Source organism: Perna viridis, chromosome 14 (genome assembly GCF_037379345.1).
Source record: "Perna viridis isolate PV_CMFRI_1.1 ecotype Kerala chromosome 14, ASM3737934v1, whole genome shotgun sequence".
Taxonomy (NCBI): Eukaryota; Metazoa; Mollusca; class Bivalvia; order Mytilida; family Mytilidae; genus Perna; species Perna viridis.
In genome coordinates this window covers 24,703,424-24,774,472 of record NC_142458.1, presented here as the reverse complement: position 1 = coordinate 24,774,472, position 71,049 = coordinate 24,703,424, and the positions used below count along the sequence as shown (strand labels likewise).

The window sequence follows — 71,049 nt, the reverse complement described above, 5'->3', positions numbered from 1 at the left end:
ACTTCACCCATCGCATCCAAAATTTTCAATTATAAAAGGCTATTGCAGAACCTCGAGATTGAGAACTTCAAGGCTAAACCACCTGACTGTTCTTGCAAAACCTCTCCATTCAAATATGGTCCTTCTGGTCACGTCGTTACGGGAGATTTAACCATTATCGAAAACGGATCTCTGCGTAATATCCTCTCTAAAGGTCCCAAGTAGCGTGATTTACGCTCCATAAATTGGAATTATAACTTTAAAGTTCTTATGGATGCCGTCGAGGACTATGCAAGAAAATGGATAAAACGAGAACAAGAAGACATTGATTCTCTGTCACAGTGGTTAAAGGCCGTGAGGTCTTTAATTTTGAAACGAATGAAAGTTTTAAGTGGGTCAATGAGTGCCAAGGCTACATCAGTTTTCAAAGACCCCGATGTAGCAAAAACATTATCTACTATACATGGCAAATATGTTGTCGTACCAGCGGACAAAGCCCAAAACAACATTGTTTTTGTCTGCAAAACGTTTTATATCCAATGTTTATGATCAGATGTAGACGTAGAAAATAATAGCAGTGATAAGACCTATGCTGCTACCACTCTCTCCAAAGAAGAGATCGTGGAAAACCATAAATCTGTGCTATCCTTTTATGGTCCCTCTACCAAGGACGATGATTATGATTTACCGTCTATGTACTGGATTCCTAAACTTCACAAGAATCCTTACAAACAACGTTTCATAGCTGGATCTGCAAAATGTACCACCAAACCTCTTTCAAAACCTTTAACTTCTATACTCCCAACTGTCAAAGAGGGTCTACAGTCCTACCACAACACTTGTTACTCCCGTAGTGGTATTAATTCAATGTGGATCCTGAAAAATTCGAAAGATCTTTTGGAGACAATCAGTTCAAGACTATTATATGAATATAATAGCATTAAAACATATGATTTTTCAACACTGTATACTTCTATTCCCCATACTCAGTTAAAATCACGACTTATAAACATTATACATCGTTGTTTTTCCAAAAAAGATGGTACACCTAGATACAAATATATAGTTGGTAGAGATTCCTCATACTTTGTCAGAAATAAATCCAAATCATCTTCCAAATATACAGAGGAAGATGTGTACGAAATGCTGGAATTTTTAATCGACAACATATTTGTCCAGTGTGGTGGACGTGTTTTTCAACAAACGGTCGGCATTCCAATGGGAACAAATTGTGCTCCTTTACTTGCAAACCTATTCCTTCACTCTTATGAGGCTGACTTTATAGCTGATCTGATCAGAAAGAAAGAATATCGTTTGGCTAGATCCTTCAATCTCAGTTTCCGCTATATAGGTGACGTATTATCTTTAAACAATCCTAATTTTGGGGATTTGATACATCGCATCTACCCAAAAGAACTTGAGATAAAGGATACCACAGACACTGTGAAGTCAGCCTCATATCTTGACCTACACTTAGAAATCGATGGTAAAGGAAAACTATTGACCAAACTTTACGACAAACGTGATGACTTTTCATTCAGAGTTGTCAACTTTCCTTTCATCTGTGGCAACATCCCATCGGCTCATATCACAACTCATACGATATGCCAGAGCTTGCCGAAACTACGCAGACTTTTTGTATCGCGCTAGAACTCTAACAAATAGGCTTCTGGAACAGGGTTATGTTGTTACAAGATTGAAGTAATCACTACAGAAGTTTTTTGGTCGTCATCATGAACTCGTGGATCGTTATGGTGTATCCATCATCACCATGAAAACTGATTTATTCAACGGGTCATAGTTGTCCTTTCCACGTTTGTCTACCCCGGACTTGACTTTTTATGAGCAACTCGGCGGGTGTTTCTAGAAAAGCAGAGGACGCTTACCCTACCGGTGCACCTGGTCCATGCTCCTAGTTTTTAGTGAAGTCCGAGTTGCTCATTTACTTTTGTTACTTTCTGTGTATAATTTTAGTTACTTTATGTTCTTTGTTGTGTATGTCTGTTTTCCATGTCTGGTCTTTGTCCATGGAATACATTCTTTTGGCCAGCACTCCACAGTTTAGTCTCGCACTTTTGGCTAGGGATGAAAAATGACATAAATTGAAACCGGTGGTTGCTATGGTGATTAAAAATGAAGAATCTATTGTTGATAAAACGTTTTCTGAAAAAAGGGGACTTTTAAAAGTATTTTGCAATGTTTTATATATTTTCAATGTTTAAGGGGCTTTTTTTCAATGACAATTTGACATCATTGTGAAAGTGAAAGTAAGTCCATTTTTTACCATGCTAAATTTAATAAGTGGATTACAAAGTGAAATAGCTCAAAATCTAACCGGCGATGCCCATATGAGAAAGGGGTTTTCGAAGGGAAAAGTTTGAATAGTTTCAGGGATTGAAATAAAAATTTCAGATATTTTGCGGGAAATTTGATATTTTTAAACCTGATTTTATGAACGTTTTTGCAAATTTTCGCATATTTTTGCATGGTTTCTATGGTAACCCTATATGCTGTGGGTAATTTTTTTCCAGAAAATTTTTACTGCATCCTGAAGGCCTTGGCTTGAGCTATTTCTAGATATATAGATTTACAGATGCTTGACAATTTTTTAAAGTGATAAATATTACAAAGCATCAGATTACAAGACCAAAATTAGGCAGTTCTACAATACTGTGGAGTGCTGGCTTGATTACCGCTATAACCTTGGTTCCCTTGATTACTCTTTAAATCTTGTTCCGGAAGACTTGCATGCCGGGTAATATCCAATGTTATTGTCATTTCGGTACTTATCGATTTCGGTACATGACAACGGTAAACGAGATACCCGTTATATACACTATATTTCGTTACCAAACGGGTCAATGTGTGTATTCTGCTATATTATTCAGTATGAAATTGAAACAGATTACCTCAAGACACGGAACGGGGGTGACCATCCATTTTTTGATTTATTATTAGTATATATATAATAATAATAATAATTTTTAAGTGTTAGAATAAATCTTATAATTACGGTTGAAGAGTCCCATTCCCTTGAGAAAGTAATCCACTTTAAGGGCGCGACACGGCTTGGGTTTTGTTGTTTTTGTATCTTCAAAATTTACGACCCGATTAGTTTCCAACGAAATATGTTAGGTCTCAATTAATCTAAGAACAATTATACCCCACCACACACACATGCACTCAATATATTTTTATATATTTATTTATTTTTGTTGCATTTTTTTCTTAAATAAAAAAAAATGTCAATGCCACGTAAAAAATCTATAACGGTATATTTCATGTATGTAGGGCATCATATACATGTGACAGGTTTGGTTGAATAAATTAGCTATTTATTGTGAAAATTGGCAATTAATAATAAATACTGATATTTTCTTGTGTATGAATTCCACAAAACTTGATTTTTTTTTATGAACAAGAATGAATAAGAACTATCTTGGTATATATTTTCCAGAAGTGGTTCCCTTCTGAAAACACGAAAGTATTTACATGACCAAGGTATAAAAGCTATGTGACCTAACATACTAGCACATGACAACACACCTGGCTAACCGTGAAACCTAATTACACCTTAAAACACGTAGAGTAGATACGTACGTAATATTCGAAGAGCTTTTATCATTTTGTTTCATTTACTTCATGCTTTACTTTAATAGTGGTTATTATCAAATATATGTTCTTATATAATTATTCTGTTATGAAATCAGATATAGATTTTGTTTTAGCCACCTGTCCACGTGATTGCATGCACTTTTCTCAACCGTGTCCTAGTCCGTATTTATGCAAATATTAGGTGGCTTTTTTCATACTTGAATTAGGTTCCACTATACAGATAGGTCACTGCAGATAACTTTATGACAATTTGTGGAAATAAAGCTATATTGAGACACTTAAACAAGCAACTCCAACATTTTTTTTTCCTGTAAAAAATACATATTTTTCAAAACCTTATATTACATGTATGGAGATCCATAAAAATAAGATCTTTTCTATTTTGTTATGAAAGTCTATAACCATGGTAACAATAAAATATACATCAGTTTTCATAACAAATTTTTGGTGGCTTCCCAAAATTAATTGTCAAAAACAGGTTTTCTAAAATATCAGGCACTTAAAAACTGCCAGAAAAAGTAAGTTGGCATGGTATTGATTGCGATTAGGAAACCCTCATATCACCTGATAGACCGCAGCTAGCCCAAACCAACATAATACACTGCGAAATAGTTGCCTCTATATACTACAGCAACATTAAGACAATTGAAAGTGAAAACGAAACAAGTCATACAGAGACCAGATATTCCTCACTTGGTACAAGGGTAAAAGATGCGGCAGTATTTTGACGTGATCACAAAACGTACCCTTTTAAAGCTGGCCATTATGGAAACAATATTACACAACTAAACAAACATAATAATCAGTTCAAAATGGTCCGAGTCCCTTGTTAAAACATCAATAAAGAAACCGATTATACGTTACACAAGTGCTCAAAGAAAGGCTACTGGCAGTTAACTGACATGCCATCTCCAAACCAGTTTAAGCCTATAAAAAGTTATCCTCACCGTAAGTAACATCAGCACCAATTCTTTGAGAACCACGGTACAAAAAGTCATCATAAGTCATACAATATGTACACAACCCATGTCATGCTGAAAACTGCTTTTGAGTATAAATAGTGTTAATTTCTATGTAATGACCCTATGAACGAATTAATGTTAATACTAAGAAGTACTAGTTTTTAAAAAAAGACAGCCGACGCACTAAAATTTTGTTATTTTTACTTAAAATTTTCTAAATTTCATTCAAGAAAATAACACATGACACGCAATTTTAATTTTCGATACAGTTTTTTTCGAACGCCACAAAAAAAAAAAGAGTATTTGACCAATCGGGAAAACAGAACTTCGATCAGGTGACTTGCGTTTCCATGGAAGAGCGTCTTTAAGGTTAAAGGGTGAAAAGCGAAACTATAATCCACTGCGTCGGAAAAAAATGCTATATTTATTTGATTTGACAACAATATCATAACATATATCTTACGCTGTGATTTGCAAACGCTGCAAATGGTTTACATGGACGAGACCTATCGGAGGTTGGGTGATCGTTTTGTAGAACACAAACAAAGCGTCACCAATGGAGAGGATTGTCCAGTTGGGGAATATTTTCGGGAAGCAAACCACAGAGTTGATGACATGAAAGTAACTGTCCTTTGAAAACATGTTCAGGCGAAAAACAACGAATCATCAGCTTTCTTGAGACATCCAAAACCTTACGAATGAATATCAAAGCCCGTATTATTAAGTAACTATAACCCCGTTTTCAACTGCTTTTTTCGTTTTAGAAATTTTCATCTTGAAATTGATACATATCTCATAATGTTTAAGATCAGTTTTTAAGTGCACCTTGTTTCTGTGATAGGGATTGACATTTTTATCTTCAATACTTTTTTGGGCTCACATTTATCAATTTGTTTTTATGTTTTATTCATATTTTATTTGTATTTAATTCCTTTTTATCTTCCAAACGTGGAAATCGATCACAAATTTATTACGCTTATCTTACAAATTACACTATTACTGTTTAGTCAACTAATTGGGTGAGTATTTCCATGAAATATAGAATAGGAGATTAGATACCTGTATGTATTTATCGTTCACAAGTAAATCTGTAAATGATAATGAATTCCTTCTATCGGTTGAAAAAAATGTGATTTTTTTACGAGCTTGTGATATAGAAAACCTTGATGTAGTTATTTCTCGGTTATATAAAGCCGAAACATTTTTACATATACAACATGTACGGACAAATCGAACCAATTGTAATTTGGAAACACCAAGCTATATATTTGTTTCATTCAAAGAAAGTTCTGCAGGATATATATCTTTAACAAAAATATGGAAGTCGTCTTTGTTAAAAGCCAAAATTGTTGAAATTATTGTATAATTATTATTTTTCTACCAAATGTTGTTTGGAAGGGTCTTTATTTATTCTGGACATAAATTGTGATTCGAAACAATTCAGGAAATCGAAAGAGGTTTGTATTAAGTGGTGCACAACTGGTAGTCTAAATTTCCAATAACTTAATGATAAACGGTATTGTCAAAGAATGAAAATGTTGTCTAAAAGGAATTTGAGTGCTGTAAAAAGAAGTCCAATTAACATATTTTTTATTTTTGCCCGTTACTAAAAATGATCTAAATATATTCAATCAAATATATTCACATCCCGATTTAAAAAAAAAACCAAAAAAAAAAAAAAAAACCAAAAAAAAAAATAAAACCAATCTGATAAGAAATGCGAATTTCTGTTTAATGAGATTGTGTGGAAGTGTGGTGTATAGGGTTGAAAATCTAAACTTTGAACAGATTCGAAAGGTCATATATGGGCTTGTCATTCATCAAGCACTTCAATCTAGTTTATAACACTCCAAAAATATTTAATTCTGCTGTTTTCATAAGTATTGTTAATTTGTGGTGTATATCGAGCGCAGGAGTAGGTAAAAAAAGAAGTCTGGTTGTTGAGCAATGACTTGAAGAAGAAATATAGCTATATTTATATGGTGAAGTTCGGGAAGCCATTAATTTGTGAACATCCTAAGCTTACTAGTATACCACGTGACTTCATTCATCGGCTTCTGCATGTTTTTTATAAAACAAAATCAGTGAGATTGAATTAAATTGATTCAAATGTATAAGTATTTTTAAGAATCGGGAAAAATGGGAAAAATCAGAAACATGCATTTCAAAACCCCACCGATCTGATAATGTGATATCACTCAAAGATATTTTCTCTATTTGAAAAGACCATTATTTAGTCTCTGCACCACTGGCTTTGCTCAGAATTATTTTAATAGAACGTTGGAAAAATGAGGTATTTGACGGAGTTATCTGCCCTTGAAATGTTCCTTTTCAGTGCATTTCAATGAAATTATAACTCAATGCACCAACAGGATATGGAAAATATTGTCATTTTTCCTTGATTCTGATGCTGCAAATAGTCAAATTGCACTATCAAAATGGTGTTTTTTTCATACTATGTTTCATCCACTGCCTAATTCTTACAGAGACTGACACTTAATACACATATTCTTTCATCAATCTACATAGATGCAAGAATTGGATAATGTTTTTGATGAAATATGAAAGACTGCGATATACACGAACATTACAATACGTTAATAGCCCATTCAGTTTGCTCATATTTGGATTACGGGTATAATATTCTGGAATAAATTTGTTTCTAGCTTCTACAATGTCGGGATGGCTACAAATATGTAATGGTATTCATTTCCCGGAGTTTTACAAAATTTGCTTATTCGCTGTTGTATTGGTATGCTGGGCAACCTCCCAGTCTCAACAGTAAGTTTTTCATTAGAACATCAAAATTTTGTCATGTAAAATAGATCAGTCTTGTTCAGCTTAATCAGATAAGGCTCTAACTTCAGCCTTAAACGATCCACTTAACTCTCCCTGTGAAGAATTTCCTATAAAGCTAGTTTTGAGAACCAATCATGATTAAATTGATTTTAACATATTTTTCTTAACATTCAACTGATCATTCCATATAAAACTCGGTATAGTTATTGTTAGCGACTTCTTGTACTCGTAATTTCAGTACTTAATATTCGCATATGATTTGCATAAATATATAGTTATGCGCCACGTAATGCTGCAGATTTTCGCCGTGTGTATCGCCACAGCGTCATAGTTCTAGCTTCATACGTGATAAATATCATACACGTGTGTTCTACGTGTGTTTCTTGCTTGTATGAAAATGGGAAGTTTACATGAAATGATCGGTTAGCTTTGAACAATACCCAGTTTCCGATACAGGCACAGGGGCTCGTTACAAGACTATATAAGTCATATACAATAGCAGGGCCCGATATCTATGAATATTCATTGCCAGGTGTTTAATCTGGTTCCTATATATTCTGGTCCCTTGTCAACATCATAAGCGACCCAAAGATATCGCTATGTTACGGTCGAAATCGGAATTTTCCCATTCCGGAATGGGACACATCCTGAATTGGAATAACGCGAGATTCCACGTTATTCCGTTTCAGGCCGTCCGATTCCGGAATGGGACGATCTCGTGTTTTGACATACACCCGATGAGGAATATGTAATACAAGACTGATACCTCTTACTAAAACTTTTGATATCTTTAAATGTTGTTGCTTTTCTATAACTGTGTTCAATTTCCCACTTAAAGACAAAATATCTCTGTCCTCCTGCTTTCCTGTGAATTTTTGTTCCAATTTTCATATAGGTACCCTTTAACAGTATTTAGTCAAATATCTCAAATTTTGCAAAAAAAGACAAGTTTTGATAAAAAAAAAATTCAGTTACCTTTTTAAATGTTTGACCTTCAGCAGTTAATCAGTGAACCTACCCATTTTACTGAACACTCATCATCCCTTATAGACCTTATCATGGTCAATAATCCAAGTAACCTGTTGATAACTGATGTAGGTTTACATCTCTTAGATCAAGTTCGCTTCCATTTACCCATTCTTGGAATATTAAATCTCCCAAAATCTAACCCACAAAGACCCTTTAAAAGTAAAATCTATCTATATGAACAAGCAGATTATAACCTACTGAGAGATCGTTTTGCTAGAGTAGATTGGGAATCCCTATTTGTAAATATAAGTGTTTTTAATAATGAGGAGAAACAGGCCTATGGAGAGTGGTGAAGTTAGTGCTAAATTTAACATTTCATCGAATTAAACTTATTTTCTTGGGTAATATTGCTTGCTCATGCTTAAAAGTTCCCATTGCATCACTGTATTGGAAAGATAGTTCAATAAAAATTCTTGCAATGACCACTGATATAAATTTTCAATGAATTATGAGAATTTTTTATCCGATTTTCAAACATTATCAAAGAAAAAATGAATTTAAAAATGGTCGAAAATCAGGTAAAAATTTTAGTTTGTATCTAATTGTCTTCTTAGCAATACTTGATATTATAATGATAGAGTTCATACTTGACTCCTAGTTAAATCACAAAAATAAATACTTAATAATTATCTTATTCCATATTTTCCACTGATCTTGTTAGGATTCATGGAAACCGTTTTCTTATTTTGTGGTTTTGCCATAAGTGAAGTTATATAGTGCATAATCATATATGTGATGTTTGAATTGAATAAAGCAGAAGTAAAAAGTTTAAAATTTATATTTATTATTCTATAAAGATTATTGTAGTGTTGTAGAATTTATAAATAGAAATATGATGGTCTTGAATTAATGATAAAATCAAATAAATATATAATTAAATCTAAACTTGTTGTTGTTTTGTTAAAAAAAATTTGCATTTTCAAACTCATTTTGCAAAGCTCAAGTTTGAGATCAAATAGAGAACGTTGTGTTTATTTTTTATTTAATTTATTTTGCTATTTAGTACTTAATATTTAGATACACATTGTAATATGCACGGTGTCTCATTATATCCATAGACCTGTGATTAAATTTTTTATGAAAATAAACTAAAATACTGCCGTTTTAGGGACAATTTTGTTCTGTGATTAAATAGTGAACTATTGTAAGAAAAAGTTCGTTATAATACTTTTTAAATTCTATTAATGTGATTTTTATATGTTATCTGTTTTTAGATACTTACAACGCACGATTTAACTTAAATAACTTGCAGCTGGGTATCAGGGTATAGATTGATCTTTGACCACTCTTTAATTACTGCAAAATAGTAGAAAAAATTACAATATTTCAGTTAGATAAAGATGATATTCAAAAAAAATAAATTTATCTTTCCACTGACATATAATATATAAAATATTGTCAAAATCGGTATCACATGCTGTATCAATCCAAGATTTCTATATCAGGTCGAGGGTTGACACAGCGTGTGATACAGGTTTTAAATCTTCATGTTCATTATATCATATATTTTAACCAAACTTACAAGTATGGTCTGTGAAGGGTTGTGATATAGGTCTGGAGGTGTGATATAGGGTATGCAATAAAGGAGAGATGGTATAGTGTTAAAACAAAGCCGTATACCATATGGGCCCTTTAAGTTCTAAACATTCATCGCACGAAAATATATATGTAGATATCCCATATGTACGAAGACCAGACAATAATACAATCCACCTGTGCGAAAGTATACATTATAAGTAAGTATATTAACAATAACGATCACACGGTAATATCACGGTAAGCAATCGCAGAGTCTTCATCGATCCCCGTACGTGGGAGAATAGTTAAGGAAGTTAGACCATTACTTCAGTTTATCGATCCATGCGGTGAAAATCTCTACACCTGTCCATGAAACGCGAAGCTGAAACATTAACTTAAAAAATAAATGAAATAGAAAAAGACTGGTTGGGATGAAAAAAGGTGGGTTTACTAACATGAGTATTCATTTTCAAAATGTTATTATAGTATCCCTTGTCGGGCAAGCCAAAAATAAAATTTAAAATTAAAATGTTAAAGAAATAAATTCAAATAGAAATATTTCTATAGCAGCAAAATTAAACAATATAAAATAAAATGTATGGTATTAATGTAGTGTATAATAAAATAGTAATTTAGGGAGGCAACATTGTAGCGGAATCAAAACAATGTAATCAAGGGACAAAGACATGCAAAATAGATAAACACAAAAAAGAACACATATATACCTATATATATGTATAATAAAAATAAATAAAATAATACATAAAAAGTAACATAAGTAAATGGAAGAGTATATAGAAGGTAGTATACCCGCTAAGGTTAGAAAGTTCAGCTGATTATTAAGTGTTAAACGAATAATCACTGAATTGAAAAGTTTTTGGGAGATTTATGGATAAATAAGGTGTTGATCTATAGCAATGTGTTAATTAATAATGAAAAAAATGTGGTGTAAGAGCTAATTTAGCGTGTTCCCTGTACAAATCTCGAAATATGCACTGAAATATCTAAGAAACGAGATTGTCCCATTCCGGAATCGGACGACCTGAATCGGAAGATCGTGGAATCTCGTGTAATTCCGATTCAGGACGCGTCCATTCCGGAATGGGCCATATTCCAATTTTGGGCGTAACAGCTACAGAGTACCTCTTTTAAAAAAAAAAATCACACACATGTCTATGTGTATGTGTTTTTTTTGCTTGTATGAGAACGGGAAGTTTACATTTAAAGATGAAATCGGAAGTCACCCGATTTTTTTTAGCATAAAGCATTCCTGCCATTTCGGATGGTGAAAGTATGCTAAAATCAGTGACCGAGAGTATTTGACGATTAGCGGCTTTGATGACGTCAGTCTTTGATTTTAAAGATAGTACTTATTTTTCTTTCGTTTCAAACCTTGTTTCCTTTCAATTACACAAAAGTTTAGGTAGGGTAATGTTTATTGATGTTAAATTTCTGAATTTCATTAATATTTTTGTATATAATTTTTACATTTCTTAAAATAAAAGTAAAACAAATGTTAAAATTGTATTTTACTTTTACAAATTAATAATAATTTAAGTTTATTATATTCTTACATATTTTTTTAAAATCTGATGTTTTCAATATAAAAATGGTATAAAATGTTCCAATATTCGATATTCAATATTCAATATTTTATCATAGTCTCACCACTTGCAATATACATATACAATACAATAAAAACAATAGTTACAAATATAAAACACTAACAAGTGCCATTCTAAAAAGAATTATGAGAGACTGTATAAATCTACAATGTATGTCTCTTATTATGACAAACCAATTACATATTCATGAATATAAAAAGGTATTTCTTCTATTTAAAATATTAAAACAGGTTTTGGCAACCATATAACCACAATCATCTGATTTAAAATGGTAAATAACTTTTTCATCTTCATTTAGATATCTAAATATATCACTATATCTATCAATGTCTTGAAATAAATTCAATCTTAAGTCTGCATATAGTGAACACTGCATTAAGACATGTTTCTCATCTTCAATAGAAGAATCATTACAGAAAGAACACTTTCTATCTTCGACATTTTTACCCTCGTATCGACACGTTTCAATTTTGAGTGGGGCAACACCACACCTAAATTTTGCAAAAGCACTTCTATATCTATAATTACTAATACTTAGTAAATATTTCTCAGTTTGATACACATTCTTAAATAACTTATAAGTACGTAATTTTTTACCAACACTTTGAGCAATAATTCTATGTTCCCATTCTGATATATACTTCTCAAAAATAAGATTTTCTAAATTTGAAACATCTCGTCTATTTAAGACATTTTCAGTGTCAATAAAATTATAAAAGGTACACTCTCTTAGCTTATCTTTAACTTTATAGCACCAATTTTTCTTATTTATATTTACACTCCATTGAAAAATTTTATAGTTAACTCTGTCTCTTTCTATAACAGTACATCTCTTCCACTGTCTAAAAACATTTGACCATTGTTTTGTGCATGGAGGTCTCCAACCCATATCACCACTGATAGCATCATTAGGTGTATACTTCCCTACCCCCATAAAAAAATCTGATAGCTCTGTTCTGGACAGCGTTTATGCATGAAAAATTTCTGGTTCCCCAAATAGCAGAACCAGTTTATCACTGGCCAGACCAGGGTATCAAACAGTTTAGTAAATGTAGGATATTGGAAACCACCATGTTCCGTTTATCAACTTCAAGGACGCTTACCCTACCGGTGCACCTGGTCCATGCTCCTAGTTTTTAGTGGAGTCCGAGTTGCTCATTTACTTTTGTTACTTTGTATGTATGATTTTAGTTACTTTATGTTCTTTGTTGTGTATGTCTGTTTTCCATGTCTGGTCTTTGTCCCTGGATTACATTCTTTTGATTACCGCTATAACCTTGGTTCCCTTGATTACTCTTTCACTAATTAATCTCAACAGTTAAATACCTATAAAACATTGTTATAAAAACACCAATTGTTATAATATAAACATCTATTGAAGTATTTTTGTTGGTATTCAAGGAATAGGTAACATAAAATGTTGGCATTCGAGGAAGACACCAGGAAAATGGATAATAACATTATAGGATTGCTTAAGAGGTGATTATAGAAAATAGAAGCCACTTTATCCTTTAATTACAGAAATCGGGAATTCGCATATTTGGAAGAATAATACTAGTAATTTTAAGTATATGTCTATTAACGCCATCAAGTGCTGGTCATGTTCAGAACAGTCATTATATCTTGTCTCAAACCTGTACAAATAATCAATGAATAATGACAATCTCTTTGTAATTCTCCAATTCCTTGATACCTGTCCCTATGTTTATATTCGGACGACGCCACGAATTTCATTTTGCCTTCTGAGCATTGGAGTTACAAGACGGTTGACATTTATTGAACGTCATATATTGTCTTTTTTCTCCATGGAAAGTGGTTCATTTTGGGGTTTTATTGTTGTTTCTGATATAGAATTGGTATTTCATATTTGGACATTAGTGCTGATGTGTAGGAAAAAAATCCTCAGGAAAAATCGATTTATACGATTGGTTTTAAATCTAAGTATAAGTGATTCTTTCTTGGCGATAATGTTTTCATATGATGCATTTTCAAGTCTCTTTCACAATGGAAGTGTGGAGAACAAATATCAGTGTGCGCTTTTGAAGGATTTGGTAGGCGGAACACAAATTTTCGCTCTTTTTCAAACATTACAAATTTGTATGGAGCAATTAAATGCGACCTATGTAATAAGAAAACGCTTCATGTCATATCTTACATCTCCTGTCGCCTTGTTTGTAGAACTGTGTTTCTTTCAGTTGGTTGGTATATTTCGGTTTTCATTCATCAATATTCCAAAGGCTGGTCCGTGTATTGTCTGCTGGATTAAAACATGCTGTTTTGTATCAAGAATTTATTTGCACTTTGAAAAACCATGAATTGAGTTTTTAAGCTGATATTGTGGTTAGCAGAGCTATGTACATCTTTAAAATGTATGTTCTCGTCAAACAGGAAGTGGATATCCATGGCACCAAACTTCATACATGTGTTCTATTATTAAAACTTTATTGAAATTCAGCAAAAACAGATTGATTGATTGTTGGGGTTTAACGTCCGAGCAGCAATATTTCAACTATATTCAGACAATGAACATGAAATGGATGATAAAATGAACATGAATGGTAATGAAATGAAAAAAAAAAAGGATGGGACACAAGGATAATAGGGTCGACAAATTTAGATTGCCACTAGAAAAAAGGAGAGATGGATAAGGTCGGGCAATTTAGCCTCCTGTGGTGGAGTGCAAAGGTTCCTACTCCTATCTAGTACCACAGCAGCGTTCTTTAACTTGCAAGGAAGTGACATCTTTCCCAACACGGTGCACCACTATGGTTTGCAGTCAGGTTTTCCGTATTATAGCCTGACAACCCCAGCATGTAACACGCCAGGGGTACCCCATTCCACCGCCTGGGGCACACAACCCAGTTGCTCTGTAGGCAGAGCGCCTAGCCCTCGGCTAGGTTTCTGAGCACTATTTAGTCGCCTTTTATGACAAGCTTAGCTCTGCTGCAGGCCTATTCTTTTGACACCCGGACCTGCAAAAACAAAAAAAAAAATGATTTGATTTTATAGAAAATTAATGATACTACCAATGGTGAGCCCCCTCAAAGGCTATATTTCCCCACCTTTTCTGACTTTCTGGATTCGCTACTGATTATGTAAAACAGTTAATTGCATATTGCGGTCAAATGAATGAACAGACACACGAAAAGACTAACAAATGCCACGATCACTTGTCATGGTTCAAGTCCAAGCAGATTCTCCTCAGTATATAAAACCTACCTTGAAAAAAATAATCATTTTGGCATATTGGAAACATTAAATCATTAGGTATAAGCTTCTTTTGTAATTCTTATTCCCTGAGAGAGAGAGAGAGGGAGAGAGAGAGAGAAAGAGAGAGAGAGATCATGTGTATTTCTTATAGAGAAACAAATTAGAAATGACAAGCATTATATAATCAAAACTTTATTAGCTCGATCCAAACCCCCGGAGAGGGTAAAAACCTACAATAAACAAAAAACACAATTTTACAAACATGAATATGCAAAAAATCATAATATTCAAAACTAACAGAACATATACAATGTTATGAACCCTATTTTGACAATATGTGTAGGGTAAATGTTTCAAAGTTTCTGTCAATTTGGCTTTCCATACATGCAGGACATGTAGTAATGTCATAAATTCTAAAAATAAATTGCAAAGTTTCAAAATAAATGTTCTGGCCAGATTCAATGCAAAAAATATCAGCATAAATACTCATAAACTTAATCACAATATTCATATATATCATGACAATAACAAAATGGTTTAAACATACATCTATAATGCAAAACTGTTGACAACAACGTCTATATTCATTCAGAAGATAGTTCTTTTCTTTGACACATACCTTAAAAGTACAAAGTTTGGTCAGGAATTAACGTAAAGTTTGAATGTAAACATTTGCAAAACTAGTGACCGGGTTAATATTTGAAATCACTTGAGTGTTTGTCTTCACAGTGTGATGTTGTCTAGTTACTGGGAAATTGTAAAATGACTAATTGACCAGCTATGTTTATAAAACAAGGTTACACAGACTAGTATTAAGTTAAAGTACTTTGACATGCAAAGAATAGTACTTACATCTTGTTGGACAGATCCAGTTCTTTAAACCGTCTTCAAACTAGTGTGTGCTCCTTGCACGCGTGTGTAAGATAATACGCACACTGATAAAGATTTGCTCTAACCTATTTCAACAAACTAGTGTGTGCTCCTTGCACGCGTGTGTAAGATAATACGCACACTGATAAAGATTTGCTCTAACCTATTTCAACAAACTAGTGTGTGCTCCTTGCACGCGTGTGTAAGATAATACGCACACTGATAAAGATTTGCTCTAACCTATTTCAACAAACTAGTGTGTGCTCCTTGCACGCGTGTGTAAGATAATACGCACACTGATAAAGATTTGCTCTAACCTATTTCAATTATTATTTTATTATATAGCAGTGATTTACCAATTGTTCCCAGTGTAATTTTTTTTTCGATAATTCACACTGTGAAATAAATTCGGTAACTTCACTCTCACGGTTTCTCCCGCCAAAAGGTCACACCACGAAAATCAATCAGCCGTACAAAAGAAATTTAAATTTGTGTTGAAAACAACAATGAATAATGAAGGAAATCTAAATAATAAATAGAATAATCAATTGGTTATCGTGAATAACTCAAATATGATCAAGAACGCATTAAGATTTATAGTCATATAAATATATGGTCATATTTTGGTTATCCACTCTTTCCAATTAATTATCCTATTGATCTTATTAATTCTATGGAGATGCCATCATCTAGATATCATCGATGTTGGTTAATTGAAAGACAAAGGAACAGTAAACTGGGATGATCGAATTAATTGTAAATCAAATATGCATGACAAATAAAGAAGACTTGTATTACATGTACATGTATAATGCATGGGTACAATATTCTTGTTCGGTCATTTTTTTTTGAAATTTTAAAACAATGATGTAAATATTTATAGCCTCTATTGTCTTATAGTGCTAGATTATTAGAATTTCAATTTCATGGCCTCTATATGTATTATTCTATATTTGATATTTTTGAGAAAATTGTTTTTTTAAATATGTAATTTAAAATAGTTTAAAAACATTTGTTTTAAAACGTTTTTAAAAAAATAATATATTGAAATGTTTTTGTAACATTTCTACAACTATTTATTGAACATTTCAGAAAACCTTATTAAAACCATATCTGGAATGTAATGAAAACATTATCAGAAAGTCATTATGGAAGGTTAAATTATACAAGTGTTTTATCATCATACAGAAACAATAGTTGTTACATACATAGCATACTACGTCGATAGTATACACGATTGAGTATACCCATTCACGCTTCAAGCAAAACAACAGTTTTTATATCCCACTCTAATATTGCAATCACATTGACCGTCTGTCTGTTTCACTTTACTGTAGTAAATTTCTCAGCATCTGTTGTAAGAGTAATCAAGGGAACCAAGGTTATAGCAGTAATCAAAAGAATGTAATCCAGGGACAAAGACCAGACATGGAAAACAGACATGCACAACAAAGAACATAAAGTAACTAAAATCATACATACAAAGTAACGAAAGCAATTGAGCAACTCGGACTCCACTAAAAACTGTGAGCATGGACCAGGTGCACCGGTAGGGTAAGCGTCTTATGTTTTTCTAGAAACACCCGCCGAGTTGCTCATAAAAAGTCAAGTCCGGGTAGACAAACGAGGAAAGGAAAACTATGACCCGTTGAATAAATCAGTTTTCATAGTGCAGATGGATACACCATAACGATCCACGAGTTCATGATGACGACAATAAAACTTCTGTAATGATGACTTGTAGCAACATAACCCTGTTCCACAAACCTATTTGTTAGAGTTCTAGTGCGATACAAAAAGTCTGCGTAGTTTCGGCAAGCTCTGGCATAACGTATGAGTTGTGATATAAACATTCTATACGCAGGTGCTGAAGGAATGTTGCCACAGATGAAAGGAAAGTTGACAATTTTGAATGAAAAGTCATCACGTTTGTCGTAAAGATTGGTCAATAGTTTTCCTTTACCATCGATTTCTAAGTGTAGGTGTAAGAATGCTTAGGCATTTGGTACATTGTTATTACTTATCACTTACGGTTCATTGTATGACTTACTTAACTGGGTGACGCCTAGCACGACGTAAGGTACAATGGTGAATTTTGTGAAAGGCTTTGACATCCAGAAAGCCATCGACTTAATGATAAAAGTGGGCCGTTAGCATTCATGCGTTTTATTGCTCTTAAATATTATTACACTAATATTATCCCAAAACATTCATCATCGGGGAAAGGCTTACAAATCGTCGATTCACTCGGGAATGGCTTTACCTGAGGCAGAGAATATTCTAGACTTCCATGATAAGTACAACCACAGTCAAAGATTTGTAACGTCACATACCGCTTAGATTTTTCATATGAACGACAGAGAATATTCTCAGACTTGGTTGGTCACTCATGTTTTGAAACATTTGCATAAACATTTAATTTTCCTTGCCAATATAATCAGTAATGGTGATTGATTGTCAGTTTGATTGGTTAAATGACGATGACTGGTGTTGCGGCCTTAAACTAAAAATGTACCGGAATATTTGATAACTCAAACAAACAGTTGTAATAGTCCCAGTAGTAATGCCCTTACTCGAATTAAGTTTTATTGAATCTCAGATAACTTGAGGTTTTAAATCACTACTCATATAAGGTATTCGATGCTAATTTACTCTGGGTTCTTCAATTCAATTAACCAGTAAGTAATACAAAAAGTTTCGTTCCCAACCTCTACTGGCAAAAATAAAACAAAAAAAAAAAAAAAAAATAAATAAATAAAAAAAAAAAAAAAAAAAAAAAAAATAAAATAAAAAAATTAAATAAAAAGCACACATATAATTAGAGGGGATTAAACGGCTCTTTGAAGGGATATTTTGTTCAACATACTTGTAAATAGATCTATAGAAAACTTTATAAAATGAAAAGTTAGAAATTACACACACACACACACACATATATATATATATATATGTGGAAGGGTCTGAAAAATTCCCAACGATGTTAGAACTGTCAAATTTGCGAAGCAAATTTTTGTCGTTCCCTCCGCGGGACTCGAACTCGTACCGCTGTGACATCTATGGCAACACCGCCTGCACTAAGTACAGCGCCCTAGACCACTCGGCCAGCTAGGCTATATAAAATATAGCTTTCGCTTGCCGGGTGATTCCTCCTCGTAGGATTAATCTAGGGCTGTAACTTAGTACACGATGTATGATGCCACAGCGGTACGAGTTCGAGTTCCGCGGAGGAAACGACAAAAATTTGCATCGCAAATTTGACAGTTCTAACATCGTTTCAGACCCTTCTATAAGTTTACGTTATCTTCCCTGTATCAATTTGATCCGATGGAGCAGTGTAGCGAATTCGTTACATTCGGAGACGTATATATATATTCTGAAGACTTAACAACCATGACAATTTGACATTTTTGGTTTAATATCCAGATAGTACGGTCAGATCATGATTATTTTATGATCATTACACTTACACTCCACCCTACGCGGATGGACAGGTAAACGCAAGATCTTAAATATACATACATGTCAGTACTTGATTAACATGAACGAACCTCATTCGATGCAGAATTCAAGGCATAATATCAATAGATCGGTGCATTTCGGCCATTTTATTTTGAAAATAAACCTTTTTCATATTCCTGAGTTTGACTACGTTATCTTTAAACTTAAACAAAAGAGAAGAAACTTTCCTACCCGACAGACTTGATTACTGGCCTATTTGAGCAATGGACATCATGCAATAGACTTCAATTCAAATATTAGATTATTTGATTTGCTGTTAGAACAATTCATCAACTTATTACAAACTATCTAGGAACTTACCGAAGTAAAATAGTTGAGGTAGTGCGTGGGCTGAGATAACAACACATGCTACCCCCTCCAACTCATCAACCAATATATAATTTTCAGCTAAAAGTATACCTCCCGTATACGAATCGTTTTGTCCGAACATTTTGCTCATTACATGTATTATTATCATATATTAACATCTTTATCGGAATAGTTTGGTAATTTTTTTAGACATATATTATTTGTTTTTGTTTGTGCTGCCATATCATGATTCGACGATCCGATACCCAATAGGTTTGCTGGTTTGCAGCTTGCTTTAGACTTTATACATATAAATATCTATATACCTGTATATGAGCGTGTGTATATGTGGTATGTCTATCAACTTGTAGCCCAATGTTTCAGCTTTACAATGGTGTCAAGATCGTGAATGTTGCGGTAACACCTAGGGTTTTGGGGTTAAATGAAATAATGTACCACTACCCAAAAGACAAATTGCTTAGATTTACATATATTTCAATATCGAACCCTTAGAGTATTTATGCTTCATAAATTAAATGGTTTAATGGTAGGTTTTGTTTTGTATCATCATAATCAATACTTCTACTTCTGGGGTTCTTTTGGTGACTCATTGCTCAACTGAAACGTTTCAAATCAGTTATTATTGGAAAGATAATTTAATTTTCTACTGAAATAAACTACGAAAAACTAATTTTCAAGAAAGGTTTTTGAAAATATTAAAGGAATTACCCCTACCACCTAGACAATTAGTCTCGGTATCAAATAGAATTCCCATTCCCAGTACACCAAAACTGTAAAACTTATATTTTAGTGATTAAGATAATGATGTACCAAATATACCCGATTAATGCGGACGTAAGGTTTTCATTTTATTGTACTCATAAATGCTAGCTGTTATTGTAACTTTCTTGGTACCATTGCAAAGGTGCCATTACAAATCTAAGATATTTGGCTACATGATGATTCCTATATCTATTTAGTTTCTTCACATATACTCTTCATGGGAAGCGAAGACGCTCGAACAAAGAGTCAATCGAATCTAGCCTTTTTGACTCAGTTGGTAGAAATATAGGCTTATACAGAAAAAGAGTCCAATAATATTCTTCTGCGATAAATTGATTCGGTAATAGGATGTATATAAATGCTCCTGAAAATCACCATAATATTGATGAGTGGAGGGGTGCACGGCCGACAAAAGTTCCAAGAACAATGTAAAATGTTATTTCTTTCATCAATGAGACCGCAAACACGGCTGTCGTGTGTTGTAGGGTTTACGTCTTTTTAAAATAATTTAAATGACCTGCATTGCGTAAAAATAAAAAAAGAATTATTAAGGTAATACCATTTTTTTTATGATAGGGACACCGGCGTTCAAACCACTTTTTCAGTACAATTTATAACAGGAAAGTAAGCAAATGAAAAACAAAATATATGTGCCATGTCTCAATTAAGGCCATCGGGTATAGCATGCTATAACTTAAACCTAGCAAAGTAACGTATCAAGAAATGATTTGCTTCTTTTAAGGTTATTACATAGCAATAATACAAAAATATCAAATAACTAATTGAAAATCAATAATGTTATAACGTGGTACAATCTTGACATTACAGAGTAAATACATGGCGCACTCCCAATCAGAACCAGGCGATAGACGTTATGGATTTGTTTTTAGAAATGACGTTAGCCATGGTTTTGCCCGAATCGTTGCAATGGCCACTTCTAAAAATGGTAAACTAATTATATGTGACCACAACAAAAAGGAACTAGTTTTGGTTGATGGAGATTTTAAGATTGAGAAAAGACGTATTCTTGATGAATCACCAAATGACATCACTGTTAGCGACTACTATGATAAAGCTTCTATTGCAGTAAAGAACAAGGCGTCTCTGTTGAAAATAGATCTTGATAGATTTGACAATCACATATATATCCCTTTCCCATGTACATTTGAAAGTGTGTCAGTAATAAAGGATCGCCTGTATTTTCTTAATGGTAATCGAAAAGCAATTCTAAAATGCACAAGGTGAGGTTAAATATACAGATCGGTATTTCAATTCGCTTGTTTTGTTTTTTGTTTCGGAAAACTAGGACACTTTGTTTCAAAATATCTAACGAGTATTTAATATTTGAAAAAATACAGTACTTAGAAAGAAAGGAAAAAGAAATCACATTTTTTTACAGTTTTAATATATTGTAGTTCTAAGAAAAACAAATGTTTCCTTTTTCAAATGAAGAAAGGTATACAGCATAAATATGAAAAAAAATCAACACGTGACAATGCGTTCGTCACTTATAGACACTACACTGAAAAACCATTATTCGATTTACATTTAAATTGAAGAAACTTTCTAAAATGAAAGTCAGTATTGAAAAATTGTTCTTTTGTAATTCGAGTTGAAGCCCAGCTTCATATAGATAAATCAAACTGACTAAGTTATATAATGCGAAAAGAAAATATCAAACGGAAAATGTACGTAAAATAAATATTGTTATCGTATGAATAATTTGGCTTAAGGTAAAGGGAAACTAGCTATTGTCATTTTTCTCCAAAATTTATGAGTTGACCATATATTGAAGACTATGAAGTATGTTCGTACTTATCGTACTAATGCAGGCGGTGTCTACACAAGAATACGTACAAAAAATTCCCTTATTAATAATCTATTGTCAACGAGAGGTTCAATACACCTAATGGACGATGATGGTGTTAATGTCAACTGTTCTGAACGTGATGTCCCATGGATAAATACAGGAACTGACATTGTCATTCAAGATAAAGACAATGTCTACATTACTGATGACAACGTTGTTCGGATGACAAAGGCAGGGGAAATTGATTTTCCTTTCCATACCAATCATGGAATAAGGCGACCAACCGCTTTATGTGAGAACTGTCGTAAGCTGTATGTTGCTAATGATTCGGGAAGATCAGTAAAGATTTTTGAAGTTGTGTAGTTTTAATAATATAATGAGCAGATTCTTTTAATAGCTGATTGTGACCTTTCTCTATTATTGATATGTATAATACGAACTGTAATATTTTTTATGCAATGAATGTGGTATCATATTTATAACTTTTAAAAACAATTGTATTTAATACTTATTAATTTGGTAATATTTTTGTACATCTTTCATGGAAACGAAACAGGAATACCATAGTTTAAGCAAATCAGAATAACATCGTCATCGTCAAAAACTACATTTAGCATGATATACTTAATATGAAGAAGTAGTTTTATTAGTAAAATAAAGGGTATATTGTTGATATTTTGTAAATGTAAAAAAAATGCAATATAAACCTATACACCTTGACTCGGTTGCTCAACTTGTCGTTAAGATAATGCTTTCTTTAAAAAATTACATTGGCTCTTTATAATTAAAGTGTCGTGTTGTTAAATATGTTATTCAAATTTCAAATAAAATTAACATATCGTTATATCACCAAAATAATTTGAAAAAAGTCTAACGTAGCAGGTACCTCACCATTAAATCAGTTAACGATTGGTTAAGAAACACCATTGTGGCCATATTTCAGTCGTTGCTGATGCTACAAAGGCAATGATGTGCTTTGAATACCGTAATTGCCATTTGCCCAACTAAATTGAAGATTTAAAAAAGAAATACAGGTTCGGCCAGGATTCTCCAGATCAAAAATTATAAGGGGACAGTTTCTAGGGCCATAGACAATATGACAAACACACTGTTGCAGTAAAATTAGATATGATTGTCCAGTGGCCTACAACTGTTTAGGCAGAAATCAAATTAAATATGGATTTCACGCCCAAGGAGATTTCCAGGATGCAATCGGTTGTATTGGAGATTCAAAGATCAACTGAAATATGAGGCATCATTAATAAACAGAAAAGATTATTTCAGTGTTAATTTGCTAGTTGAGCGTTATAATAAAGTTACACGTTTAACATTTTGCCAAAAAGGCTTATCGATAATCAAATCATTAATTTGCGAGCATATCAATTATTTTGCTGAACATAGTATTAAAATATAGTCCTTATGTTACAGTAATATATAATGATTTGTGAAAGAAAGTAAGTTAGATATACCTGCGAAAATAATATACACATGCAATAAACGACATTTCTTCATTTAAAAAGGATAAAACCAATTACCAATATAATTCTACCTTACATTTAACATGCTTCATGATTTGCAACAAAGTTAAAAAATGAATAGAAAATTTATACCTTAAAAATTATATTTGGCAAAAGAAGAAAAATATGATGCAGTCACTTTGAGTCTAGGATAGAATTTATCACGACAAAGATGATATTTGATAAATACAAAATATAAACCAGAAAAAATTGAAAACTCTCTTTAAAATATCCTTTATCTTTACTTACAATCTCTCTACATCTATAATTGACCCGTTTCTAAGAATTACTTTCCCTTTTCTTATCATGTCTATTTTACATTTAATCATGATTGTCTGAACTTCTTTTCAACTGTAAAGTATGCAAAACTATCATATATTTGTAAGTAATTTCCCAAGATTGTGGCAGACTGACTTGTGTGTATACATAAATCCTTTATTTTAAACTCATTAAGCCTATGCAATTAACTAGAAACCAACCATAAAAACGACTTGCTGATGGTGTGTTAGATACGCATGCCGCCTTTTGATCTCCAGATCATCAGTACAGATTTGAAATGAGCCAAATGAAGACGCAAAGAGTGATTGACAGGACATTTGGAGTAGGGGAAAGAAAATTCAAGTTTTTTCTTTCTGATATGTCGAAACGAATGTTGTAAACATAACATGTAAAAGCCATAGAAAACATCATTTAAATTACGTATTTGATTTTTAAATAAAAAGCCACTTTTGATAGAATGGCACTACAACAAACACGATAAAGCAGGTACAACCACTCATAAACTCATTTTACATATAGGTCATACTTATTTATATCAGCTAAGATGTTTTAACCTATTTCAAAAGAAGTCTTTGAAATATTTTTAATTTATATTAGGATGAAACCAGCGGAAGTCAGCATAATAATTGGAGCATGTGCTACCTTATGCAACATGGCATTTATGAGAAAATAACCTTTATTCAGTGATGATATTCTGCTCATTTGCTTTTGTTACTTTGTATGTATGATTTTATTTACTTTATGTTCTTTGTTGTGTATGTCTGTTTTCATGTCTGGTCTTTATCCCTGGATTACATTCTTTTGATTACCGCTATAACATTGGTTCCCTTGATTACTCATTCTGCACACGAACACATTAGAAGATGTACCTATTTATCAACAAGACAAGACAATGGAAACATCTGAGACCACATATCAATTAATTGTTTTTAATATAGATTTCCTCATTGATTTATTGCTATTTTCAACATGAATTTTAACTTTTGTGATCGGGGGATTGATGTTTTGGCCGGAAAAAGTTCAAGAGTGACATTACAGATTTTTTTTTCTCACAATATGATTATCAAAAATTATATTACATGGGGAACCTTCGATATATTATTGTTTATTAACGATAACCTATGGGTTATCAGAGTAATGATTTTTTTTTTGGCAAATTGACCTTTGTGCTGATGTGACCGCGGATTTACCTATTATGACGCATTAGCATGCAAATGCTATTTAATCACCACCGGTATATTCACGCCGCAAAGAGAGAAGGGGGTTAGCGCGCTGTAAAACCTAGATTTAACCTAGTATATCGTTTGAAATGCCTGTACCAGGTCAGGATTCTTGCAGAACCAGCTGCTCCGGTGGTGTAATACCTATTTTGCCATATGTTTTGGACTTGACTATTGGTCGGATTTGTACTAAGTAATTTTGTTACAATTTTATTACAATGTTTATAGAATTTCTCAATAATTTATGGGCATTTTCAAATACATTTTAAATAATGATAATCAAAATAATCAGTTTCATCAAAAAATTTTTAAGTACATGTAAAAGAGAAAAGTATTCTGATACTTTGGCGGGATTTATCGAAATTTATTACCCAGGAAACATGCTTTAATTCAGTATATATATACATAATGTAACAAGTGAGTTTATCTCTTCTCGACATACCAAGATATACATTGTATTTATCAAACCTGGCTGATTAAGATCATTCCCTCTACATATCAAAATATACAGTGTATTTACCAAACCTGATTAAGATTATTCAAGCTACACATAGAAACAAAACAATAATTATCATATTCAAGGACGCTTACCTTACCGGTGCACCTGGTCCATGCTCCCAGTTTTTAGTGGAGTCCGAGTTGCTCATTTGCTTTTGTTACTTTGTATGTATGATTTTAGTTACTTTATGTTCTTTTTTGTGTATGTCTGTTTTCCATGTCGGGTCTTTGTTACATTCTTTTGATTACCGCTATAACCTTGGTTCCCTTGATTACTCTTTCAATATCATCATAATTTTATCTTAATTTAATTGCTGAGTCTGTGAAGGAGATATTGGAATTCATGTAGCGAACTTGCCATTTTGCAAATATCCTTTGTTTGCCTTACTGGACGTTGTATAAGGATTTTTTTTTATCAAGAAAGGAGATACAAAACTTAGAAAACAAAAGTAGGAATACAGGACAATACAACAATGGGTAACCATAGAGACAACACATCATAAACAAATTTTACAGCACACAAGAACAAAAAAGTACACAGAAGAACGAACAACACAAACACAGTTGAAACCAGAGTGAACTATGGTGCTTTGGACGATGAGCAATTCCTGATTCTTTCAAGACACCTTCCATGTAGCTTGTTGACAGTTCAGTGAAAGCGGAAATAATTACATGTCAAATGATGGTCATTAGTCATATTCAACACGGACACTCTTTGATGTTCATTACTTTCAAATCCACATGTTTAATTTGTTTGTTTGTTTGTTTGTTGGGGTTTAACGTCCGAGCAGCAATATTTCATCTATATTCAGACGATGTTTAATATGTCGGACATATCTACATTGAAAAAGTCTGACAGACCGACAAACAGAAAGTACATGTATCATTTATACCCTAAACAAGAAAAAATGAAGATAATCATTATTATTTTTTTATTTAAAACAGTTCATTGAATTTTTTTGAATAATACAGCGAGAATTTAAATTACAATATACTCTATCCTCCGATACAGATTGAATGACACAATTTACATCTTTTAAACAAGTAACTTTATATTTAACAATGATAAGAGGTGCAGCATTTTGTCCATTTTCAGCTCTTCCATATCTCGTTCAGATCATTGAAAACCACAACAACTATATTTCCTTCAGTATAATAGAAATTTTCTTATATGACATGCATCAAAGCTGTGGTAAAATAGTAATAAACAAATATGATGATATGACAGTTGACATCATAGATAACTTTTACCTCTTTTATCAACATCCAAAACAAAATTTTGCATTTAATCAAAACAGTTGCCGTGTCATTCAACACATAATGTCTTTTCAAAAATATGTTAAACTACTACTATTAGAATTTAAATAAATCACGGAAAATCCATTACAACAGGCTTGCCACTTATCTCTATGCCTTAATCCCAGGCTATTGCTCAGGGTTAGAAAAAATACAAAATTAACGGCCTGTCTGTGGTTGAACAATGATAAAATAGTGGTAGAACAATGATGAAATAGACTTTATGTGATTTATTTCTAAAGCAAATTTAATAAGAATTATTACAGAAAATTACTTAATGAGTATATACACTGTACCATGACCAATATCATTAATAAACCAACCTGCAGATCATAGACAATCCCAAAAAAGGGAGGGGACAATACCCCTTTTTATCAAGTTTATGTTGTAAAATTTTAGTTGATTTTACATGTATATGTATAGAAAACCTCTAGAAACCTCTGGAGCCCCCATTTCCTTAGCAATATAGAGTCCCTTCTTTCGGAATTTCTGAATCTGCCACTGCTAGCAGAGTTCTCATTGGGATTCAGGAAGTACACTGTACTTGACATTTACAGTGCTAATGATCATTTACCTTCTATTAGCACTATAGTTTACTTCATGGTACACATGGATAAAATTGATAAACAGGTTAAAAATCAAATAGGCACTTCCAGCAGTATCACATACACAAAATATGGAATAAAATCTACGATAAACAGCTCTCATATTTCCCTATGGGCAGGGGCAGATCAAGACACCACTTACTCTCCCAAATAGAATATTTTATTAATTTAATTAACATGGGAAAATGAGCAAATTATTCCCTGAAACCAACCTTTCTTTCCCATAACACATTTCTAGATCTGTCCCTGTATGTCTTTATATACATAAAGTATCTACTAATATCATTAAAAAATATGTGATAAAATGAAATGCATCACTGACAGAAAAATCAAGAATGGCACATTAATTATGACAAAAACTTATTTGAAGTCATGAAATTTATTAACCCACACATTTCATTAAAGCAGATACTATAAAATATTGGAGCAAAATTAACACAATATCAAAAATTATAATATTTCTATGGCAATGATTCCCAGAGAAAAAATGAGCTTTACTTTGTACTACTGTAACTTAGTAAGAATAAATTTCAATTTAATGGATGTGACAAAAACCAAGTCTCTTCAGACAATGATCATTGCATGCAATTACGCAACTGAACAATTTTTGTTGTGGAAAAAACAACAGATGTGAAGAAATAAGCTAAGCCAATGAAAATAGTAAAAACTTTGGTAAGATAAAAAAACAAATACTGTACTTCAAACCTTAAAGAATTAATCTTCAGAAGAATATGGATATTTGTATATATACAAATATCAATATATTTCTAAAGATTATCTCTTACTACTTCCAAATATATATATATTAAAATTTTAGAAGTAGGAATTTACTATTATATACTCTGATATGATAATGTGTGACAAAAGCTTGTTGTTAATACATGTACCTGTACATATATCATGAACGGAATACAAATGTACACCACTGTGTCAATGACAAGATATTTACAGTTCACTAATAACCATGATAATAGCTGCACTATGATATACCATGTAATGATAAATTTTCCCAGGATGTTAATTTTAGAGTACTTTAGAAGCCTGCCTAAAAACACCAAAATAAATTTTGCAAAATATATACTCTGGGTTTCAGTACTTAATACACAAATGAGCATCCAATTCAACAAAAATTAAAAAACGCAAGAAAATTTTGTATACCTTTTTGCCACACCGTCGCCAAAATAACCTGCCAAAAGATATGTATAATCTTGAACATGTTGAATAGTACTTGAAACTGCAATTCTTAATACTGATAAGAATATGATATGATCATAAGTTCTGAAGTAATTTGGTATTACATATTTTCCACCAAGTCCACATCGGAAAAGATATTTAACATTAAGAAACTCGGTGTAGTTAAATGACAATAAATTCACACTTCTTAAAGTCATACATTTCAATATATACAGATTGGTTGGTAGCCTTCCTTAAATAAACAATATTATAATAGAGATCACAAAATTATGTTGGATAAAAAAATGAATGTTGGTTTGTAATTTTCTGAAATGGTAATCAATTACATAGAAAGTACCAACGATTTTACAATATCTCTGTAATTAATTAGTTGATTTTTGGGAACTTCAAAATATGTTCTGAGTCATCCTCATTTGATTAAGAAAAACCCTGTTCTCTCTGACATCATGGAAAGTTTAACAGTCAATTAAAACGAAAAACAAACAGAAAATTGAACAGATAAAATTTACTCAGTGCCACCCATATTGTAGAAGCTGCCGTGCATGGTTTCTATGAATATTCTCTTATTTTAGGAGTTTGAGGTGTAGTTGACTTAACTACTTAAAGGCAATTTCAACCTTATATAGTGCGGTTTCTTAAATTCAATGATTTTGTGGACATCAAAAGAGGTAGTTATACAAAGCTATGAATACATACACAAAACAATACCTATCATATTTTCAGTTGCTTTATTGCTTTTAATAAATGAATATAACAATAACAATAAAAACTGCCTAATACATGTATGTAAACATTTTTAAGAGATACATGTGCTTTTCTTTCCTACTAATCTACCTACACAGTTGTGATTCTAGTGGGTCTTACAGCCAGGAACACCCTTTCTGTTGGAAATTTAAAAAAAAAAAATTGTAGAATTTTGGCAAAAGCCTTAACCCCCCCTTTTTTAAGAGCTCCTCTGAAACCACCTTTCAACATCTCTGGATCCACCCATGTATTGCTATAAAATGTCTGTAGATTCAGTCAAGTTAACATATTCATTAGTATCATTTTTTTTTTGGTTTTAAAAACATTAAGTGATTTAAAGTGTTAAACAATTTTGCAATAACTTGTCCATCTGGAAAAATACTACATTTACAATATCTGATCTTACAGAGTTGAGCTTGCATATAATGTCATACTGGATTTGTCATTGTTTCACATATCATAGAAAATGATGCATTTATTATTATTATTATTTATTATTTATTATTATTTTAATCGTTAGTAAAACTGATGACACAGAATACCTGACATCAGCCTCTTCCATTTGCCACAAGCCCTGTTATCAGGACTGCAATTATGTTTTTGGTAACAAGCTGCCAACATTATTTGAATCTGAGTGTGACATCAGTCCTATCCTTCCTGATTGCTACAAGTTTATACACATTTGGAATCAGGATCAAACATACAGTAATTCATATCATTCTATTATATATATATATATTCCAATATATTTTTTCTGCTACATGTAAACATGAATGATGGCCTGGTGATTCATCATGATATATATGTAGGTGGATGGAGATCTAAGCCTAAGATGTGCAGCTTTATCCACTTCCAATCAATGTACTTCCTGGTTTGACAGATATGACCTATAAATAGAAATTTTAGTCATAACCACAGGGCATGATTATAACTGAATCAAAATTTAAACTACATGTATCCTACAATCAATAAATTAAATATAAAATTTTACATTTACACAAGTCTGTTTCATAATTTCCAGAGTTGGCCTTGAAATTGCCATTTCTTTGTTAAATATGTCTTTGGACTAATGCCCAGATTTATAAATTCAATACTTCTGGAATTACTCTTTGTATAATACCAGTTACTTTTCCCAAATATGGTTACATGCAAGTGTATGGCATGTCAATGCTTATGTTTTCTACACTCAGTGAAATATGATACTAATTTTATTTGTACAAACCCAGTAAAAAATCATCTCTTTACAAAGCTATTCTTCATTACAAATTATTTGTGTCAAAATGTTTTCTAGGAATATTAAATGCATTGAAGTAGCAGTCTTTATAAAAATCAAACAAAAGGTGATTCATGCATGTTAAAAACCCACTGATTCCAGTTTTATTTCTTGTTCAGAAACAGTTATTGATCACACAACCAGTCTAGCTTCTCATTTGGTTGTTGCGCTTTTAGATAAAAATCATAGATTGTACATTAAATATGCACTTTGGAAGAGTTATTGTTCTTGATTTGGCTTCATTTGGCTGATTTCAGTGGGAGATGAATGTATGATTTTCATAATAGTGCAGATCTGAATGAAAAAACAACTGTTGTTATGTGAAAGAATAGCATATGTAGACTGAAAAAAGCATTGTTTGGTGGGGTTTTCTTAACCATGAATTACTTCACCATTGGTAGTGTCTGAATTTTATATGGACTTGTACTTAAGCAAACAAAAGTTAAAAGTTGATTTTTCCTACAAAAATAAATGATACCAAGTTCCAAAAAAATCAAAAGGGGTAAACTCCTACAAAATTTAGTTCATAAAATCTTGATAATATGCACAATAACATGTCCAAACTACCTACTAAGTTTTATGAAATTTGGTGCAGTACTTTTCCATGCTTTGCCTTTACAAAAGTGTGACAGACAGAAGGACGGACACGGTAAAAACAATAGCTCCATACATGGCCAGCAATATCAACTGAGCATTTATTGGGATGTTTATTTTCTTGTGATAAATAAAATATTGTTGTAATTAAAAATCATACAAAATGTTAAGATATCTGTATTAACTAGATATTGAAAATACTTTAATGCACATTTAATTACAAATGATAAAAATGCAAAATTAAATGCACATAATCATTTGTTAATACCACAGTATGAATGGCTGTGTTCACTTGTAGCAACACTTAAGTTTTAGCACTGTGATTTACAAAATTATCTGTATTACGTTGTTACTAAGGGAAAATTTGCTGAAGAGTTTAATATCTTAATCTTGAAGATAGAAGCAAAAAACATTTTGTCTGTTTTAAATCACTCTGACCCAAACATTATACTCTAACATAAATGGAAATAAATAGTTTGGTATGATGTATGTGAAAGATAAGTATTTTAACATGGTGAGAAAAAAAATCTTGGTCAAGTGAAATCTTCCAAGTTTATGGGCTTGGAAGATTTCTTCAGATCAAAATATTAATATCAAAGAATCATCCCCTATACAATATCCAAGATAGGTTAATATCCTGTACTTTACCATGAAGCATTGTGGTGTTTCAGGGTGAGAATATTAAAGGACTAGTTTTTATTACAGATTAAATAGTAACAACTCACTGAAACTTCTTGACGAGATCAGAGAATTTGGGTCTGTGTTTTGACTCTTGTTTCCAACAATCTTGCATCAGACTGTAGATGTGATCAGGGCACCCTTCCACCCTTTGTAATGTACATCCTTTTTCCTGTATAAATGCTGCCACTTTATCCATGTGTACTTCACCTGTCTGACAAATATTGGGGTCGTCACCATGGGAGAAAATTTCCCACATTACAATGCCATAACTCCAGATATCTGATCCTATTGAAAGTTTTCTTGTCTTAAGAAACTCTGGTGAACACCTTAAAAATCAGATAAAAAACTAATTCAGTATTATCATCTAATTAGAGAAGGAAACGATCACATGTAAAAATAATTGCCATCCATAGCCATATATCTACACCCTGGGTTAAACTCTGTAATGTATAAATCCCAGTTCTCTTGTAAAATCAGATATGGATATATGATCAAGTGCCTGAAATATCTGTTTCTGTTTTTTTTGTATTTATTATTTTGGTTATTTCAGATTCTTTGTTTTGTTTGACTCTTTACCCTGTCTGGTCTTTGTTTTGTGTGTCTGTTTTCCCTGTCTAGTCTTTATCCTTGTATTATATCATTTTTTTTTAATTTCTGTTTGAATATTGGTTCCCTCCATATCAAACTAACGTACAAACTTTCAATAAAGTTTGACTTCTTGTTACAGAGGATTTCATCAATGCAGTCCTTGTGAGGGATAGATAGACAACATTAAACAAAGGCCATTACTTAGAAACTCTGTTGCAGGTTACACACAAACAAAATCATTGGATTTATATGTGACATGTGGACTGGTGGTAATCAATTCACTAAATTAAACTTGTTAAAAGACAAGCCGAAGTGGTAAGAAAATCCCTAGGATTGTATTTCAGCCAATTACACATCACCAGCTGGCTACAGTCCATCAATAAACTCACCAGGAAACATTGAATGACTTTGAAGCAGATCTTATGTAATAAGTCTTCTCCATTAGAATCTTTGACAATCCAAAATCTGATATCTTTGTTTCCAGATTTTTGGTCAGTAGTATATTTCTGGCTGCTAAGTCACAGTGGATTATATTCATACCCGCCAAATATTCCATTCCCTAAGAAATAACATAAAACAAATATGAATTTACCATGAAAACTGTCTAAATAATACCTCGATTAATCAAAATGGATCAAAGACAGACATGGCTGAATTTCAATAAACAGGGAGTAGATGTCTGACAAGCCAGAAATCAAATCCCACAATATGGGACCCATACCTGATGCTGAATACAAAAATGTTAAGAGGCTATGATTAGTAGTTGCTGAGAAAAGCCTTACATAAATAATTTTCCCACCCACCTGCCTGACCGACATTCACATACTATAATCTGAGTTTTGCACAGCTAATCAAGCATTTGACCTTTGTGAACCTATTACTTATTTAAACAAAACAAACCTTCAACCTGAGAAGTTCAGATATGTTTCACTGAAATTAGTAGAAGATAATAATTTTCATTTTTTGGGGGTTCAATTTGTCATCATCCTCTCATGTTCAATTAGGCTGGTGTTTCTAGAAAAACAGATGATACCTTCCCTACCAGTGCACCTGGTCCATACTACCAGTTTCTGGAGGATTCCTAGTAGCTCTTTTCTTTTAACATGTATTGTCTTCCTGTTCCTGTTTAAGGGTTTTGTCCCTTGGCTTTTCAGCTTCTGATTCTGCTCTAACAATCGTTGCTATTACAGTATCAGAGTTTGTCAATTCATGCATCATCTGGATACTTTGTTTAAATTGATTTGTAATGAGCTGAGCTTCCTCACTAGTTGTCTGTTTGTTGTCTGTTTGGTTTTTTTTTAATTATTTTGTATAAACTGAATTGGTACAGTGATGTAACTTCAATTGGTCTGCAGTCCACATCTTAAATAATCCCAAACTAAATAACATTTTTGATTAAAGATCAAATCTTAGATTGGACTCAAATCCATTACAAATCATATTATAATTATTGTTTATCATTTTGACCAATTTATGCTTACAAAACAAAATTTGGCACAATTTATGCTTGTCAGAAACTGCTTTATTGTCCACGAGGCATAACTTCTCCCCAAGTTGGTTGTATTTTATAACTTGAACAATCCTTAAATCATCATTACCTACCATAAAGTATTTCTATAACTTACCTGAGCAATACCCAAGCAGAACTTCATCAACTGTTTCTGCTCCACAGGATTTTTTTCAAGTTGACGTGTCTTTAAATATTTCACCAAATCACCATTCTCAACCAGCTCCATCACCATCAAAACATCTGAAAACAAGATACTGCTAAAACATGTCCTGACAACCCTTTTCACATACATATACATTACGAAATCATAACATAACAAGAGGCTCCCGCGAGCCATACTACTTGTCCTTTTTTTTTTTACATTAAACAGTTTTTAATTTGCAGTTTCTATTAATCTTCCACTGTTTTCACAATGAAAAATTACTAATTACAGTCCCGTTACTTTTTAACACATATATCACATATGTAAATCAAAAAACTTGTTCTGTTTCATTATAAAAAAGCCAAATATCAGTATAAAATGGCATCCATAACCAATACTTAAGGAGGCACTACACGGGTAATTTATTTTCTCTCTAGCAGTATCATGCCTTTTTAAAGGAAGTCATTAGCTGTATTCAATTCTTAAATTACAAAACTGACTGCTAAATTTAACAATAATAAGACAAAAAACATTAATGTTCTCACCTGTTCGACAAAAGCCATGTAACTTGACAATACCAGGATGTGAAAGCTTTACTAAAATATTCACTTCTGTTTCAATATCATTAGAATCTTCCTTAAATTTTTTAATGGCTACATCTATTACTTCACCATCTTTATTTTTCCATCTTCCTTTGAACACTTGGCCAAAATTACCCTACAAAAGACCGATAGAAAACTTATATGAATTTACAAAAAAATTAACTGAAGTATAACAATCAAAAGTTAGGAGAAAATGTTGTTTTTTTTTTTTTTTATTCTGGCACAACTTTTAAATATCCTTGTCAAACTTCTTTGAACAGTTGACCAGCATAAGTCAATCAAGTCATTACTCCATTTATCTGGTACTATGTACAACTTCAAATCATTTCCTAACTACCTACAAAACACCATGAAGGGGCAGTATTTTCTGAGGAGTGAAGCTTACAAAAATTGATGGACAGACAGACGGATGGGGCAAAAATAAAGTGAGGGAAACAGAAATACAGTTACTTACATCACCAAGCCTATCTTCACTACTGTATTTAATGGTTTTCTTGTCTAACAAGTAATCAATTGGAACAGGAGGTAATGGTCCTAGGCTTTGTATTTTTGATGAACAATTTGCCTCCATTTGAGTTAATGGCCCTTCATTGGTTCTAACTGGTAAGCTTTTTGCTTGGGCTGTTGTAACTGAAATAAGTTCTGGAGTCGTTTCCCCTTGAATATGAAGTGATTTTCCTTCTTTAATGGAAGACTTTTCTTCCATTGTTTTGTCATTTTGCACACTTTTTTCTGAAGAGTTATCACCCTTTGTAGTGTCTTTCTGTTCTTTAGATCTGCTTTGCCCCAATCCTGTTTCATTCTGTGAATTTGAAGTGACTTCTTGCTTTCTTTGTGTCTCCTTCTGTATATAAACTAGCTCACTAAAACATATATAATATCAATTAGTTTCACAAAAACCATGTCTCCCCTCATGGCAAATTAAACCAGAAAAATAAAAGATTGAGTTGATCTAATTTAATATCACTATAATACAGAAACATTGCAAGTTTTCAAAGTGAAAACCTGCCAAACCTCAAGATAGGTAAATATATATCAGTGTAATGGGAGAGCATTCTTTGACTCGCAAAATTATACTCTACAACCAAGGATCAAACCCTAGACTGCTTGGTGACAAGCCAGCGACAAACCGATTTGGCTAAAGAATTAATCCTTTAGCCAAGTCAATTAACTGGCTATTTGAATCTCACCGAAGCTACTACAACACAGGTAAGCTGTCCTGCCACACCAGTATGTGGCTACATTTTAAGCATATACCCAAGTAACAAACTTAGCTTGTATGGCTCAAAGCATTGTCAGATAAAAGTTTGAAACAAAAAGAGATGTGTACAGAGTGCCAACCCTAAAATTCAAACTAACAATGAACAGAAACTGAAAGAATTACTTAACCAAGGTCTCAAACATAAATAAAAAGTTACATGCATAGTCCTGCTAGAAATACTCCCATACATACAGGGAGTCAGACAGCAACCAAAATCACTTACAACTCAATCCCCATCTATTTAAAAGCCATATACAAAATTTGAACTCAATCGATCAATTGGAAGTTGATGATAATTGTGGAAACATATAGATGGGCTGACAGATGGAAGGATGGACAGAGAGATAGAAGGATGGACTGGCAGAGAGGATGGACAGATTGAGATGGAAGGATGGGCTGAGAGACAGAAGGATGGGCTGGCAGAGAGAAGGATGGACACACAGATGGAAGGATGGGCAGAGAGATAGAAAGATGGGCTTACAGAGAGAAGGGTGGGCTGACAGAGAGAAACATGTGCTGAGAGATGGAAGGATGGACTGACAAAGAGAAGAATGGACAGACAGAGAGAAGGATGGGCTGACAGAGTGAAGGATGGGCTGACATATAGAAGGATGGACAGACACAGAGAATGATGGACAGACAAATAAAAGGATGGGCTGACAGAGAGAAGGATGGACTGAGAAATAGAAGGATGGGCTGACATATAGAAGGATGGACAGTCAGAGAAGGACGGCTAGACAAATAAAAGGATGGGCTGACAGAGAGAAGGATGGGCTCAGAGATAGAAGGATGGGCTGACAGACAGAACAATGGACTGACAGATAGAAGGATGGACTGACAGAGAGAAGGATGGACGGACAGAGAGAAGGATGGACGGACAGAGAGAAGGATGGGCTGACAGAGAGAAGGATGGGCTGAGAGATAGAAGGATGGTATGACAGAGTGAAGGATGGGCTGACATATAGAAGGATGGACAGACAGAGAGAAGGATGGACAGACAAATAAAAGGATGGGCTGACAGAAAAATTAAAAGATGGGCTGACAGAGAGAAGGATGGGCTGAGAGATAGAAGGATGGGCTGACAGATAGGAGGATGAACAGACAGTCAAGGTGATTCTAATATATTTAAGGCTAGAAATAACTAATTCCACTTCCCATAGGCTTCTATGCAAATTTCACAATATTCCATGGCTTCTCTGGACTTTACCTTAACTTTAACCTGCAGAGGACTATATATCAACATGATTCTACATATGTCAGCTCACAATCCTCAGAATGGCATGTGGGGTTAGCAGACTTGCAGTGCAGTACTGGTCACCGGAAGTGAAGTGTCTATAAATAGCATGGGAAATCCCAGTGTTTTCACAAGATAGGGGTATATTTAGAAATCATTATGGTGATTAGGCTTCGCATCACAAGAAGCAAAATGCACCTATAAAATGTACAGAAATGTTTTTCCTTTCAGAAACTGTTTAAATTTTTTAAATGAGATGAGAACTTTTTTGACAGCACTATGAGGAACAGAGATAATTTCTGCGTAGGACTATTTTTGCGTACGTTCCAAATGCTCATTGGTTGAATTGGTGGTCTGTAACCTATACCTTCCACTTGCTGAGTAGGTAATAGATCAACTGAATTATTAGGAATATGATGTCCAACCTAGTCAAAAATCGTACACATGCTACAAACCAACCAGGGGAAGAAGCATGCCAAATTTCAAATCAATCTCTAGAAGTTTTGTAAATATTTAGGGAACAAAGATTTACGTAAACGATAAATTTTGTATATTAAAATTGACAGGAAGTTTATCAGCAACAGATATTCTCTCTAATTTAACAATTGTGTTGACACCTGGTCACAGTTAATTGACCATGAACGATCATGTCATGGAAGGTGTCAATCAAATGTAAATATATTATTGAGCCAATCAAAATTCTCATCGTCTGGTCAAAGGTAAACACAATTAGGGTCATGTGCACGTGGCTACATACAAGCTTCACAGCCCTATTTAACCTTGTGATACATTCAAAAACAGGCTTACCTAATAGTAGAATTAAGTTAACCCAATTAACAATGATTATCCCTTCAGGCAGTGCCTGAACACTTCGAAATGAAGAAGTAATAAAAATATGGATGACATTTGTTTACACTTTTGCCATGTGACTTTTTTGGCAGGAAAATTGGTAAACAAATAGAATGAGGATTCCCAAAATCTAATTTAGGAAATACTATTCAGATATCATATTAATTAAGCAGGGACACAATTAATGGTCCATGTTACAAAATGGTAGAAATTTTATCACTTGAAAAAAAAAAGAATCAAGTTTGTTAAAAACATAAAAAAAAATCAAATTATATTGTAAGATAAATTAGACAATACAGGATAAAGGTGAACATGTTTTAAAATCAGTTACTACATGTATATGAGAATAGTGATAGAAAGTCCTTTATAGAAATAAAACACCTGTTTCTGGAGTAGTACATTATTATTTTGCATATAAATAGTTACAAACTGCAGCTTAAAACCTGCTTCATACATGCATCAAAAATGAATCTTGGGTACATGTATGTCAAGAATGGAGAGGTTATTTTGATAAATTGACAAAGATAATTCATCAGGGGACTTAATACTGTCATATTTAAAAAAAAATATATATAATTTTTGTTGGCACCCTTTGGCTCTAATTTCTGCAAATTGGCGACAAAATATGACTGGTGGCGATTTTTCTGGCGACAGAATTTTGGAAGCCAGAGCAGCCCCTGAAATGCTGGAATTTTTGTGACAAAAATTTACGACCTACAAATTAAGCAACAATTCTGCAAACAAGAAGAAGTGTAACAGACAAAAAAAATGAAAATGCTACAACCCATCAAGTTGAAGCAGCATACCAAATTTGCCATCAAATGAAAGGTTGCTAAGATATTGGACAGACAATGCTAGACATGGACAACAGTAAACATAATGTCCAAGTTACCTACAGGTTGAGATAATACAACTTGGTTGTGCAGATCTTTGATTATCATCCAAAAACCAAAAGTATGATGGAATGACAAACAGACTGACTGACATGGACCACTATAACTGTATAAGATTTCATTCCAGTTATTTAAGAAACATATGGGCATATGCTAAAAATGTGACACACAGACAGATTGACAGACAGCCAAGATATAAACAAAATATCTCCCTGGTAAAAGAAGGTAGGTAAGTCTTAAATGTGAAGGCTTATAGGATGACCTTAATTTTTAATGCTGTTTAATATTCCAAGAAAGGTCAATAATATACAACTGACCCGTTAGCACATGGTATGCTGCTAAACTGAACTAAACTGAACTCTGAAAACTTTAATTTCATAATCGGATTTGAAAAGTGAAAGAACTTCAAAGCAAAGAATAAGTGTACTGTATGAAGTAATCTACTACAAGCATAAACAACATTCTCAAAGTGAGAAATGAAGCCTCCTGTCATGATTCATAGAGTCCAGGGATCACTATGGAAAGGATCAAGGGCTACTGGCCCTAAAAATGCCAAAAAAGGCACAAAAAGACAGGGAGATGTGGGTCAACGGCCCATTTTTGTTGTAAAATAATGCATTATTAATTTTATTAGGCCACTGTTTTATTTGAAATCACCCATTTCATGTCACAATAATGAGTCATAGACCCAGTGTGAGAAAATTCAAGAATAATCTCTGGAGTCCCATAAAATTCAGAAAGAAAAAAAGAATCACAGACTATATTCTAGAGATCATTACAAAAATAAATTAAGCATTAAGTGTTCAGTATATTGAACAATGCTGTCAAAAGATACAGTGTGTTTAAAATGAAATGAATGATAACAAACATTCAATGGGTGGCAAATAATAAATAGATTCTATGTCATACCTGCATCGTTTTTCCACTGTAGGAAAATCAGGGCGATTGGCCTCATTGAATTCCCAGCAATCCCTCATAAGTTGATAAACTTTATCTGGACATTCCTTTGGTTGTTGTAAACGTTTTCCTTTCTCCATTGTCTCAAGTATATGTGTAGCTTCATTGCAGATTCGAGGAGAATCACAATGAGTAAATGCCTCCCACATCACCACTCCAAAACTCCATACATCAGCTTTGTGAGTAAACTTCCTGTATTTCAATGCTTCTGGGGAACACCTGAAAGTTTACAATTATCTACATGAAAATCATTTAAGATATTCATGAGCATAAGCTTTGTAAAGTATTTAAGGAATGATAAGAAATTCCTGTTTATGTATACTTCTGAGGTATAAGGTGTCGCCACTACTATGATTTCAAGTCTACAGTTTACATGAATGATCTCCTTTTGATGGTATTACTCCCTTTTATAAAATATCATTTACAAATGATATTATGAAAATTACTTCAGTTTCCTAACTAAATCCTTTCTTCAATGGATATCACCTATAAGTCATGATGAAAGACTTTTAATATGCACAGGGTGGACCTTAAGCTTCCAATCTCTAGTGATTTGGACATTCTGACATTCTATACATTACCATAAAGAAGGAAAGTTTTGCCAGACGTTAAATCTGGCTAATTCCATTATAAATTCTGAAAGGTCCATGAAAATGAGAAATTAATAAATGCTTATAAAATACAACTGTAAACCTATTATTTTATTTGGTGTACTTATTTTCAATATTTTCTTGGTAAACAGAGAAGCACGAAAAAAAGTACTCACAAATAGATTTTTTTACATTTTATATAGCTAATAGTTTTTTTAAACCACAAAAATTGATACCTGCAAATATGTTCCATCGAACAGAATCAGAAAAAGGTAGCAACACGATAATTTATACTTTTACAGTATTCCCTCACAGAATGAGTTTAATATTACATTTTATCAGAAAATTGATGGGATAAAATTAATTCTGTGCTGGGCATATCATAAGGTCTGCCTGGTTTCTACATGGATAGATTGTTAATACCCTAATGATGTAATGGGAGAAATGTGTAAAATATAATCCATAGAAAAAGGGGCATGTCAGTATGGAAATTAACCAAAATAACATGTAATCATTTGCCAAAAGAAAGTATAATTTTTTAGGTATGATATACAGCAAAACCTGTCTAAATATAACTGATTTTAAACAGTAGAATTTGTTTGGTTTAGACAGATATACCATTTACCCAGATTCAAAACACATTTAAACTGATAAAAAAGGACTTATGAAAGTGTTAGGTACACACAGGTTTTTGATTTATTCCAGTTTTGGTTTATTCAGGGCCTGATTCAGAGAGAGAGAAGGATGGTTTTCATGGTTTGGTTTAGACAGGTTTTTAAGTTTATTCAGAATCTTTTCAGGCAGTTTTTGGTTTATTCAGGATCTGGTTTAGACAGGTTTTTGGTTTATTCAAGGTCTGATTAAGACAGGTTTTTGGTTTATTCAGGATCTGGTTTAGGCAGGTTTTTTGTTTATTTGGGGTTTGGTTTAGACAGGGTTTTGATTTTGATTTATTCAGAGTTTGGATTATTCAAGGTCTGATTCAGACAGGTTTTTGGTATATTTAGGACCTGGTTTAGAAGGTTTTTGGCTTATTCATGGTTTGATTTAGACAGGTTTTTGGTTTATCCTGGATCTGTTTAGGCAGGTTTTTGGTTTATACATGGTCTGGTTTAGACAAGTCTTTGGTTTACTCAGGGTCTGGTTTAGACAGGTTTAAGGTTAATTCAGGGTTTGGTTTACAGGGTTTTGGTTATAAGGATCTGGTTTAGACAGGTTTTGGTTAATTCTGGGGTGGGTTTAGACAGATTTTTAAGTTTATTCAAGATCTGGTTTCGGCAGGTTTTTGGTTTATTCAGGATCGGGTTTAGACAGGTTTTGGTTTATTCAGGGTCTAGTTTAGACAGGTTTTTGGTTTATTCAGGGTCTGGTTTAGACAGGTTTCGGTTTATTCAGGGTCTAGTTTAGACAGGTTTTTGGTTTATTCATGGTCTGGTTTAGACAGGTTTCACTTTAGTTACTCACCACCAAGCTGGAAGACTCTTATTACTGGACCTCCTGTAGTAATCCTTATCCTTATCCAGGATTTTAGACAGACCGAAATCAGATATCTTGGCCCTCAGCTTACTGGTCAATAACACATTTCTAGCAGCCAAATCACAGTGAAGAATTCTCTCTGATGCAAGGTATCCCATTCCCTGTAAAGATTCAGGAGAAACGTAAATGATGATGGCCTTGTTTTAATGGTGTAGACTACCCTTCCAGGTCTTGTACAGTTTCTTGTTACACACATTCTACTCATAGTCTGTAAGTCACTAGTTTAGTTCAGGGTAGTCTTTGGGAAGCTTGACGAAAGAACTCAGTCAGAGGATAGGTATCTCAGATTGCTGTGTCAGTGGTATGGCAATTCCTGACCGTATGTATTATGTAAGTACAAAGGTGTTCCCTACCTAACCTTAGTGAGAAACTTTGACAATTATCACCTAAATTCATTTCATCTCACATAATATTCTGATGCTTTGATAGGTTGGAAAAGACCAAATGGTTACCCCTTATAAAACTGAGTAAGATTCTTTCCACTTCAAGATTGAATGGTGTCAAAAATGTCTGAAGTTAAATTAATACTAACACCTCCTGAATCTCTCAACATGCCAATTTATCAAGTGCAATGCTAATCATTTGAATTGTTGTATTAAGTGTGTGTGTGAATTCTGTGTGAACTTTTAAACAATAAAAACAAGAAATATATTCCAGAATTTTTACAATTTTCCAATTTTTACAATTTTTCACCTGATTGTGCATCATGAGGCTATTGTGTAATGTGCATACAGGGTTTAAAATTTCTAACCTTCGACATTTCATTTACCAAGGTTCTGACCCTTTGACCAATTTAATTGACATTTCATTAAGGAATTTTGTTTTTCCTCAAGTCAACTATGAATTTCAAACACAGAACGGCAAGGGACCTTCCACTTTTGAAATTAAATTTGAACCCCTGGTGCAATTCATAAGCCCGCCTCTTGCACATCATGAACAGTGCAGTTGCAACACATCCATGGTAAGTTCTGAAAATCCCCATGAGGCAGGACAACATGTGAACGGAAATTTTTCGGGACATATTTTGCAAACTGCATTGATTTTACTGTAGTAATGTATTAATGAGACAACCACTATAGTATTAAAGGGCTTTTTTCAGTTGAACAACGTGAATGCACTGTAATAGATTGAAGTTTGTAAGCCCATTTTTTTGTGGTGGATTTCTCAAATCCAAATGAAAATTTTATGTACACTTTCCTTCATTCCATTGATTTCAATTGAAAGGGAGTCATTGTTCAGTTTTTAACTTGAGGTTTACTCCAAACAAGTTCTTTTGCCTTAACACTAGAGTCTTGGTCTATGTGAGAGAAAGATGCAAAATAATATGATGGAAATTTGAGTAACTCTTCCATTTCTTTTAACTATTGCAAACAAATCTTTTGTGAAATACACTGCACTAATGAAATTATAGAAAATGTGAAAGAAAAGGCTCCCAGAAGCTTGAATCACTCACCTGGTTAAATATCCCCTTTCAAGGACAATAAATTGAACAAGTTGTCCAACAATTTTGACTCAAGAAGACTTTAGTAGGACTTATCAAAATGATCATTTCAGCAATTGAAAGGAAAGTTTCTTTCTATCTATCATAGTTTTCAAGATATTGGCTGAAAACTGTAAAAAAAATGACATTATTCACCTTTCATGGGCAATAACTCTTAAAAGTTGTCTGACAACTTTGATCCCTTGAAGACTTCTGCAGGCCTTATAATAAGGATCATTTCAGGAATTGAAAGAATTTGGCTAAATCTAATGATTTTGGAGATAGTCGAACTTCACCTGCTCAAACTCAGACGGTTCAAACACCCGGGATTTCTTGAACACAAGTCAAAGTACCAAAATTTTCTCCTATACAATCATAATAAATAACCCTGGATTTCTCGAACTTCGATTTCTCGAAAACTTGAACTGTCTAGTTGGTCCGTTTGGTAATAAATCTCAGAGAATAACCATCACTAACTCAAACTCATCAGCCATTTTGTCACCTTGGGTAATGAAAGGTGTGAAAAACTAAAACCCTATCATTAATCAGTGTCATTTTAGTTAGTAACAGGTAATATTTAAGTCAACAGTAACTGAGTAGTTTTGATCTGAACATAAAACTGATTGAATTTTGAGAATGTTCCGACATCGGTGAAACCACAAAAGAAAATCAGATGAAAACCAATTATTGACCAATGAACTTGAACTCTGAACGTTTTCAAAAGAAAACACAGCATTTTTAATGTCCACAAATCAACATAATCTTCTGAACGCGAATGAATATATCCATGAACTAACACAACGTCGGAGGAAGTAAGCAATTTCTACCAATAAAGTCGAATTTGAACCGGCTACGAAAACATTCAGGAAATATACGAAATTCAATTTCTCGAACTTCTGATCGCTCAAACACATTTCAATGGTCCCTTGGAGTTTGAGTTTTAGAGGTTTGACTGTGTATGTGAAAAATTACCGTCTGACCCCTATGTTCTATTTTAAGTGACGGTGGCCAAGTTTTTTGACAGATCAAAAATTCCCATGTCAGTTCCATGCAGGATACCCTAAGAAACATTTATACTAAGTTTGATTCCAATTGGTCAAGTAGTGTCAGAGGAGAAGACTTTGGAAAGAAACAACATTAAAAATAGCAAAAAACGTCGAACATGGCTAAACAGATTAAAACGAAAACTTGACCACAGATGGATTTCATCATGCTGAACACTTTTACCAATGTCAGAATTTGGCTAAAATCCCCACTTCAGTTCTATGCAGGATACCCAAAGGAATAATCATACAAAGTTTGGTTCCAATTGGTCAAGTAGTGTCAGAGAAGAAGAGTTTACGACAAATGATGGCAATAGCTCACATGGCCTTCAGCAAGGTGAGCTAAAAAGAATTGAAGACTGCAGGGGAGGTAATTCATTTTGTGTAAACAATAGTAATTTCATAATTTGTTTACATACATGGTTCTATAAATTTAAGACCCTTTAAATTGACAGTATTACTACTTACAGTGGCTATGTCTTTACAGATGTCCAGGAGTTCACATATTGACAGTAATTTCTTCTTGTTTTTGGACTTTTTCAAATAATCTCTCATACATCCCATTTCAACCCATTCCATGATCAGCTCTAAAATAATGAAAAAAATGTTTAAAGATATATCCTACATTTTACATGGAGCATTCTTTTCTATCATCTTGTAAAATCATAAATAAGTACTATTTTCAATGTGGAAATAGTGTTATCTTTAAATCATTAAAAATGAATTTTGACAATAAATCGTGTATGCTTAAATAACAACCATTTTTCAAAAAGTGTTTTTCAAGGGGGAGAAACAGTACCTGAATCAATCTGTGCATATGTAATTATATAATGTATATAATTGCGATCAACCATTGATCACCAATCAGTTTCCAATCAGTCATCAATCTGTCAAACCGATCCATTAAACAGGTGATTACATCAAATGACCACTGAGTGATAATATATTATATGGATTCCATTGTTTTGTTTGTCAATTTTTACACATATTTACCAAATGCAACAGATTTAAAAATCAATTATGTACTTTTATCTTATACTTGTTTTATTTTTAACAATATACAATATGCAGATTTATAATGTCTTAAATTTTAGGTGAATTCAATATGGTATTATATTGGATTTGTTTCAATGGAAATTCTAAAATTTACAGGAACCAATCATCCATCATTTTACATAACAAAACTGCAATCAGATAGGTTACTGGTCATGGATTATTGATACGTCAGTGATTATTCAGTCAGCAGTCATCGATCCATGAAACAGTTGCACAAATTTGTTTAGGGACTGTAATTAGCAGGAAATTGTACAGAGATGTAATGAGAATTTTAGTCTTTTTAATATTACAAGAAAAAAAGTTCTAATTTCATATTTTCCAATTAGGCAGAATCGGCCTAATACACTAATTGCACGTCCTAATTTTATTGTGTACGTTTTCTCACATTTTTGTTGACTTCCATAATAATAAAAATTAGTATAATATTAAAAAAACATGAAAACTAAGAGTTAAAAAATTCAGTAATGACAGGTATGCAAATTGTATCTACAATAACTGGTTACAAAGTCATGGGACCTGTGTGTCAGTGACATCATATATATGTAGATGCTCTGAAACATGAATGACTCAAAATCATTCTGACTGAAGTGACTTATTTCGAAAATGACATATGTAGAAAGGAAGTGATTGTTTGAACTTTAAACACAAATGTACAGTGTGTCATACACATTGGTCGAGACATTACCCAACACAAAGTTATTATTTGAGTACAAACAATTCCAAACCTTATAGGCAAAACCTAGAATCATATCAAATAGAATAGACAGACAGACAAAAACATAGCTTACTGTTGTCACTTATTCCTATAAATCTAACTATATTTTCATGTTTCAGCTGAGACATGATAAGACCTTCCTTTTGGAACTCCTCGGATTCTAGTACAGATTTATACTGGCTTTCTTTCAAGGTTTTAGCCACAATATTATCAGGTTTATTATCAGCACTGTTGTATAGTGTTCCAAGTCTCACTTCACCATAATGTCCCTGAAGAAACAATAAACTTCATAGTAAGCATTCAGATTAAAGGCCAATGAACAACTGGGCTTAAATACATGTTTCTATCACCCCTGTTTAGAGTTTAAAGTGCATGAATTACACAATTTATTTTAAAAACAAAGAAAAAGTACTAGAGAAAGAAATATTGTACCAAAATTATCTTTAAAAATATCAAAGCTTTTTGTCAAAGATTGCTCTACTTCAATAAATTATAAAATGCATTTTAAAATTTAGAATTTAGTACACATACAAAATTCTAATTTTAGAGTGTAATGTACATATTTTCTGTATTTATCATATCAATAGTGTACAGGTACAAAAAGTGTATTTTTCATTGTCACATCATTCTTCATATTTTTTTCATGGAACACATTTTCTACTGTTTTGGAGGAAAATGTACCTTATCTTCCATTTTATTTTTTCATCAATAATTTCAAAAAAAATATCCTTTGAATGAATTATTGAAAGAATAGTCTTTGGGCATAATTTCAGGCTACTTAAGATATAGAAACTTGACTCACCTTGCCAAGAACTTCATCTTGTAATCTTATTCTACTACTATCAATCAAAAATTGTAAACCAATGAGTGACTTGGCATCAGGCTGAACACGGTTCATGTCAGTTACAAGTTTTCTAGAATTAGTACCCCTGTCTGTGGGTTGTATTGGTGGAATATTCACTGTAAGTCCTGAAAAGAAATATAACTGCTGAAAGCACCAGTGGTTTTTGATTCTTGTGAAATTTGAAGCATGAATAAACTTTCAAACATTAAATGATGTTAAATAAAACTGTGATCATACATTGCATTTTAAATACTATTTAGAACTGTCCTTTATAATATGTATAAGCTGAAAGTCAATCTAAATCTATACTACTGATCCAACTTCACACATATTTACATATTTTGTTCCATTTCATCTTTTTCCCTAATTTTAAATCGATCAAAAAGTTAATGGGCAATTAGGTTCAAAAGCTGATAAACAGAGTATTTATCCTACATAACAATTATGATTAAATAAAACCAATATCAGCTTAAGAAAATAATTTCCTTAACACAAGATTTTCAAATACTAGACACTTTTATCAATTTGAATTTTCCCCCCAATTTTATTTGGTTAAACTCACTGCTCTGCACTTCCTGTTTATAAATGATAAAAATAAAAATAATAGGAAGGATATTTTGACTTATAAGTGTGTTAGAATGAAAATATTCAACACATTTTATCCTTCCAGTCACATTGCTGCAAGAAATAAATTCCCTAAATGTAAATTTATTACTAAATATCTTTCAAGGCCAAAAAGGAGTCCCTCAAATCTTTAGTTGATATGAAGACCAGATCTTAATTTTATTTGCATAAATAATTGAATACTACTGAGCTAATGAATTGCAAGAAACATATTTACTTGTTATAAAACAGGTATTGAATGATATAAAAGGAATTACATTTGGAATATATTTTTGTTGTAAGTTTAGAAATAGTAGGGAAGTTCCAGTGATATACCGGTGACATCAGGTATTTTGATCCTAAAGGATCAAAAACCAAAAAAAAAAAAAAATTAAAATCTACAATAAGTCACAGATACGTGCAGTAAGCATTTGCTATAAGACAAAAAGGGCCATAACTATTGTATAGAATTGTGTCAACATTTTATATATGACAAAATGTGCCATAACTCTTGTATAGTACCGAGAAATACATTTTATGGAATAAAGCACTGTGTCAAAGACTGAGATTGATTTAACTCGTTTTTTTAATATCAACCTGACAGACAAATGCATGGGCAAATATACATAAGGATTACTATACAGCCCCTGTCTCTGTCTGGTATAAAAACACTAACTGACATACTATTCTTAATTTCAATCATACATGTATTTTATTTATACATTTCTAATCAACCACAACTTTGGGCTTGAATATTATGGCATAAACATGCATAAAACTTGTTTAAATACAAAGATTTTCAAACATGTATACATATAGTATTTGTTTAAGAATCCTGAATAAAATCTGTCATTTATTTAACACCAAAAAATTGTGTGTTTCAGGTAGCGGGAAATCCTGACACTTATTTTTTTTTAAGTTTTGACAAAAATCCTGTCTCATCAGTTCTCAAACAATGAATTAAAATTTAATTACAAAATGGAAGCAACCATTGACAACTGAGTTAAAAAGGTTACAAATGTTTTGAATAAAGCAACAGTTGAATAAATATTTTTTTGTTTAGCCACCATGAAAAAGCAACAAAATCTTTTTATTTAAGCCTATGACTATATAAAGAATGACAATCTTTTTTCAAACATTAAAACATTGTGTTCTTACTTTCAGCTGGTATATGACCACCAAGTGAGGCTCCACCACCTATATGTTCCATAACGTTAGGAATTTCTGAGGTTGTATTATGACTTGTCTGCCCATGTTCAGCCCCACTGAGTGAAGTTTGATCTAAGTATTGGATCTGTGTGTACCAGTAAGGGGTGTCTGAACTCGCTGGAACAATATTATGAATACATGGCATTATGGATAAAGGCTATTGAAAGTGAAAGTCATTTAACTATGAAAACCAATGTTTGGTTTGAGAATTTTATTTCTATTGTAACTGGAGCTAAATGGTAATGAGGGTGCTATCACATTGTTCGCAGGTTACACCGCCCCTCCTAAACATAAAATTATAAAGGGGAAATAAAACAAAGGTAAGGTATTCTTAAAAAGACAGGCCTAAGAGCAAACAAAGTTTTTTTCTATTAGCCTTATGCCATTCATAACTCAGTACCAATTTAAGGCAGATAAACAACCCACTGAAATACACCTTTTTGAAACAATTAAAGTATCCGATTTAGAATTTACTATAAAAGTAAGGCAAACACAAAGGAATGGGATCTGTTCATGTTCAACTGACCTAATGTATTTTTTTTAAATAAGGTCAATAGGCTGTGACTGCCAGGACAAACCCATGTGTAGGGATGCTTATACAAATGCATACAAAATGTGATTGACATAGCACAAGTGGTTACTAATTAAACTCACATAATTAGAAAATTTCACGTAAAAACTTGACATGTTGACTCTGACACTATAATAACAACACCTCAGTCTCATTTACAAAGACTTTTATCAAAAGTAAGACAAACAAGAGACTCCCAGGAGCCTGAATCGCTCACCTGGTAATTTTTCACCATTCAAGGGCAATAACTCTTACAAGAAGTCGTCTGACATCTTTCATCCCTAAAAACTTTTAAAGGCCTTACAATAAGGATCATTTCAGCAATTGAAAGAATTTGGCTAAACCTAAAAGTTTTGGAGATAAAATATGCCAAAAACTACTTTCGGACCTGTATGTTCTATTTTTAGAACAGCAGCCATGTTTTTTGATGGATCAATAATCCCCACTTCAGTTCTATGCAGAATACCCCATGGAACATTCATACCAATTTGGGTTTCAATGGGTCAAGTAGTATCAGACGAAAAGATTTTTGAAAGAAATAACATTAAAAATGGCAAAAATCGTTGAAAAAGGGCAGTAACTCCAACATGGCTTAACGGATTAAAACCAAATTTTGATCAGAGATAGATCTCATCATGCTAAACACTTTTACCAATGTCAAAATTTAGCTTAACACTTTTACCAATGTCAGAATTTAGCTAAACCTAACAGTTAAGGAGATACATGTGAAAAAAGTACTGTCTGACCCCTATGTTCTATTTTTAGTAATGGCAATCATGTTTTTTGTCAAATCAAAAATCCCTACATCAGTTCTATGCAGAATACCCCAAGACACATTTACACCAAGTTTAATTCTAATCTGTCAAGTAGTTTCAGAGGAGAAGAGTTTTGTATAATTGTTAACGACGACGATGGACGATGACGACTGACACCAAATGATGGCAATAGCTCACATGGCTTTTGGCCAGGTGAGCTAAACACAAAAAACTGAAACCAAAAATTAATAAAAATATGAGTGAGAGACACAACAGACAGGTGGATAAAATCAAGGAACAATCTCTTTTGTACAGTGAAACCTGTCTAAACTGAATCTCTTTTGGACTGTATGATTTCTTCAGTATTTGACAGGTATTTGGTTTACAAAGGTTCAAAATATATTTATACCCATATAATGGGACTGTAATAAGTGTCTGGTTTAGACAGGTTTTTGAGTTATTCATGGTTTGGTTCAAACAGGTTTTGGATTTATTCAGGGTTTGGTTCAGACAGGTTTTTGGGTTTATTCAGGGTTTGGTTTAGACAGGTTTTGGTGTATTTAGGGTTTTGTTCAGACAGGTTTTGGGGTTTCTTCAGGGTTTGGTTCAGACAGGTTTTGGGTTTCTTCAGGGTTTGGTGCAGACAGATTTTTGGTTTATTCAGTGTTTGGTTCAAACAGTTTTTGGGTTTATTCAGGGTTTGGTTCAGACAGGTTTTGGGTTTATTCAGGGTTTGGTTGACAGGTTTTGGGTTTATTCAGGGTTTGGTTCAGACAGGTTTTGGGTTTATTCAGGGTTTGGTTCAGACAGGTTTTGGGTTTATTCAGGGTTTGGTTGACAGGTTTTTGGTTTAGACAGGTTTTGGTGTATTCAGGGTTTTGTTCAGACAGGTTTTGGGGTTTCTTCAGGGTTTGGTTCAGACAGGTTTTGGGTTTATTCAGGGTTTGGTTGACAAGTTTTGGGTTTATTCAGGGTTTGGTTGACAAGTTTTGAGTTTATTCAGGGTTTGGTTCAGACAGGTTTTGGGTTTATTCAGGGTTCAGTATAGACAGATTTTGGGTTTATTCAGGGTTTGGCGTAGAGAGGTTTTGGGTGTATTCAGGATTTGGTGTAGACAGGTTTTGGGTTTATTCAGGGTTTGGTTTAGACAGGTTTTGGGTTTATTCAGGGTTTGGTTGACAGGTTTTTGGTTTAGACAGGTTTTGGTGTATTCAGGGTTTTGTTCAGACAGGTTTTGGGGTTTCTTCAGGGTTTGGTTCAGACAGGTTTTGGGTTTATTCAGGGTTTGGTTGACAAGTTTTGGGTTTATTCAGGGTTTGGTTGACAAGTTTTGAGTTTATTCAGGGTTTGGTTCAGACAGGTTTTGGGTTTATTCAGGGTTCAGTGTAGACAGATTTTGGGTTTATTCAGGGTTTGGCGTAGAGAGGTTTTGGGTGTATTCAGGATTTGGTGTAGACAGGTTTTGGGTTTATTCAGGGTTTGGTTTAGACAGGTTTTGGGTTTATTCAGGGTTTGGTGTAGACAGGTTTTACTGTACATGCATATTGTAATCAAGCATCAACTTACATGTATAACCAGTCAAGTCTGCTCTTAGTTCTCTTAAAATTGTACTGGTTTCCATTCTTTTATCAACAGGATACCAGCATTCTGTCATTACTCTTTTTATAGTTTTTTTCATAGTATTTGTTCTCTCTACAGTTTCTATATCTAATTCATTGTAGCCATCTCGCCTTATATTTTCCAAATCTTTCACTTCTAACTCTGGTGGAAACTCAATCCTGTTATCTTTTTCAAAAAATTCTTTCAACTATAAAAAATAATATAATTTTGATAAAATAAAAATCAAGAGCAATTAAGAAGATCAAGTTTTACAATATTTTAAAAATAAAAAATAGACAAACTATAACATTATACACCAACTCATTGATAACAAGTTTTTCTCATACGACTGGTTCATTGAGTGTGGTTTGACATCCTATGGCAGATATTTCATGTATTTCAGAATGAGAGAGTTTTTACCAATAAAACAGACCCTGTTTTGAACTAGACTGAAACACTGAACAGTTCTTATTAAGTACCAGTCCACATAAAATTCAGACACTACCGATGGTAAAGTGATTCATGGTCAAGAAAAACCCACCAAACAAACGATGCTTTTTCAGTCTAAATATGCTACGCAAATGTATTTTCACATAACAACAATCTTTTTTGCACTAGGTCTGCACTTTATAGAAAATCATACATTCATCTCCCACTAAAATCAACCAAATGAAGTCAAATCCAGAACAATAACTCCTACAAAATGCAAATATTATGTACAATCTATAAAATTTTTATCTCAACAACCGAATGATAAATTAAGACTGGTCATGTGATCAGGAACTGTTTCTGAACAGGAAGTAAAACTGAATTCAGTGAGTTTTTGACATGCATGAATCACCTTCTGTCTGATTTTTAGAAAGACTGCTACTTAATATGCTAGCTCATAAAAGCAGCAACCTGTAAATAGCCATACACATATCATCTCATTTAGACACACCATTCTCACTTACAGCCAACCAGCCGTTATTTTATTTCCTATACACAGAAAAAATTGCAAAATATGTTTTTCATACGTTTGAAAACACTTAATCATATCTTTTTCATTTGTTCAGGACCACCATGAATAATATATGTTCCTGACTTTATGTTTTTCATTTGTTTAGGACCACCATGAATAATATATGTTCCTGACTAAAGAATTTATTTAAAAAAAAAACAATTAAAGAAAAATCATTTGGTATTAATATGTTTTCTGAGGGTTTTCATGAATGAAAAGAGTAATGTTTTCATAAGATTTCAGGCACTTTTAAAAGCACAAAAACATGTTTTTACTATAATGGTCCTAAACATATATTTTAAAACATAAAAACATATGTTGTAATTTTTCCTGTGTATGCCATTTTCTGATGGAAAAGCAAACACTTTCAAATTAATTCTAAGTCTTTGGTTGGATACACCCATGATTCACACCCATGACCCTCCCTCCTAGAGGCCAGAATGCTATCATGAGATAAACAAGGCAGTTTTTCTCATCAGATACAGAAGATAAAAACCTTGTTACTGTCATTTTGGAAATCTCTGAGAGATGGATTCCACAGTGGACTGCTACCCAGTGTTGCACATTCCCATAATGTGGTACTGAAGGCATAAATATCTGATGAGATAGTTGTTTTTGTCAGATCTGAGAAAAGCTCAGGAGCAAGCCAGGGTATCCTGAAGAAAATAATAAATACATGCATACATTTGTTATCATTCCTTTTTTCTGGTTGATAGAAACTCAAAACAATAAAATAAACAGTCACCATAAAGAATGTAATGTTACCAACATGTACTTGTAAAATATGACAAGAGTAAAAAAAAGATTTTTATTTCCATTAAAACAATCATTTGAGCATAAAATTATATATAGACTATAATTAAAAATACCACAAAACTTTGATGAGTAATTGTTCAATATATGGACAAAATGGAGAAACAGCCAAGCAGCCTTTTCACATATAAGGCAGAACTCAATAATCATCATTAGATACTTGTAAAAGAATCTTATTATCTTGTCTTTCCACCAGTATGAGATACTAGTTCTACCTTAAAGACAAAAAATATTACCTTTGTGTATTGAGTATATGTGTGAGTGGTAGCTTGTTGTATATCTGAAGCATCCCACGATCGGCAAGTTTGATGCCAATGTTACCGGAATCATACTGAAACACCATGATGTTACCACAACAGATATTCCCATGATGTACACTCTTCTCATCCTTGAATAGGCAAAAAAGTAAAGTTATTATTTTGACTTTACCACAGAAAGTCTATAAAAGTACAATTCCTAATTACTAACACGGTCCTATCTCCTGTTTTATAATTAAAAAGGGCCATAACTTCTGAACACTAAAAGTATGACAAACAGACAACTGAACAGGATCTGTAATATATGGTACAAGGAAATTTGTTAATGTTAAAAAAAAAAGCATCTAATGGTGCATTAATATACTGTCACAATGCAAAACATTTTTTGGGGTAAAAAAATCAAAATGGCCTTAACTTTTGTGTACATAATCCAATCAAATTAAATTTTTACTTGACCTGTATTTTATGATACCCAATATCCATAAGTTTGAAACAGATGCTTCAATATCCTCTAAAGTTATCTTTTAGAACTATCAGGATTGGGGGGGTGGGGTAGACAAATGGATGGATAGACAGACACACAACTTGTCGGAAGGTCTAATACCTAACCTTTTTGTGTGGCAGGGTTAAAAAATGAAAAGGCCTTGATCTATTTTACTGATCTCTGGATGATATTTTCTGATATGGATCTTGGTACAGTAAATATTTATTGTTTGACAATTTTATGAATCACTAAGTATACATATAATCAACCAAGAAAAATCAGTCATTATACAGTCCCTGAACAGATCATCATTATACAGTCCCTGAACAGATTGTCATTATACAGTCCCTGAACAGATCGTCATTATACAGTCCCTGAACAGATCGTCATTATACAGTCCCTGAACAGATCCATGCAACTATTTGAACAATCGATGAACAAGTGATGATCGCTGATGGATGGATAACCAATGGCCAGTGACCGATGTGATCACAGTTTATTTTGTAACATGACAGATGACTGGTTCATGTAAATTTGAAAATTTCCCTTAAAACAAATCAAATATAATACAATATTAAATCTATCTTAAATTTAAGATAATTCAAAAATCCACAACTTATTTTTTGCTAGAAACAAAACAAATGCAAAGTAAAAGTAAACAATTGTTTAAATGTGAAAAGATTGACAAGCAAAATAAGGGAATCTGCAAATATATTTACCTCTCAGTGATCAAGTGTTGCGATCACCAGTTCAACTGATCGGTTCGACAGATTGATGGCTGATTACAAACTGATCGGTAATTAATAATTGATCACAATTACAGTTGCATGGATTGGTTTGACTGATTGATGACTGATCAGAAACTGATTGGTAATTAATAATCAATCACAATCCAAATTGCATGGATTGGCTTGACAGAATAATAACTGATCAGTTCAGACAAGATTAGTATTGGTCTTCATAAATAAGTGCAAGAGTTATTGTTCTTGATATGATGGATTTAAATGGGGGACGTATGATAGTCTTTTCCAAAATACAGAACTGTATGCAGAAAGGACTATAGTTGTATTCAATATACTCCATATGGTGTGTATAAATCAAAAATAAACTGTTTGTTTGGTTGTTTTTGCACCTTTAGTCACTACCAATTGTAGTGTCCAAATTGTACATGGATTTGCACTTTAAAAGGAAACAAAAATTCTACATCTTGTCAATACATTTCGCAAGCCAGTGAATCCTGAATAAACAATACAACACAGATTGAACTGCCTATCTTTTTGCAAAACTAGTAATAATGTCAGCAGCTTGAACACCCAGCTCCACCGAGACTGTAAACCTTAATGATCTCCCTTTGCAAATATTCAGCAAAAAATATCTTGCTTCTCTGGCATCCAACTTTTTTTTTGTAAGGTTTCATCAAAATCCATTTCACAGTCTAAAAAGAGTTGTTCTTACAGGGTACATGGTAATTCCTACAAACGTATATACCATCTCTTCTAAATTTAGATTTTTTACTTGGCTGTATCAAAAGCAGTATGGTATGTAAGTGTCATCACATGACTCTGTGGTTTCCAGAGATTGGATCTTAATCTACCATTAGAATACATGGAAACTTCATCTTTTACTGAACATAGAGTTCCGAATTAAAACTAAAACATCTTTTTGTGTAAAGTTATCAATAGAAAATGACATATCTTTCTACATGGTAAAAGTGATTTGTAATGCAGCGTTTAGGGATACTGGAAGTAAACAATAAAATCCAGATTGGTGTTCCTATTTCAATACTTTTTACATGGAAAATTCTGAATTTTCGGAAAAATGAAACTAGAACGAGACTTCCATACCCTATATCCATTTTCCAGTATAAGCTTACCATATATAATAGAGCTTCAGCAAGCTGTAACGCAATAAATTGTAAGTGCTGGAGGGTGACTGGTTTCCCGCTTGTAAAAAATTTAGACAAGGAACCAAACTGTGCATATTCTTCTATGACCTTTGGTGGGGAGGTCAAACAAATGCCATAGACATTGACAAAGAACCGTACATCGTCAATTCCTAGCTGTTGGCATACTCCATCCTGAAGGGACTGAAAAAAAATTTAACTATGTTTAAAAAAAAGACATCTCTTTCATCAACATTATATTTAAGTGAACTGCTGGTCCTCAACAACATTATCCTTACAGCAAATTTAATTATTTCTTAATTGGAATCTTTTTTTTTAAATTTGAACCTGTTGTTTGACACTACCTTACTTTTTTCAAAGGGTCTAGGCCTATCAAATTTATGTCAAGATAGTGTGCTATTAGGCAAACAAAAAAAGATGAATGTTCCTAGCTAGTACCCTACCCACCATATTATTGTAAGCCAAATAAAGTGTACCATGAAAATTTTTGGGTCATTTTTCCATTTATAGCACTGTTTCACCCAGACTCACTGTTCATAAAAATAGTAAAATAGCATAAAAATCCATACCTTTAAAACCTATTTCTTTCAAAGGTGTAATAGGAAACATAATTTTTTTCCGCCTCATTGTACATATGTATATCCCTTACCTCATAACGCCTCATCGTATACATCCCTTACCTCATAACATCTCATTGTATACATCCCTTACCACATAATGCCTCTTGTAAAGCATCATTGTATGTATCCCTTACCTCATAATGCCTCATTATATTCATCCCTTACCTCGTAACACCTATCTTCCTGGTATCTGAGATCTGGGTGATGTTTTCGTACTTGTTTTACAGCCACCATGCTGTCCATACCTTTAACTCTCCTTTTACAAACTTCAGTAAAGTAACCATTGCCTACAGAAGTAGATTAATGGATGATTATACTTTTAACAAGTGGCTCCCAGAAGCCTGAATAGCTCACCTGGTTAAAGTTTTGCTTTTCAAGGGCAATAACTGTAACAAAAAATTGTCCGACAATTTTGACTCCATGAAGACTTTGGTAGGACTTATCATGAGGATCATTTCATCAATCAAAAGTTTCATTTTATCTATTATAATTTTCAAGATATCGACTGAAAACGTAATTTTCTGCCTCTCAAGGGCAATATCCCTTACATGGAATCGTCTGACAACTTTGATCCCTGGAAGACTTTTGTAGGCCTCATATATGGATATTTCAGCAAGTGAAAGATATTGGCCAAACCTAACAGTTTTGGAAATATATGCAAAAAACTACTGTACGACCCCTATGTTCTATTTTTAGTAAAGGCAGCCATGTTTTCTAAACGACCAAAAATCCAAGCATTCATTTTGTTAAGGATACCCTCAAAAACAAAATTCACCAACTTTCATTGAATTCTGTACAGTAGTTTTTGAGAAGAAGATTTTTGAAAATAATAACAACAAAAACAGCAAAAAACATCCAAAAAGGGCAATAACTCCAACATGGATCAACAGATTTTCACAAAAATTTGACCACAGATAGATCTCATCATGCTGAATAATTACCTGATGTCAGAATTTGGCTAAACCTAAAGGTTGTGGAGATACATGTAAAAACCTGCTATCTGACCCCTATGTTCTATTTTAGAAATGGTGGCCATGTTTTTGACCGATCAAAAATCCAAAAGGTAATTTTGTTAAGGATACCCTACAAAACAAAAAAAACAACATTCATTGAATTCTGAACAGTAGTTTTTGAGAAGATTTTTGAAAGTAATAACATCAAAAATGGCAAAAAACGTCCCAAAAGGGCAATAACTCCAACATAGTCAACAGATTTTCACCAAAATTTGACCACAGACAGATCTCATCATGCTGAATACTTTTACCCCAGTCAGAATTTGGCTAAACCTAACAGTTTTGGAGATATATGCAAATATCTACTGTCTGACCCCTATGTTCTATTTTTAGAAACAGTGGCCATGTTTTTTAACCAATCAAAAATCAAAACAGTCATTTTGTGAAGGATACTCTAAGGAACAGTCATTATAATTTTCATGCAAATCTATTCAATAGTTTCGGAGGAGAAGATGTTTGAAGAAATTGTTAACGATGACGACGACGGACGCCAACTGATGGCAATAGCTCACAGGTGAGCTTATAATATTAACTGGCAGATAATCATCTGGAAAATGATTATAAATTCAATTTTTTCTCTAAAACCAAGAATATAGCAAACATTGAACTGCTAACAATTTTTTTTATACATACATGTATTATACCATGTTCTACAACTTGTACAAAACATACATAAAGAACAATACAAGATTTTTGATTTTCTAATCTCAAGATGAACAGTAGCATGTTAATGACTTTCAGCTTATTGACACAAATAAAACAGAAAACCTGATTGCAAATAGAATAAAAAAATAAGCAAGCCCTACTCCCCATTGACTGTACCGTTCCTATCTCTCACCTAGTTTTTCTATCTCCATTTCTCTCAATGGTATGAGATCAGAAGGTAAGTACACAAATGGTTGTCGTTTCCTAGTAACAGCTGAATCATCATCATCTGTGTTTGATCCACTAGCTTTTGATACAAACAGATTTTTAAGTATATCACAGCATTCTGTAATGAAATAAAAGGCAATACTAAAGAAATATTCATTAATCAGATTTGAATGCAGAGATGAGTTCTTTGGGATAAAATATAACCTTATCCCCACCCCCTCTCCCATTCTGAGGGAAAACCTTAATTTCATACAAAATATTGGTCTACAATTCCCACCTCCTTCCTTCTTGAACTCCATTTCCCAATACTCTGAATCAGCCCCTGCACATAACTTTTTGTTAAAAATGACATAATTACCAGCATAATTAACTGATGTGTTTAAATACAATAAAAATTGACCAGTTTACAAAGAATCATCTTTCAACTGTTGTTTTAGCAAGAAAAAAATACTGGTTTTATACTGAATTTACTGGTTTTAACATGAATTTCAGTGTTTCTTTTACAGAATTTACTGGTAATAATATGAATTTTAGTTGGTCTTTATAGAGAATTTCAACTTTCCGGCAGACCAACTAAAATCTGTATCAAGACCAGAATATTCTGTATAAAAACCAGTATTTTTTTAGAAAAACAACGGACGGTTGAAAGATGATTCTCTAAACAACATTTAAACATGTTAGTAAATAAATGGGTCATATAAAATGAGTACTTTCATATTAATCCTATATAAAGTCCAAGTGCAGTCATATTGGGTTGAGGTCTCCTGTACTGGCACAAGGCACACTATATTGTAATTTTAAACATATACAGTATATTTTCCTAGTTAAAAGGTCATATATACATGTACACAGTTATTTTTATGTGGTTTGGAACAATAATTAGTTACAAGAACAGTGATTCATTCAATGTTAGTAATGAAACCACTTATAATTTATATTTCTCAAATTATACCATAATAAAATACATTTCACAGTTAATAAAATAAAATGACACAATTTCACTCAAATAGGTTCTGGTGAAGTAAAGTGCCCTCCTTTATTCAGGGATGATTCTGAGGTCTACAAAAAAGTGAAATCTATAAAATCGGAAGAAAATATACAGTAAAAAAAGAATCGCAACGGTAAAATCCCAATTTGAAATAAGAAAATTCTGCTAAAAAGCGGAAAAAAATCATACCTGTTTATTAATTTAAGAATCTTTTAAGTAATTTTCCCTCTAAATTAGTTATGGTTAGGTGTATTTTCCTCATATATATGTTAAGATTTACACAATATCACTGTAAATGAGTAATGGTGAGGTATGTCCTCTTCTACAGGTTTAAATAAAATTGAATACCTAATTTAGGTTTCACTCTTTAAAGATTATATTGAGGTATGTGATTGCCTCTTTCATAGGTTTAAATAAAATTTATTACCTAATTTAGGTTTCACTCTAAATGGGTTCTGGTGAGGTATATTGCCATCCTTTATAAACTTGCATAAAAGGCCCTTCATATCTTGGCAGCAGCAATCATCTAATCCTTCCACAAAATAACCACTGTCATTCTTCACAATCTGTCTGATACGTATTTGGCCCTGGTCAGAATACACAACTGAAAACTTGTCTGGTGTGTAAATATCTTGTTTAATCAGGTAGTACTCATGTGAGTACATTTTTAATTTCTTTGCTGCATAGCTGTCCCTGAAAGGGATTGATAAATTGACATGGGTGAACTTCTGAGGTTATATATTTCAAACATTTCAGGACGACAACAACTGACCAATCAAACAGACCCTACATCTCTATCATGCCAGCTCATGACCAATCCAACAGACTCTACATCTCTATCATGCCAGCTCACAGAAGCAACAGCAGGTTGTTGTGTCATCAACTCATTATCATGACTTCATGCCTGCAAGTTGTCACTATTCCCTTAAATACCCTATGCTCAATGGAGAAGCAGTGACTACCAATTTTAAGTCTTTGGTGTGACTCGGCCGTCTATCAAACCCATGACTTCCAAGACTTGTGGTGAGTATGCTACCCTGACACCATCGTTATGAAGGTGGTTCCCTAAAGAGGGAGCAAGGTAACAACATAGCTAGTGTGACATTCATAATCTGAGTCAAGAAACCAGACAACATGTGGTTACAACATTTGTACCAAGTTTTGAAATGATAATGACCACACCTTCAGAAGAAAAAACTGCTTAAACTTGCATTCAAAATTGAAAAACAGAATCATGAATAGATGTGCATACAGAATATATATTCTCATCATCTTTTAGAGGGAAAATTATAAAAATATAATCATTACCCATTTTAAACAAGAAGTAGTAGCAAAATCCAATGCTTTATTATATTTTATTTTGTTGCTCCTAAACACAATTGGAAAACATAAGAAAAACACATTTCCAGGTTATAAAACATATGTTACAGTTTTTTCCTGTTTATTGTATTGACTTACTCAATAGGTCCATGGCTTCTTATCTGATTCAGCATCTTTAGTGATGGGGGTTCAACAAGATCATTATCACACAGACTGAAGTAATAGTGATGTATAAGACGATAATATCCATCCAATCCTGACACAAATGACTCAGCTATCTCTGATGATTCAAATTTCAAATACTGAAAAATAAATAAATAATATTTCAACTCAACTACCTCTTCAGGTATATATGATAATATGTAAAATGGTATCAATAGAAATGCCTACATCAAAGTATTTCAAGGAAGTGAAAATCACCAGACCACAAAATAACTGATATATTATCAAAATAGGCTAGCTGAAATCCTGTACAAAGCTCAAGAAATTGTCTTCATTTGCGAAATATATGATTAGCCTTTCCAATTAAGGTGGGTGAAAATTTTCTGATTAGCTTTTGCATATAGTACTACCCTCTCCATTTCTCTTTGTTTGTGTCGAGCTTATGACCTTTACCTTAGCTATCAAGCACAGAATCTAGTCTATCAGTGACTTGACAGGTCAACTGAACAAAAATTTCAAAGGCAATTTCTTTAGTTTCTTGTAAAACTCTTTTTCCAAATTTTGAATGTTTTGAAGACAGAGTCAATCACACTTGCAGAATAATTTCCTAAATTAACCTATTTTCTTGTTTTTTTTATTGTTCTTACAGTCTGATATTTTCTATCTCAGGCTACTGCCTTGACACTACAGTATATTGGTAATTTCCAATGACAATGTCACATCAAATCAACTGAAAACCAGAAAACATCAGTTTTGAATTTGACAGACATTATTTCATACTCTATCTGCCTCACTATAACTTCAGAACTGCTAATATTCCAGATCTGTTAATACTAATTGATGACAATCCATATTTTTCACAGTATTCTATAGAAATGATCCATAAAATCCTGAACTTTCTTAAATTTTAACCAAGGTACTATGGAGATATTCACAATCCATAGAGCTTAATTTGAGGTCAAAATTCTTAGAAAATATGGGAAATAAGTGTAAGTAAACACCTCTGATATTCTCTATGTGATACATCAGCATAATACCAACTCACCAGTGGTTTGCCGTTAGTCCGGTGAACATGAACTACCCAAACGAACTTATTGTGTCCTGCAGATAACTTCTGTATGTTGGTCGATCGTAATTCTGATATAGTACAAACATTACGTTGTACACTGCGGTCAGATTTCTATAATACAAAGACTGAGATATTAATGGGTGCACTATGGTTTCAGATTTCTAAAATGGTACAATCGTTATGAGTTGTACACTATAATTTTAAATTTCTACAATTGTACAATCACTATGAGTTGTACACTATGGTTTCAGATTACTATGATACAAAGACTGATAGAACCATACAAACAATACAGTGTATTCTATTGACAAATTTCTACAATACAAAGAAATTAATCAATTTTAACAACAATTAATGTAAAAAAGAATTTTTTTGATAATATTCAATTATTCAACGATAACTTATTCTTACATCATTTAAACTCTGATGAAATTTAGGCACACAAAAATAATACTTTTCTCATTTCAACAAAAAACATCAACATTAATATAATTTAGTTCTAAAATGACATACATTGTAACTGGTAAAATAACAGAATCAATAATCCATTTATATTCTGAATTTACAGTTTTGAAACTTTGCAATTGAATATATCTCTGCTCTAAACAAATTAAAGCCTAGGGAAAATGGTCTCAGTTTTTATAGCCACACACACAAAAAAAATTGAAATAAATAAATGATTGAATATAGTTTTAGCTTAAAACAAGTTGATATGGTCATATTAAGGAGTAATCAAGGGAACCAAGGTTATAGCGGTAATCAAAAGAATGTAATCCAGGGACAAAGACCAGACATGGAAACTGACATACACAACAAAGAACATAAAGTAACTAAAATCATATATACAAAGTAACAAAAGCAAATGAGCAACTCAGACTCCACTAAAAACTGGGAGCATGGACCAGGTGCAGCGGTAGGGTGAGCATCCTCTGCTTTTCTGGAAACACCCACCAAGTAGCTCATAAAATGTCAAGTCTGGGGTAGACAAATGAGGAAAGGAAAACTATGACCCATCGAATAAATCAGTTTTCATGGTGCAGATGGATACACCATAACGATCCACGGGTTCATGATGACGACCAAAAAACTTCTGTAGTGATGACTTCAATCTTGTAGCAACATAACCTTGTTCCACAAGCCTATTTGTTAGAGTTCTAGTGTGATATAAAAAGTCTGTGTAGCTTCGGAAAGCTCTGGCATAACATGAGTTGTGATATGAACACAGCCAACATAAAGAAAATTAGTACACCAGGGAAAATAATATATGTTTACAGTATTCTGAAAATCAATAGTAACTTTCACCTTAGTTTAAACATATTTCATGTTTTATTAATCAAATATGAACAAAAAGGAGAATGCAAATGTATCCCAGCTTAGTGGAGTCCACTCCATAATAGTAACCTTTGACCCTATATACAAAAAAATGTATCTACCTCCCTAATGAACAAAATGCAGCCATCAGGAATATTAATGGTGATCTCCAACATGGTATCTTGTTCATCCTTAGCATTATACTTTTCTGTCACATCAGCCATAATTTCTTTAATATACTGAGCCATAAGATCTTGACATGAGACTTTATCTTGTTCATACTCTCTACTGTAGTCTGTAAGCTTAGTTTTCATGTTGTTTTTCAGTTTATAATCTTTCCAAAAGTTTTTCCTTTCTTTTTTAGGCAATATTTTTTTCAAGCTGAAATTTTGCCTCGGAAGTCTCAACTTCATTAATTTGGGACATAATTCACCAGATTGTTCACAGTCACTGTCTTCATCAAGATGGTCAAAAATTTTCTCTGGGTATGGCAAGTTCTTAAGCCGGGCTAAAAGCAATAAATCAAGTACAGCTATTCCCCTAGCTTTGCTGGACAGCACAGACTTGTCAAAATATTGTTCCAGTCTTCCTGTAATGAAGTCATCTTTTACCTGATAGTAAAGATATTTTACAAGATAGTTAGTGAATGTATTGTTACAAGGCCGTTGGTCATTTGGTTTTAAAAGAAGGGTGCTGCTTATTTTGTCTTTTAAAGGCACAAATCTCATTCGTAAATGAAGAGTAATTTTTTCTCCTGACCAATCAGGTGAGGTATCTGAGAGGCTTTTCCTTGGATTTATCCATATACATGTCTTCTGCTGGTCATCAAAATACGCTAGACCAAACAGCTGAAGAACTGCAGGCCCAATCACTTCATCTGTATGGTTTATCTTCAGCAATTCCTCGCATAAGGATTGACTTGGAATTTTCATTTGATCTGAGTTGACATGATGCTTTCGAAATCCATAGCATTTAATGACAAATGTATGACTGGCCGCCAAATTCATTCTTACTTGATTCATTTCAAATTCACAACTGTATCGCTTTGAACCCCTCAAGTCATTACATATGTTTACAGTCAAGTATATAATTGTATAACACGAAATGTTTCACTGCTGTTTTCATGAAATATTGTCACAAATATATTTTGTCAGTTTTTCACTAAAATCAACTCAATACCACTAGTTTGCGTCACTACATGTTGATGATGTACTCCAATCTGTTAATAGTATAAAACTGAAAAGACAAATAAAAATATCATAGTCAACTAATATATGCAATCTACATAAACCATACTTTCCAGTATATAATGTTGGGTTTATTTTTTTCAAAGAAAAAATGGCATTCCTTACAAATCTGTGTGCTATATCTGTGATTTTTTCCCCCTAATTTGGCCTTAGGCCTTACAGACCAGTACACATTTTCCACCAGAAAATAGGGCAAGTTTTTTTAATGTTAAACATTTTGACCAAAACATTTTCTAATAAAATGTTTTGTAGAGTGCTGCTTGATACAGCCACAGTGGTCAAACCCTGAACAGTAAAGATAAGCAGAGAAATAACTTGAAACAGCTCCAAATCTGGATTAAGATTCAACATTTGACAAGATTCTGACCATAAAAAATTGGCTGAAGAACTTTAGACTTCTTCCAATTTGTCTTATGTTCTGATTTAGACATGGCAAAAAAATACAATTCATATTTACATTCGTATTTATTTCTAATCCCTTTTTGTCCTTCATTCCTTCAAGGTAATGGTCATCACCCTGTTTCAACAAAAACATTTCTTTTTGTGGTGTGGAAACTTATATTACAATTTCATAGAGACCTATAAATACAGTTTTACCCAAGGTATCTGCCCTAAAAAAGAAAATGTTTTCTTTTGGTTCCTTTTAGCCCCTAATTCCTTCATGGATAAGGTAACCAACCCCAAAATCAATTCTAGCATTCTTTGCTATGATCATTTTCATAGGGATCAACACACATGTACATGTACCTGAGTTAGACAGCTATTAGTTTTATAAAATGCTTGCTTCTGGCCCATTTGAAACTTTATTACTTTTTTACAGGCAACTGTCCAAACAGTTTTTGGTCCCCTAATTCACAAATCACAAACCCCAAAATCAATCTAAGCTTTCTTTTTGTGATTTTGCACATTGTGGTACAATTTCATAAAGATGCAAATGCTCATTCTTGAGTAGTATGTTTAAAATTTCAGGAAATGCTTCTTTCTGACCCCTAATTCCTAAACAAGGCTGAATAAGGTTGTAACTCTCAAAATCAATACTGGACAATAACATGGGTGACGACATGGACAATAACATGGGTGACAACATGGACAATAACATGGGTGACAACATGGACAATAACATGGGTGACGACACGGACAATAACATGGGTGACGACACGTACAATGACATGGGTGACAACACGGACAATAACATGGGTGACGACATGGACAATGACATGGGTGACAACACGGACAATGACATGTGTGACGACACGTACAATGACATGTGTGACGACACGTACAATGACATGGGTGACGACACGGACAATAACAGTGTTAAACAATTATAAACAATTTCAAATTTCTTACCTTCACATGTAAACACAGGTTTAAATGGTGTGCATTAATAGCATCAATCTAAACTAACTATGAGGCAAAGTGGATGTTAGAATGCACTGATCCATCTAAGTACAATACATTATGTTTCTGTCTGTTTTGTGAAGGCTGGGCTCTGCCACCTATGACAATTGATTCTAATAACAGCTTAAAGCTACTAATGACCCTTAATTTGTCAGACAAACCACATAGACCAACACAATTATAGCACAAAAAACATCTTAGTTCCATCACTACCATAAAACTTATTAAATCATATGGTAGGTGATGAAATAAAGTACACACATGTACATGTATTGTATAATGAGCATTCCAGCCAATCAAATTTCATTTCCAATAGTCAGCTGATTTAGTATATCAAGTAAGATCATGTGATGGACAGACAGAAGAAGGACAAACTTACACCAAGTTCTATCCTTTGGGGTAGTTCATGTGGGGGATTCTCCCCATTATCACTGTCTCATGTGGGAGATTTTTACATAAAATATTTTTTTATGTAAAAATTTGGGTATTTAGTACTGAACTTTTCACAGATAATATTAAAATTTGATTTTAAACCTCCCAAAAATCTGACGATTAGCAATTTTCATTGATTTTGTGGAAGAATCCCCCTTATGTGGAAAAGTTAACAGGTACATGTATGTCCTATCTTGAAGTCAGTTGAAATATACTTATATAAGTTCTTCTATAAGTGCTTAGATGAAAAAAAAGCTTCATTTTGTATTTTTGATCATGACCAGTACAATCCAAAGGAGTTATAATTTCAAATCTTACAAGGCCTTGTTAAAAAAATAAACACTGAAAATATCCATTTCCAAAAAATCAAATTTTGTAATGAGTTACCTTTATGATTTAAAGAGAAATCAAAAAAAGATTTACAACCACGCAAATTTGCATAATGGAAAAAGTTTCAATAAAATTAGATTATTTCCTCAACATAAAACCAAATTAGAGTTGGCAGATGAACAATGAACTACATTAAATACACATACATGTAACTCTATAAGCTGTATTTGTGACTCAATAGAAAAAAAACCAAGATCAAATACCAACGGGAAACCGACAGTGGAAAGGAAAGGTATTTATTTCCTTTCACTGTACTGAACAGGAAGCAGTCATATTACAATTATAGGGAAATCTAAATCTGGATAAACCATAAATAAAAAAATAATGTGTAGCAGTAGGGGATGCAGAATAAGATACAGAACACAATACATGTACTGATGATTGGCACTTACAACATGTTATAAAGCATTAAAATGAATGTTTAAAAAGCAGGTTAGAGAAAAAAATTGTCATTGTAATAATTGATTGAATTACAGTTTTTTACCTTGAGGTGTCAAAATGACAGTATTATAGGGATCATATTGTGTTTTCTGGTACATTTTACAGTACAGAAAGAAACGTACCATGACCAATCACAGTGGTAGTGGTACGTGTAGTTGCTTACATTTTGGATAACTTTTATATTTCTAAAGATACATTCAAACATTTTTTTTGTATTTAAATCAATACAACATACCACTTTCTGAATGCTGAAAAAAAAAATATCTAATAGTAAAAAAGTAATTCAATGTTCACTCTGTTAGTGGTTACCACTTTTACAGTGATTAGTCATGGTAGATGTATGTCTCAATCTGTACTGTGCATGTATGTCTCAAACTGTACTGTATCATATTCAATTGTCAATACAGTTTATTAAACATAACTTGAGAGTGTACTGCCTACATATAATGAAGCAGTTGAGCAGATCCAATAACTTTTAGGTTGCCAAGGATCCAAACACAAGTTGGTGCAGGATGCCCTGTAGTATTCTTTGTGGAGAAACCATAATCAAAGTGCTGTTAGCACTGGAGGTTTTTGATTCTGGTGAAAACTGTAGCATGAACAACTTTCAATGATTACATGATGTAAAATAAAACTGTAATCATACATTTGTGTTTTCCATATCATTTAGAACTGTTTTTTTTTCTCAAAAAAAAAAATAGAAACTGAATGTCAATCTTAATTGCTGATTTCTGAAGTATGACTTGTAATCAATAGTTAAACAGTATCCAACTACACTCACATTTACAAAGATATCTTTATTTGTAGCATAAGGAACAAAAAGAATTTTTCAATTCACTTTCAAAATGGAAACGTAATTGTAATATATTTATGTTGGACTTTCAAAAATATAAAAATAATTTTAAAAAAATGGAAACGTTATAATGATTAAAAATTTATGCCCCATGCCACTTTAAGGATTTTTTGCCAACTTGGACCAAATCACAGGTACAGTACCTGAACCAATCTGTGCAACTATTACAATCATTCATTGAGCACCAATAAGTCTCTGATTTGCCACTGATTCATCAAACCTAAACCGTTAAACCAGTGATTGCTTCCTTTTTACATCACACGACCTATGATCAGCTTAAATATACAATGTATATAGTTTTCAGATGGTTTGTTTAGAATTACCACTTTTACACACTTTACTTAATTATATAAATTCAGATATAAATTAATTTACTTGCCTATCAAATTTACTATTGATAGTGAAATACATTGTACGAAATGTTGACTTATTACTTTAAGCTCAAAGTAAATATAATTAAAAAAAATTATTTGATTTGTTCCAATCAAATGTCTGAAATTTACGCAAACCTGACATCCATAATTTCATGTAATAAAACCCTGATCAGATCGTTCTCTGGTCACTGGTTTTCAATCTGTATGCAATCATTCAATCATCAGACACGACTCCGTCAAAAAGTTGCATGGATCAGTTCAGGGATCGTGAGTGATGACATCAGGAAGAACTCTCCTTAGAATAGGATTTCATATGGACTGGTACTTGAAACAAGTATGGAAGCTCCCTTAGAAGGTGTAAAAGTTTTATGATATGAAAGTAATATCATGTCCTAGATTCATATATCTATGGACATGCTCCTCATCTCTGACATGTATTCCTCAAAATAAAAACATTTCATATACTTCTATTTTCAATAAGGCAGTGGCTGTTCATTTCTTCAGGCTAATCATCCACACATCCGATTTGAGTCAATAACACATACGGAATCGTGATGAAAACACTTCACTTACGTTAGTAATGTGGAAATTGGGAGAAATTCATTTTACAAAAAATACATACAAAATGATACAAATACAATAAAAGTAATTAAATGGTATCTGATGTAATAATCGATTAAACAAAAAAACATTCAGAATTAAGACAAAACCCACATTAAACAAACTTGAAAGATGATTTCAAACAAATTTAATGTGAATTTCATGCGCCAGAACTGAAGTACTATTTAGCACATGGGATATTTACATTTTCGTCCATGATTTTATTACAGATTTTTTAAATGTCTGGTAAAGATGCATATGATGCATCAACTTTGACACCAGACATCATAACTTCTGCGATTTGTTCTGTGTCCGACCAACATAAAATCAGTCCATTTTCAAGCACGGGGGCTTGCTTCCACTGTCAAATATGCAACCTGACTAATACATTTGTACATGTATATAACACAAATAGAAATCTGTCCAGTTTATTCAATGTAATCTCAGTTCACAAATCCACCAATAGTCATACATTAGCAGTTAAGTTTGACAATATTTCCATAATGAATCAGGCATTTTTGTCATGGTTCTGTATGTTATTGACAGACACTAGAGGTGTGGACGATTGGCCTAAACAGGCTCCCCATCCACAAATGTGTGGACAAGGAGCCACTACCAATAAAAACACAATATTCAAATTGGATGAAATATATATACACAATGTGAGTAACATAGTGTATATTTATTAGGGTCTTATTAAATCCTGAATAGAATCTGATTTAAAAATTTCAATTACATGTAGGTGTTACTCATACCTTTACAACTGGGGGTCTTCAGTAAATCAGTTGAGTAAGTCACAAAGACTAAAGACGTAAAGTGAAAGTAGAAATCAAGCGATTATTCTGTCACTTTTCATTTTCTTGTATCTAAACCATGTCATAACATGTTCTTATCAAGTACAATATTTCAATTAGAATCCCGAAAATTATATTTACATACATGTATATGTATCGTTACAAGTCCATAAATCATTTACATTTGGAAATTGGATAAAACGGATATCAAACAAGTGAATTTCTTGATTTTTTTTAGAAATAATGTCGACTACTGGATCTTCAACTAGGTAACATACCTTAATCAAACGGCTGTCAATAAACTTATGTCACAACCTCTATTTCTCAGGTAATTAATCAGGTAAACATGCCTCATATTTCCCTTAGTAATGGCCAAATTCAATTTCTTGGAAGTCAATTTCTATTTTCATCGGATATACTCGGGTATTTCCCCGTCACTACATGTTACTAAACCATTTAATGCATACAAAAGGAGATAGTCTGAGTGATTCCGAAAGTTTCATTTATACGGTGTACACAAAGTCTCAGTATCGTATTAATTTTCCCATAGACTTCTATAGTGAAGTGCATACTTTTAGTATTTAAAAAAAATATGTAAATTGATTCAATAAAACTTTCACTTATGTAGCATTTCTAAGGACATGTGAAAAAATAATTTCCCGCAAAGAAAATAGGGTGAGTCCACGAAGATCGGACAGAAAAGTAGTCTTGAACTATAAATAGCCATTTTCCCTACTTTCACTTTTCGGCAAAAAAAAA

At 32.9% G+C, this 71,049-nt stretch overlaps 1 protein-coding gene and 1 pseudogene across 2 annotated transcripts; both read right to left on the bottom strand.

The window, feature by feature from the left end:
• Positions 1-11,566: 11,566 nt before the first annotated feature.
• On the bottom strand, positions 11,567-12,607 carry LOC148598740 (uncharacterized; annotated as a pseudogene).
• Positions 12,608-26,436: 13,829 nt separating this feature from the next.
• Positions 26,437-70,741, bottom strand: LOC148598739 (tyrosine-protein kinase JAK2-like). 2 transcript variants are annotated; one of them, XM_088560055.1, is made up of 24 exons: positions 70,569-70,741; positions 66,356-66,504; positions 63,881-64,994; positions 62,424-62,558; positions 61,355-61,518; positions 60,324-60,589; positions 58,874-59,026; positions 57,188-57,309; positions 56,373-56,585; positions 53,995-54,146; positions 53,442-53,601; positions 51,913-52,153; positions 48,970-49,137; positions 47,167-47,333; positions 46,438-46,633; positions 45,062-45,180; positions 41,999-42,171; positions 39,897-40,163; positions 35,205-35,613; positions 34,694-34,865; positions 34,122-34,246; positions 32,886-33,055; positions 31,953-32,234; positions 26,437-30,247 (listed from the first exon to the last, which is right to left on the bottom strand). In XM_088560055.1, exons 3-24 carry the CDS (start codon positions 64,778-64,780, stop codon positions 30,217-30,219), a joined length of 4,785 nt encoding a protein of 1,594 aa, XP_088416181.1. In that variant the 5' UTR covers positions 64,781-64,994; positions 66,356-66,504; positions 70,569-70,741; the 3' UTR covers positions 26,437-30,216. The 2 variants fall into 2 exon arrangements, with proteins under 2 accessions (XP_088416181.1, XP_088416180.1); XM_088560054.1 differs by lacking the exon at positions 66,356-66,504.
• Positions 70,742-71,049: the final 308 nt, after the last annotated feature.

Bases quoted from the DNA above. Each gene is read 5' to 3' on its own strand.
- LOC148598739 (XM_088560055.1), bottom strand. From the start codon at position 64,780: ATGAATCAAGTAAGAATGAATTTGGCGGCCAGTCATACATTTGTCATT. The intron at 62,559-63,880 runs GTAGATACATTT...TTTGTATTATAG, and splicing joins GCATTTTGTTCATTAGGGAG to AAATCTGACCGCAGTGTACA. The intron at 42,172-45,061 runs GTAAGTAGTAAT...GAATCTTTACAG, and splicing joins TCTGTAAAGACATAGCCACT to GGAATGGGATACCTTGCATC.